The sequence below is a fragment of the Hoplias malabaricus genome, chromosome 18 (genome assembly GCF_029633855.1).
Source record: "Hoplias malabaricus isolate fHopMal1 chromosome 18, fHopMal1.hap1, whole genome shotgun sequence".
NCBI classification, from domain to species: domain Eukaryota; kingdom Metazoa; phylum Chordata; class Actinopteri; order Characiformes; family Erythrinidae; genus Hoplias; species Hoplias malabaricus.
In genome coordinates this window covers 5665515-5730559 of record NC_089817.1, presented here as the reverse complement: position 1 = coordinate 5730559, position 65045 = coordinate 5665515, and the positions used below count along the sequence as shown (strand labels likewise).

Sequence of the window (65045 nt, the reverse complement as noted above, 5' to 3'; positions counted from 1 at the left end):
GAACTGAGTAAATGCGAGTGGCAGAATTATCAGTAATAGACAAACTGATAGACATCATTCTCATCTTTACAGCAGATTCCAATAACTCTGGAGAGCCCTAGTTCCTACCCTTCCTCTCCTACTGGACACGTATTGCACTATTTTGGATGTAGAAGCCACTATTTTCCAGCCGCTGAAGTGTAGGACGTGAAGAGCCTGTGTTCACACATCCAGCTGAACATTGTAATTCTGATTTCTAGAAAAGGCTTTTACTGCAGTGTGCAGCAGCGATGCATTTCGATTTGCTGCGTTTACATTTAATGTAGAATATGGCTCAAGCTGCACTGCCCTTGAAGTAAGCATCTTTTTTTTCTTCTCTTTCTTTAGTCACTGAGGTTGGAGTGGTTAAACTGTGGCATGTTCTCTGGTGATTACCATCACGTTTAGCTTTTATGTCTTCTACCATTTCCCGCCCTTGCCTTGATCCTAAGTGAGTGAAGCACTAGATTCCCCACTGCCACAGCCCTCTCCATCTCACCGTGATCTTATGTGAGGAAGACTGTAATCAACAGCTCCACAGTGAGGAGCATGGAATGTGCTGTTCCTCCACTTTTACAGTGTGTGTGGAAGCTGATAGCAAAAAAAAACACCACTACCGTAGGGTTCTATTCCTGTTGAGCCATGGATCAGTTTGTCACTGCTTCCTGCTGCCACAAAATGAACACATTCATTCATTCATTCATTCATTATCTGTTCAGGTTTGTGCTGAGTCTGGAGCCTACATCACTAGGCGCTAGATCCTACATCACACACACACACAATATAATATATAACAATGGGGAATCAAACCCTAGTCTGTCTGAGCCTACATGGAATCACTGGGTACTAAATAGGAACACAACAACCTTGACAGGGTCAATCAGAGGTTATATCACACACACACACACACACACACACACACACCTGTTCAACACACTGTGTTGTTGGACTGTGGGAGGAAAGTGGAGGATGCAGAGCAATCCCACCCAGACACAGGGACACCCTGGAGCCTTGTAGCAGTGACATTACTGAAGCGACACTGTGTCGCCCCAATCCTGAAATTATATAAATTCAAACACTGTGTAAGGACACAAATATTCCACATTTATTTCTGGAACCAACCACTTTCCCCCTCGTTGCTGCAGTAACACTTCACTGATTTACTCTAACATTTTGGAATATTTACAATTAAGCTTTGATTGTATCCAGCCACATAACATTAGGGAGGTCAGGTTCTGATGGTGGATGATTGGTTCTGAATCAAAACGCCACTCCAACTCCTCCTAAAAGTTATTAGATGATGCTCCATCACTGTACTGGTGCATAGCCCATAGATGAAGAGCTTTATACCCCCCTAGGCCCCTTTGGCTTTGAGCATGGTGATCTTAAGCTCATCTGTGGCTGCTCCAGAGCATGTGTTTCAATCTGTGATTTTTCTATGTGGTTTATACAAGCGGTCTGTACAACGCTGAATACCTGGGTCCATAACAGTGGCACAAAACACTCGTGTCGTATCAGGAGTTTATTTTAGTACAATATAATAAGAGAAATTGTTTTTTGATATCTCAACAAACACTGATGCATTTTATTTTCCAGCGTGATGTTATTAATCAACAGCGCCCTCTATGGGTAACGCATTGCGGTAGGTAACACATTTCAGTGTAGCACCTTGGGCCAGAGTTTTAATGAGGCTTGCAGTGCATGAGAAGCTGGTGTTGCCAAAGGACTATGAGGTTTATGTGATGTCAATGAGATTTATAGGCAGGTTCTTGTGGCGTAAACACCTTTTACATGCGAAGGAAGTGATTTCTTGGTGTTTCTTTTTGCTGTGGAGGATATGCAAGGTCTTTGCATGCACCTGCCTCTGAACAGGAGCTCAGTCTGAGGTAATTTGTGCAGTGCTTTTTACAATAAACAATGCCTTAAAGCAATTTTTCCATGAATCTGATCTCTAATGAACAGCTGTGTTACACAGAGGGTGTGTCTCAATTCCTTGTTGGTTGCCTTGCTCCCTACTGCCTACAAAGGGTGCTGGCATGGTTGTTGTCTTTACCCAGAGGAAAACTTGTTTGTTCAAAGAGTGAATTACTCAGGAGACTTGCAGAGTCTCCTAAATACCTTTGGAAAAATAGAACTAGACAAAAACGAGACCCATGAAGGCTAAATGAGAAATGAGGCTTTATGTCAGTTGAGCAAATCTGAGCACGGTGTGAGATCTCCACTAAAATTTGAGGAGCCAACTGTGAGAATCCTGGACTGATTTTTTTTAAAGAGAAATATCTGAGTCACAGGAAACTTAAGCGAAAGTTATTTTTATTTTATTTTCATTCATCCATCCATTGTCTGTAAGCGCTTATCCAGTTCAGGGTTGCGGTGGGTCCAGAGCCTACCTGGAATCATTGGGCACAAGGCAGGAATACACCCTGGAGGGGGCGCCAGTCCTTCACAGAGGAACACACACACACACACACACATTCGGACACTTTTGAGTGGCCAATCCATCTATCAACGTGTGTTTTTGGACTGTGGGAGGAAACCGGAGCACCCGGAGGAAACCCACGCAGACACAGAGAGAACACACCACACTCCTCACAGACAGTCACCCGGAGGAAACCCACACAGACACAGAGAGAACACACCACACTCCTCACAGACAGTCACCCGGAGGAAACCCACGCAGACACAGGGAGAACACACCACACTCCTCACAGACAGTCACCCGGAGGAAACCCATGCAGACACAGAGAGAACACACCACACTCCTCACAGACAGTCACCCGGAGGAAACCCATGCAGACACAGGGAGAACACACCACACTCCTCACAGACAGTCACCCGGAGGAAACCCATGCAGACACAGGGAGAACACACCACACTCCTCACAGACAGTCACCCGGAGCGGGAGTCGAACCCACAACCTCCAGGTCCCTGGAGCTGTGTGACTGTGACACTACCTGCTGCACAACCGTGCCGCCCACTTAAAACAGTTTACTATGTTAATATTTCGAGTACTAGCCTGCAGAACTTACACTTTGTAGGGAGTAGGACTTACTGTGTAGTAGTAACTGTGCATGTCATGTTTTTGTACTGGGACGGACTTCTGTGCTTTGAAGATACTTCCTGTCCGTGCTGGTGTTTTGTGTGATTTGGCATCCATAGGTGGAGCATACTTGAAGACCATTGGTGGGTTTCTAGACTACGTCCAATTGTTGTCCTCATTGTTTTGATACTAAGAACTCTACAGTGCTGTCTACTGATGCAGTACCCTGAGGGAGCAAAAAAAAATAAATTAAACATTTGTATAAAATGCGTTATGCTGATTGTTTTGAAGGCAGCATATATTTATCCTTCACTGTCTTACATTTCCCATAATCCCATGTGTCAGCTGCACTCGTCAGAAGAATGGCAGACAGTCACCCGGAGGAAACCCATGCAGACACAGGGAGAACACACCACACTCCTCACAGACAGTCACCCGGAGGAAACCCACGCAGACACAGAGAGAACACACCACACTCCTCACAGACAGTCACCCGGAAGAAACCCATGCAGACACAGGGAGAACACACCACACTCCTCACAGACAGGAGTGGGAATCGAACCCACAACCTCCAGCTGTGTGACTGTGACACTAACCTGCTGCACTACCGTGCCACCCTTTATTTTATTTTATTTGTTTTGTTTTGTTGTTTAGAAAAAGCTTAAAAAAATAAGAGATTTTATTTTGACTTGTGTTTCCTACTAGCAGAATCAGTGCTTTGATCTGAACTGGTGTATTATTAATCCTCTGCAGGCCAAGTCTTCACAAATATGTTTTTAATATGTTCAAGGCACATTTTAAAGATCAATGTATAAATGTAAACCCAATATGAAAGTTTGTCCATATCATTTACAGCATCCATCATTTCACAAAGCATGGCAGCTAGCCACAAATGGATGAATGCTCCCAGTTCTCCCACTATCATGTGGCATTCTCAGAGACATGAAAGATACAGAAGGTAAAAAGGTTGTTATGCACGAAATACTGCTTGATAACCTTTGTGGAGAAGTATCAATTCAGAGTACAAACGCACAGAGTGGACAGGAAGTGTGCTAATCTGAAACTTGATGCGAGAGGAAGGAAGGGCTCAGGAAGCGGCCTTCAGAGCTTTCACCGATCATATTCATCACAGAGCCCAGGCCCAGACTCATTAAGCTGCAGCGCTGCACTTAACTAAACATCTTTTCCATAAAATAAATGCTTCCAGGTTACCCTCGGCATAGGTCGCGCTCGCATCTGATCTCAATTAGCTTTTGAGCGCAAAATGGCACAGACCGGAGTGAGAGGGATGGAGATACTGGACATCTCTCTGAGCTGCTGGTTTACACCAACGTGACAGCAGCTTTACTGGGCCACATAATGTGATTCCATACTTTTTTACTATATAAACTTACACTGACTTGTGTTTTGCAGTTGGCAATATATTGGTCAAACTCACGGGTTTGACAGAGTTCATGATTTTATATTTTTTCCCTCATTTTGTCCATTAGTTTTACTCTAACATAAAATCCAGCATGTATTTTGCAACTACACCACAAAACCAGTGAGAATCCCTGTGGTATCAACCAGTTCTGTCAGCTAGCTGCTAATCTCGATGCTAAAGTAAACGTGATGCCAGCTAGCCTCACTGATATAGCATAGTTAAAATGTTGATAAATATCTTACAAATATCTTGATACATTTCTTATCAAACTGAGGTTATGTAAAACACTGCAAGACTGAGGATTTAGACATGCAGTTAGCACTAAGCTAATTGGTGAGATATATATATATATATATATTAGCAACATTAGCCTTGTAGCTTCAACATAAAAACTATAGAAGCTAACTTCATAGGCCAAGCTTGGCTTGGAGATATAATATATGTAGATATTTTCTCTTGTTAAAGCAGAGATTTGGGAAATGTGAGCTGGTCCATAGTCTGAAAAGGGCAGAGATTATTCAGTGCCCTGTTAAATGGTGAGTAGTGGAGTGTAGGCTACGTTAGATAGACACACTGAGCATCATGTTGAGTAGTGGGCAGTGGGGGTGGGGCCCATTGAATAATTGCTTCCTGCTGTGTTCCTTCCATTGGAATATTAATTACATGCTGATTGAAATCCTTCTAGGGTCTCGGGGTTGAAACAGTGAGGCCGGGCATATTGACGAGTGTCCAGTTTGATGATGGGTTTAACTGTCATTACAGAGAAGATCTGACATTGGATTTGAAGTCTGAGATGAAGCAAGGAGACTCTTTTTTTAACACAGAGCAGCTATTACCAGAATGTTTCACATGGCCAGAGGTTTTGGCAACATTTCCCAGATTAATAAGACTCTCGGCATGTAATTTTTCTCCCAGGTCACAGAACGGGAACGAGGAGAGAGAGAGAAAAAAAAGAACAAAACAAGAGGAGAGCTGCGGAGCATATGTTTTTTGTTCACCCTGAGGCCTCAAAGACACATTCTGTTTGGAAAGGATGCCAAAACAGAACAGAAAAGAGAGTTCTTGTTATTTGTTTGTCTCAGTCTCATGCAATCCTTTTTTTTTTTTTTTACGAGCATTTAAATGCTACTCATTTCCACTTATAATGTCCTACAGTGGTGGTTCTCTCTGGCAGCATTTTTACCCACAGAGCTTTACTGGGGCTACAGAGGGCCAAAGGCAAGGACAGTTTGTGATTTCTCACCTTTTAAATATATTGACCCTGTACAGTAAAGGAAAGTACAGCATAAATCAAATGCAGTTTCACCTTTGCAAATATTACTTGGTAAGTCAAGCCATATGTTTGATGTCTCGGTTTCCGTCTTTAGTTTTGCACTGGATCATTTGTGGATAAGGCATAAAGCAAAGTTCATAGCTGTAAGCTTCTATTATTTCTTCTGCATTAGCTTCAAAGGTACAACATTAAAAACTATGGAACAATCACTTCCAATTTCTGCTCAGTTCAATTTTAAAGTGAGGTCTCCAGATCCATATTTCATCCATGTTGCAGGCCAGATTTTACAATGGCTGGCTGGTACGTCACTATACCTGGCTAGTCAGGTGCAATAGCAGTTGCAGCTATAGTCATTACTAGCCATTTGAAAATCCTGGCATGGAACCTGGATCAAAGGTCTGGAGTTGAAGACCTCTAATTCTCCACATCTCTGATTCCTGTCAACAACTTCCCAGTAAACAATTAGCCGTTGATGCAACGTTGAAATAACGTAATGATTGCCGTCTAATCAACGTTCTCTTAAGGTTGAAAATGAACGTTAAAAAGACGTCCAAACACCGACTTTGAAAAGACGACTATTAGACGTATTTTGGACGTCCATTGACGTTATTAATTGGTCCCGAAATAAATTACTTGTATAAAATGCGTTTTGGACGTCCACTGACGTTATCGATTGGTCACCACTTAACTAACTTATTAAGATGGATTTTGGACGTCCATTGATAGTAGTCCAAGACTACTTTTAGACCTATTTTGAACGTCCAGGGACGTTCCTTGTTTACTGGGTTTTTATGTTTTAGTAGAATCGATTTGAATCTTTAGTGGATGCAATAAACAAACGAGTCTTAATCACATTATGAATCACCTAGTGGCCTGGACGTATCAGAGATTTTGTATTAAAAGTGTGGGGGACACACTCTAAAGAGCACAAACTGGTTCATTCAAGGACTATTAGTGATTTGACTTGTGTGTTACAATTTGCAGAAAACATCAATTTTCATAAACACTGTTTGCAATTTTCTGGTGGCAAAAATGACTGACAGCTCCTTTAACGCTGTCACGTGCAACTGCACCTTTAAATTTGTGCTGCATCCCCAAACTGTGGACATGACTCCACCCAGTGGCGATTCACGGTGAAACAAACTGGTTTTGAGGTCATACCTGCAGCTGCCTGGGAAAGTGAGATGTACAACAGCACATGTATTTTGTCCTTTGTCCAAATGGGCATAGCCTACCTTTGCGTGTGTATTTCACATTTGTCATGTGTGTGTCTGACTGCATGATCTGTGCCATGATTCTTTCAGACATAAAGCTTAAAATCCTGGCAAATCCTCAACAGACTCAAAGCTGTCTGAGCTCTTTGGGAAATCTCAGGTTGCAGAATGAAGCCTTGAAAAACTGTAATGGTCTGTACTCTCAGGTCTTTGTTCCAAGTAAAAAACAGAGCAACATCCACATTTTACCACCTTACACCATCATTTCCTCAAGGGGGCTGCATTTGGAGATGTTTTAGAAGAAACGGCATCATCTGAAATGTCCTTGGCATGGATTTGATCATGACAGTATGTGCAGCTGAGAGAGAGATGATTTCAGTTCATAAAATCTATACTTTATTTAGCTCTGTTACTTCCAAAGTGAAGACACAGTGAATCACCTCAGAGAGCAGGAGAAAGGGTTTGTGGAAAAAACCTTTCAGCTTCTTCATGTCATAGAGTGTTGCCTGTTGTGTCTAATAATAGTCAGCTGAGGGAGACAACATCATTCACTCATTCATTCATTATCTGTAACCCTTATCCAGTTCAGGGTCGTGGTGGGTCCAGAGCCTACCTGGAATCATTAGGCGCAAGGCGGGAATACACCCTGGAGGGGGCGCCAGTCCTTCACAGGGCAAGACAACATCATATCAAAAGAAAAATTTGCTTTCTTTAACCTGTGAATGTTGTTGCAGAATATTTCACCTGTAACAACTTCATTCTGTTCAGGGTTTCCCACCTGGAATCTTTTGCTGTGTTGGGAAATGTACTTTACAGACTATTTAGAATTTAATTTTATTTTTGAGGTCTATTTAAAGTCCTATTCTTGTCAATAAATATCCATCTAAATAGTTACCTCTTTGAGATTTGAGTGGAGTGCAGGGCACTTCTTAAAATGACGTGAAAAATAAGCAGGGGCACCAAGCTAGGTTTTCTTACCTCACAAAACTAAAGAACCAATCCTGTCAACTTGCACAGCAAATTGATTTCAAGCTGCAAACAGGTGGTGGAGTCTGGATGAGGAGTTTAGATGCAGAGACTAATTACATATTCCTAGATTTGCCTTTTAGGGTATAAGGGGACCTAGTGGTTGTGGGTTCTAGTACCGCACTGGGTGACTGTCTGTGAGGAGTGTGGTGTGTTCTCCCTGTGTCTGCGTGGGTTTCCTCCGGGTGACTGTCTGTGAGGAATGTGGTGTGTTCTCCCCGTGTCTGCGTGGGTTTCTTCCAGGTGACTGTCTGTGAGGAGTGTGATGTGTTCTCCCTGTGTCTGGGTGGGTTTCCTCCAGGTGCTCCGGTTTCCTCCCATGGTCCAAAAACACACGTTGGTAGTGTGTTGGGAAATGTACTTTACAGACTACTTAGAATTTAATTTTGTTTTTGAGGTCTATTTAAAGTCCTATTCTTGTCAATAAATAACCATCTAAATAGTTGCCTCTGTACATCATCACCATCAGATTTAGAAACTATTTATAAGAACAAAATCCCCTGTGCCTTGAATAAAATATAGCTGACATTACTCCATCGCCTGCATTCATAATTCACGGATGTATTCAATTGATCAACCTTCACGCCTCCACCGCTTACCTGCAGTTCAAAAGCCCCACCCCGTGAGTTGATGAAATGACTTCCTTGGATATATGACGTAAGAAATCCTGGCAGTGTGATTCACTTGTATTTTCAAACCGGAAATTCCCAGCCATAGCCATTGAGTGCTTATTTGTCAAATGATACCTCTTCCAGCATAAATTACAATGTGCCAAAATGGGTAAACATTTGTTTTTTCACTGGAGCGTGTCTTTAAAAAAAATGGAGAGCCCAAAGTGTCCTCGGTTGTAGAAACCCCCTTTTTCAGTGTGAATTAAAGCTCTGGTTTCAAAACACTTTAATAACACCACAATCTGACTGGTGAAGGCCAATTCTCTGGAGCCACATCCCCACTCCGTTTCCTGCTCTGAATGGGCGTTAACTGCTGACAGGACAGGGCTACGCTGAGGCTAGCGGGACTTTCTGAGGTAAATTAGCCGTTTTATCACCGAACTAATCTAAAACACAGATAGAAAACGTTTAAATGTGGAGATAAACCGAGCTGTATTCACGCTGAGGTTCGGTTTGTACCGCAAACGTGGACTTGAGGTTTGTGGTTATCCGTTTAGATTTATTTTCACTTTCCAGTTCACTGCTAAAGTTACCTCGGGACGTCCTTACGTTGATGGTTCTAATTTTATTGACGTCGCGAGATTTTTGTTAGAAGAACTACAATGGATTATATTACGTTTCCTAAAAGCTACGTGAAAAACGTAAAATATGTGCAGCGTTGCAAATAGTTTCAGAGGCTTAGACCATTGTGTGTGAAGTCTACTTTTGTGCTCGGTGCAGAGTTAAGAACCATGAATCCTACATTGCCTTCACAAGTTGTTTGACACTCTCTTGATATTCTTCAGGGGTACTAATGAGAATTTTGTACTATTTTGTCACCTCTTGGATGGCTTCATATTGTAACATTGCAGTTAGGAGTTCATGCCACAAAAACATTAATGAGGTCAGGACCTGATGTTGGATCAGGACCTAAAGCTATTATATGTAGCCCCATCACTATAGAGAACACTGTTCCACAGCCCAAACCTCGGGTTTTATACTCATCAAGACTACAGTTGGCATTTAGTATGATTCTACCCAGTAAACAATTAGCCGTTGATTCAACGTTGAAATAACGTAATGACTGCCGTCTAATCAACGTTCTCTTGTTGAAAATGAAAGTTGAAAAGACGTCCAAACACAGACATTGAAAAGACGACTATTAGACGTATTTTGGACGTCCATTGACGTTATTAATTGGTCCCGAAATAAATTACTTCTATAAAACGCGTTTTGGACGTCCACTGACGTTATCAATTGGTCACCACTTAACTAACCTATTAAGATGGATTTTGGACGTCCATTGACGTTTAAAATATGTCCTTGACGGACAGACTACTTTTAGACCTATTTTGAACGTGCAGGGACGTTCCTTGTTTACTGGGTATGTTCCGCTGCTCCATTGGGTCACATTAGATTGGCCTTCCATGTGTGTGATTCTGCACTGATGGCTTTAAATAGCTGAATTTAGTGATTGTACGGAGTGTCTATAAACGTCTGGACATTTGTGGTAAAAGAAAGGCACTGATAATTTTCCTTTTAATGCAGGTTTAACGCAGCAACATCAACTGGACATCCAAAATGGCTACTGTATGGGTGTGTATGCTTACACAAGAAGCAATTTTATATTTGCATAATCACTCATGTGTACTTTATTCAGCTGAAAGACATGTTTTTGGCTCATGCATTTCAGGATGACCTGAGCCTTCTTCTGGACTCTCCCGACTCATTATCTGTTACTGTAAGGATGCCCACATATGGCTTTATGATAATCTTACTGTTCATTTTTGTTCAGCCATTTATTGCTTTCTCAACAAAGGAATGAGATGTGAGTGCAGGGCATTAACAAGCAGTCTTAAAGTGACTTGAACAATAAGCAGGGGCGCAAAGCTAGGTTATCTTACCTCACAAAACTAAAGAACCAATCCTGTTAACTTGCACCGCAAATTGGAAAAAAAAAGTCTGGATGAGGAGTTTAGATGCAGAGACTAATTACATATTCCTAGATTTGCCTTTTAGGGTATAAAGGGACCTAGTGGTTGTGGGTTCTAGTACCGCTCTGGGTGACTGTCTGTGAGGAGTGTGGTGTGTTCTCCCTGTGCGTGGGTTTCCTCCAGGTGACTGTCTGTGAGGAGTGTGCTGTGTTCTGCCTGTGTCTGCATGGGTTTCTTCCGGGTGACTGTCTGTGAGGAGTGTGGTGTGTTCTCCCTGTGTCTGCGTGGGTTTCCTCTGTGTGACTGTCTGTGAGGAGTGTGGTGTGTTCTCCCTGTGTCTGCGTGGGTTTCCTCCAGGTGACTGTCTGTGAGGAGTGTGGTGTGTTCTCCCTGTGTCTGCGTGGGTTTTCTCCGGGTGACTGTCTGTGAGGAGTGTGGTGTGTTCTCCCTGTGTCTGCGTGGGTTTCCTCTGGGTGACTGTCTGTGAGGAGTGTGGTGTGTTCTCCCTGTGTCTGCGTGGGTTTCCTCCGGGTGACTGTCTGTGAGGAGTGTGGTGTGTTCTCCCTGTGTCTGCGTGGGTTTCCTCTGGGTGACTGTCTGTGAGGAGTGTGGTGTGTTCTCCCTGTGTCTGCGTGGGTTTTCTCCGGGTGACTGTGAGGAGTCTGGTGTGTTCTCCCTGTGTCTGTGTGGGTTTCCTCCGGGTGCTCCGGTTTCCTCCCATGGTCCAAAAACACACATTGGTAGGTGGATTGGCGACTCAAAAGTGTCCGTAGGTGTGAGTGTGTGTCGGCCTGTGAAGGACTGGCGCCCCCTCCAGGCTGTGTTCCTGCCTTACGCCCAGTGATTCCGGGTAGGCTCCGGACCCACCGCAACCCTGACCTGGATAAGCGCTTACAGACAATGAATGAATGAATGAATCTGCAATCTTTACAAACAGAGATGAGTTTCAGTTCATAAATCCAGTATATTTTTCTCTTTTATCTCTTTTTGGCTGCTTGACTTAGTTTAGGCTGCAAACTATATGCCCTTTCTGTAATTTAGATCAGAATTTCTCAGGTTTTTCCTTTCTCTAAGGCTCTCCATTTAATTTCTAAAAAGTATGGCCCACAAGAAAATAAAAGCCCAACTTGTTAGCACCTTTAGCACCTAAAATAGATGCTGATTTTTTTTTTTTTTAAATGAGAATCAGAAATATCCTTTCACAGATGTAGTCAAGGAGAAAATGAAATACCAATAACAGGTAGTTTGGAAAGCATGTCAGTTGTAATGCAGTTGTAGCTGGAAAGCTTAATGTGGTAATGTTCTGTTTTAAGAAACCTTTGTGATGTGCAAATATCCTGATGTTCTCTTCATATCTTCCAGTCTAGTGCCAGAGGCACCGTTAAAGAAAAGCCAGGTTTCAATCCATCTGAAGATGCTGCTGCTTTAAGAAAAGCAATAGAGGGTTTAGGTGAGGCATTTCACAACTGATATTGACATGTTTGAATTTGCTGTTACTCACTAAGTAAATTTACTCTGCACCAGAATTTAGTGAAGAATGCCCACATTGTTTGACTGTGAATAATGTTATCTCAGTTTCTTTAATGTCTGGTATGACTAACTTCCTCAGGAACCAATGAGAAGACTCTAATTGAAATTCTCACTCAGAGAAGCAATGCCCAGCGTCAGCTGATCTGCAAATCTTACCATCAAGCAACTGGGAGGGTAAACCAACCATACTGTTCTTATTACTGATCCCCATTCTGATTGGCTGCTCTGCTACAAGTCACACAGCTCCAGGGACCTGGAGGTTGTGGGTTTGATTCCCGCTCCGGGTGACTGTCTGTGAGGAGTGTGGTGTGTTCTCTCTGTGTCTGTGTGGGTTTCCTCTGGGTGACTGTCTGTGAGGAGTGTGGTGTGTTTTCCCTGTGTCTGTGTGGGTTTTCTCCAGGTGCTCCGGTTTCCTCCCACAGTCCAAAAACACACGTTGGTAGGTGGATTGGTGACTCAAAAAGTGTCCGTAGGTGTGAGTGTGTGAGTGAATGTGTGTGTGTTGCCCTGTGAAGGACTGGCGCCCCCTCCAGGGTGTATTCCCACCCTGCGCCCAATGATTCCAGGTAGGCTCTGGATCCACCGCGACCCTGAACTGGATAAGGGTTACAGATAATGAATGAATGAATGCTCTGCTACTTTCAAAATCAGTCGAGAGAGAAGCTTTCCTCAACTGTAGAGTGAATGGGTTAAGCATAACCCCTGTAGTTTGGACATATGTAAATGTGCAATTTTTGTGACATCACAAAACCAGGGAATCCAAAATAGTCTGCTTTTGCAGGTTAATTTTTATAAATGAACTGGGGAGGGAGGTACAACTTTACCAATGTTTATACAGTATTTCTCAAAATAAACGTAAATAATGTCTTTAAAGCAGACTTTATAAACTGTAAGTTCTGAATTTTGAACAAGGCCTACCTCACTGAACTAGCTAAGGGCTTCTTCTTGAACTCTTGAATGGTAGACTCTTGCTGATGACCTGAAGGGTGACACTCGTGGAGACTTTGAGGATATCCTGCTGGCCCTCATCACACCCCCAGGGCAGTACGACTGCAAGGAATTCATACATGCGATTAAAGTAAGAGACTTAGACCCCTTTCTATAACACAAAGACCTGTTTATTACAGCTGACAGTTCTCTCTTTGTCACGTAGGCCTTTTCTAGCTCTTTGGAGGTTTACTGATAAGTAGAATTCTAATTACTACATCCTCAGAAACCTCTCTCAGTGATTCTGTGGTTAATAGCTCTTTTCTTTAACTCAGGGAGCTGGAACAACTGAGAAGACTTTGATTGAGTTATTTGCATCCCGATCTAACTCTCAGATCAAGGCTATGTCCGATGCCTATCTGGCAGGTTTGTGTTTGTTTACAGGGCATTTTTACAGTATTAAATGCAGGTTAATTAGTTAATGCTGACATTACTGTTGGTTGGTTTCAGAAACTGGAAGGTCATTAATTCACGACCTGAAGTCTGAGGTTTCGGGGGATTTTGGGAAAGCTCTACTCATCCTGGCTGAGGTTGGCTCAACTGATGGTTCTGTTGTGTTTGGATCTGATTTGTACGAATGAAAATGAGTAATTCTATCTCCTCACTTTACCCACAGGGAAAAAGGGATGAGAGTAAAACTGTGGATGCTGCTAAAGCTAAAGCAGATGCTAAGGTAAAATGGAACAAATGCTTAGGTTTCAGCTTTATTCACTGGCTTGGTATGTTGGGAAACAGGAACTCACTGGTGGTATCATGTCAGAGAACGTGCACTCTTTAATAGTACGATATTGTGGTGTGTTTTTCTGTGCGGTTGCAGACATTCTTGGCTGTGGCTTGTGGTTGTGTCTCAGTTCTCTTTGTGTCCACTTTATATTTACGGTTGTGCTTTTTTGGACAGGTCCTCTATGAAGCCGGAGAGAAGAGGTGGGGCACAGACGAGAGCAAGTTTATCGATATTTTGTGCCACAGAAGTGTCCCTCAGCTCAGACAGAGTAAGAACCACTGCAGGAACTAGAAGATTGAAAGATTTAAATTAATATCTTCTAGTAAAACACTATTTCTTTTATTAAATCCTTAGACAAAATTGTTCCATAAACAGAGGGAATATTATTTGCCAGGAATTTATTTTTCAGATCGCAAACTCTCTCCTCAGTTATTATGCCTCTAATTTTGTTTATAAATGATTGTTGCATTAAGTAATAAATAAAAAAATATGTTGTCAGTGTTTGCATTAGGTTTGAATAAGACTGGATTATATTTGTTTGTATGATACTTTAAGCCCTGGTGGAGTACCATAATCTGTCAGGGAAGACCCTACAGCAGAGCATCGAGAGTGAGATGTCTGGAAATATAGAGAAGCTTCTGGTAGCTGTAGGTAAGATCACTCCATTTTCTTTTATCTACAGCAGGCGTGTCAAACCAGATCCACGGAGGGCCGCGTGGGTGCAGGTTTTCTTTCCAACCACGCAGAAGCCACACCTCATTCCACCTGTTTTTAATCATTGGATCTAATCAATAGATCTTGACTTTCAGTAGTGTGGGGCTTTTGCGTGGTTGGAAAGAACACCTGCACCCACGCGGCCCTCCGTGGATTTGGTTTGAGACCCCCGATCTACAGTGTTGCTCTTGTTTAAAGGCTAAGCACCACTTAATGGACCTCCATGAATATTTCACATTATTGTAGTTACTGACAGATATAAGTATGAATTAAAATGAAAATAGCAGCTTAATTTGCTTTAAAACTGACGATTTTATAAAATTGACGGAAAAACCCGAGCTCGCTACGGAAATTCTTGAACGCGACCGTGACGTCACTGGTGGACAACAGCTGAACAACGCCGCGGTAAAACACCGTTATGACTGACTGTTATGACAGTATCTAGCTAAATAACCAACATTATTCATGACAATAGCCTAGCAATAAGCTAAACTCAAATGTAGAGGTACCGTTATTCTTGTAAATGTGATCGAAGTCGAACTCGAATTCATCCGACACTAGAAACCTCCGTAATGCAGCTACGTAGCCGAGTATAATCTGAGCCACCGAGTTTAGCGAGTCAAGCTAACGTTAACTAACACCAACTAAAACAGGCGAAGTGAGTGTCCTTACCCTGTTTACCTCCATGTTACAGAGGCTCTTGAACACCTTTCGTTGGTGTCCTTACATGCCCATATTGTTGGAAAAGCGCCAGTGAAATGAGCTACAGATAACGGAGTGAGCGGATGGTACTTTCCAAAGTGCCCGTTTAAAGTTGACAAATTTAGTCCATTTTCTGGATATTTTGGGATCTTTGGGCCATTTGTTCACAGATGTCCCACTGTACATTGAATGATTGCAGCCAAAAACAACACACCTTTTCCTCATTTTGCATTAAATTAAGTGCAGCTTCTAGAGTTGTTGTCCACCATCTACGTCACAGGCAAGAGTGACTTTTAATAGTGACGTCACTATTAGAGTTTCAACACCGTTGGGGGCGGGGACCAAAGGTCTTTTAAACCTTATTCCTTCAATTAGTAAGAAATAACATGTTTTCTGACTATCAATAAACACAAGTTAGGAACTGTATTTATTTGTTTGACACTTTCATAGAGCTGCTGCGTAGCCTTTAAGTAAACTTTTTGTTGTTTTTAACCAGAAATAAATACTATTTTACTACTATCTTCTCAGTGAAGTGTGTGAAGAGTGTCCCAGCATATCTGGCTGAGCGCCTCCAGAAGAGTATGAAGGTAAACAAAGCTGGAACCATAAATGCTGTTCAGGGTGTAACCATTTTTAAGAGTAAATTATGATATGTGCTGTTTGAATCACTCACACAGTCCCAGTGTAAATATGTGTCCAATGGTCTACTCATCTCTGGTCAAGTTAAATGTTTTGTTAATTTTTTGAAGTGTAAAGTCGTTGAGTTACACTGTGGACACATTTAAATAAGCTTAAACGCAACCATATTTACAGAAGTGTGTTTTCTCTAGAGCATGTTTAAAGAGTGACAGCCAAATTTTGCACAGATTTACCATTCAGCCAGTTCTTATTTGACACCACTCCATCACACCACACTCACTGTGCTGTTTTCTTTTGTACCTTGTTTTATTTTTCCAGGGCCTGGGAACTACTGAATCAATTCTGACCAGGATCATGGTCTCCCGGTCAGAGATCGACCTCCTGGACATCAGGGCGGAGTATAAAAAACTCTATGGCTGCTCCTTGTACTCTGCAATTCAGGTATGTTTTATTAGAAGCAGATTGGATGGAAACCACGCCTTGTTTTACACAGTGTCCATCAGCGCAGCCAGCGAAGTCACAATAAAACTTTTACTCTTCATTCGGTGTTGATTTAATGCATGATCTGTGTGGGGTTTCCGCTTTTCGTTTTTATTCACTGGCTGTGTCCTGAAACTTTGCTACTGCCCCTGCTCCTTTTCTCCTACCCCAGAAGACAGTGGAGGAGTTGTGGAGAGAGAAAAGGAGCAGGAGACTCGCCGGCCCACGTCAATATATTTAAATCAAAGGCATTTGCTTGTAAAGTTTAGAGTTTCTGGATGCAGCCAGTCTTCATTCTAATCACTGAAATTTAATTCTGAATCATTTCCTCTTGCCCAATTCTAGTCAGACGTAGGTGGAGACTATGGCGAGTGTCTGAAGATGATTTGTGGAGGGGATGACTGAAAGGGCGGGGCCGAAGATTAGCTCCACCCACATTACGAAACCGTGGACTAAACATTTCTATACTCTTGCTTTTATAAAAATTGTTTCAGCTTACAACCACAGCCCAGATCTTTGGGACTTTATTTAATGTGAACCTCGAGGCTTTATTATACATTTAAACCTCACCAACACATGTCTGCTGTTTCTCTTATCTTTGCTTTTGAGATGAGGGAAGTAAGCACACCCACTAATGATTTGGTGTCGCTCACATAGCACAGTAGTAATGGACTGCAATTCTTCTCTTCTGTGTCTTGCTTCACTTCAACACTCTTCGGCTCTGGTACCTGGACAGCTAACAAACCTAGATTGGAATACACAAGAGATTAGATTTGCTACTGAATAGAAAATGTAGTTCATGACTAGGCTTAGACACTGTCTAACACATGGCCCCAGTGTTGAAGTTCTTCGCTTAAATATTTCACTCTTGCTTTTACTCACCTTGCTTTAATGGAACATACCTCACTGAATCTAATATCAGTGTAAACTGATTGTTATTCAGTATATTAAAGGAACAAATTAATTCACTAATGTGTAGGTTATTGTAACTCACTTATCGAAGCAATATATAAGTAAGTTGCTACATGTTTGTTTTATCAAAACTGTCCACGCCCAAAGACATTCAAGTAAACTCCTCTCCCCTCCTCCAGTCTGAGACATCAGGAGACTATCGGAGAGCTCTGCTGAGACTGTGTGGTGCGGATGATAAATGAATGAGCAAACACTGCAAAATACAGAGGAACTCCAATGAAGTGTTGAAACAGAAACATTTTCCACCATTTCCAGAATGTGCAGTTTATTTTCTCTGTAGATTTCCAGTGCAACGAATATCAAGCTGGATTGCATTACAGGGCGTGTTTAAATATGTGAAATATTCACGTACACATGACTCACGTACACGAGTGACAGTACATTGGCAGATCAGCTGGAAGTGCAGAGTTCAACAGTGGAGTGCTTCTCTGAAATGTAAATCCTTGTTTCAGCCAAGTTCATTTTGCCTGTAAACATCTTTTTGCCAAATAAATGTATTTTCCTCTAGAAGTGTCCTCTCTATTGACCAACAGGGGGCGACAACGTGCACAAGATATCCTCACCCTTCTTTTCCCATAGACATTTAGCAGGATATTTTTGTTACTGTGTCTTTAAACTAAGACTGATATATGGAATTGGAATATGTTATGATTAACTGATTATATGTAAATTGCCTGTGTTCTGATTGATAGCTTTTAAACAGTACTCCTTATAACTTCAGCGTTTAAATACAAAAGTGTTTATTTTATTAAACTGAGACCGAATGGGTTTATTTATATTGACCCTTTACATTACGTTAAAATGTAGTGTTTCAATATTCTGTTTTATTCATGTTTACAGCTACATTTCCATCTCAAAGAACTGCAGGGAAAATTAAGAGCATTTTTTACAGAAAGCCATTGAACCAGATGTAAGTGACTGGACAATAGTGATTTGTCTTTATTGTAGGACAATGAAATGTTTAATCCCAGAAACAATAGGTATTCTCATTACTTCACAGACGCTGGCAAATCTTTTAAAAGGCTCTTAGCCCCATTTCTATTGTAGATCGAACCGGTCTTCTGCCTTTAATTACTTCTGTAGCAGCTGTGGGATCCAAGCAACAGCTGCGTCCATGAAAATATGAAGATCTGTTATGTTATTGTATTAAATATTACAGTATTTATCCCTTATAATGAGTCACAGGCCTGAATACAGGGTTGAAAATGAACAGGACATTAAACAGTTAGTGAATTATTAAGTTGATACTAGGGTGACCAGATCTGAGATGGTGAAAAAGAGGACACGCCTCAGGTGATGAGCTCTAGCCCCTCGCTGCCGTTGTGTGCTTAGCTGAACCTACGTGTGCTTTTAGGTCCTTTACACCTTTATTTACTACACAAAACATGGGAATTTCTTTTTTAATTAATCCGAGAACTTACATTTACGTTTCGGCATAGCTGCTCGAGATGACGGTGGGTACATGAGCTTTGCCTGACGTAAACAAGGACTACTGACGTGCAGACTGACCAATTAAATGTTTACAGAGAAGGTTATCAACCAATAACGGTAGCGCTACAGTCAGACCGTCCAATCAGAAGGCTACTTCACCACGCTCCCTTCTCAATCAAGCGAACCAATCGGAGTAGGGGAGGGCGGGACTAGTTTGTGAACGAAACTTCTCGAAGTTCTATGTAAACTCTAGAAAAACAAAATGCCGGACGTTTGTGAAATTCCGCCCGGACGTTTTTTTAAGTCTAAAAAAGAGGACATGTCCGGGTAAAAGAGGACGTCTGGTCACCATAGTTAATACTAAAGTCCTTTTTTATTATAAATTCATAATAAATACAAGAAACAGTGATCTGAGGTCTACACAAACATAAAACCTTTTTGGATTACTGTTATATTGTCAGTAATCTGTTGTTCTGATTAATCTGACCTATAAAAACCCCGTTCTCTCTTACTGCACTTTGTAATCAGACAGGGAAAGGGACATTTAATCCCTCCTGCTATTCCACAGCACCAAAACAGATTATGGCAGTTTCTGGAATTGGATTAGGGGAAATGTTAGCTCTCAAACCACCTTTTGGTCTTTTTTGGCGCCAGTGTTTACGGAGAGATAAAAGACAACACAAAATTGTTTGTAGAAAGTACATAATTTTATTCAGTAACAGCAGTTGGATATGTACAGACCAAATCCACATCATTCAGAGACATAAGAACCAACAATGAAAAAATAAGGCCAATAGCAAAATAACTGAGAAATAAAAAAAGGCAACAGTACCAAAGGCAGCCACATGAATACAGCTTTGGCTGTGAAAATATACACCATGTTCACTGATTTACAGTCGGTCTGGTCTTATCCTACCGACTGAAAACCAACACTGAGGTCAGTTTAAACAGCAGATCAACACTTTTGTTCGAGAAACTTTGATCCCATATGTTCACACCATTTCTACAACCTAAACAGTCTCTATATCCCAGAAAAAGAGTGTCAAATATAAGAAACACAGACACAAAATGAACAAAATGTCCATATACAGTACCATAAAATTCATTAGCAATACTTCATACAACGTAATCAAGTTCATGATTTGTTTCAGCAGATATGACAGAACTATGAGGAAAAGAAACAGAGGAGAAGAGAGGAAAGAACAGCATGTACAGTACACGTTCATCAGTGCTGTGTATGTAAGGCTCAGTTCATGCCGTGAATCCATGGGCTTGAACGGCACAGTACATGGAAAGATAAAACAAAGATATGTTCAGGCATCGCGTCGGATCGACCCATTTGACCCATATTCATTGCACTGGTGCAGTTTCTCCAGACTACCTCATTTTGTTTCCTGATTTTCTATGAGGATTGTTCCAGCTGTGTGCACAACTGAACATCTGCGTCCATGAGGAGTGCACCGTAAAGCAGCTGAACGTATTATTTTTTAGGGGCTATACAAACACGTGGTGTATGTACATAGAAAACGTGTGGTAAATCCTGTCAAATGTAAATACATGACATGAAACTATAGACATTCAAAAGCTTGCAATTTTGAGAATCTGGATATTTCTTACCTCTCAAACTCACATTAATGCCTTTAATACAAGAATCACATTCAAATCAGGGTACAAGTTTTACAGGCAGTTTTAAACGTTCATATTTGCTATACCCTTAAACAGCCGTGATCGCATCCGCGTTGTGCGTATCCAATTTTCATGCAGTAACAACCCCTAAAGCTGAATTTTGTAACAGATATTCCATGATTTTTTTTTTTATTTCAAACCAACTCTGTCCCACACAGCACTGTAGCAGCGATGAGGCAGAAACTGATTCCTAGTCCCGGAAAATGACTGAAAAATGAAAATGGATTACCATTTTGGTACATACATGCATTCATTATCTGTAACCCTTATCCAGTTCAGGGTCGCGGTGGGTCCAGAGCCTACCTGGAATCATTGGGCGCAAGGCGGGAATACACCCTGGAGGGGGCGCCAGTCCTTCACAGGGCAACACACACACACATTCACTCACACCTACGGACACTTTTGAGTCGCCAATCCACCTACCACGTGTGTTTTTGGACTGTGGGAGTAAACCGGAGCACCCGGAGGAAACCCACGCAGACACAGGGAGAACACACCACACTCCTCACAGACAGTCACCCGGAGCGGGACTCGAACCCATAACCTCCAGGTCCCCGAAGCCTACCTGCTGCACCACCGTGCCGCAACACTTACATTTATACATTGAAACACTATTTGTTTTTCAGATAAAGATTAAGCCAGTCCTGGACTAGGCAGCATTCTGAATGGAAAGTGTCCATTAAAAGGAAATTATAGTACAAGACTAAACTTAATCCTGGTCTGGGAGACTGAACTTCATTGTATTCCCTCCTCTAAAAGACCTAAGTCAGCTCATAAATATATTAGAGTTGGCTGATAATTAGAAAGTGCTACGTTTGAGCAGGAAATACACATAATTGTGCAGTTCTGAGGTGCTTTACTTGGACTAGGAACCACTGATCTAGCTCATTCCTAAATGCTTTAGTGCTGTAGTGAGGCTAGAGCCTGGTATTCTGTAGAAAGCTGGTGGGAAAGAGGCTCTATCCCATGCTGTTGCTGTGCTCCTGGCAGGGCTGACTATGTCTGTAGTGCATGATGTAGACTGCAGTCTGGTGCCACCAGTAGAACATCAGCACCACCAAAACATGCCACAGTTGGTGACTGGCACCTAGGTAGTTCAGCTGCCCTGTTACACACACTGGTGTTAGTACCTGTATTATATTTATTAGATACAGATAAGACCCTCTTTATTAACATCATTGCAAAACAAAAGCTGACGTCCACACTCTGTGAAACATTTCAGGGCCAAGAGAAATGATCCAAAAACAGCTGAAATAAGTCAAATGGAACTGTTAAAATATAGGGACTATAATCTACATGTTACTTGATAACTAATTTACCTAATAACGGTTTACTTATTTAAATACACACATTTATAATACTTTGCCTCTTGAGGTTGTGATGTTAATGTGGCACGGTTTTGTGGTGTTTTGTATAAAGAGTGGACCTGGGTGCTTACCTGGAAAGTAACGTTCAGGGATTTTACTGATGTAGAACAGGAAGGCAGAGGCAGCAAGGAGATACATGATCATCACACGTGGAAAAAATGCCTAAAGTAAAAAAATAAGAAAAGAAAGTAAAGGAATGTTCTTCTATTACAGTGAAATATTTTAATGATTATAAATACAGTACCATTAGGTTTTAGTAGAAAAGCCTAGTGATGGCTTACATAAGCACTTTGGGTTCTTGAAAACATTATTATTATTATTTTATTATACTGTATTATTACGATATACTATATTACTATTTGTCACCTTCCTTTTCTTAAATGCAGTGTAAATCTGTTCCATTGATTTCAATCCATGAGATGACTTGGGAATTCAAATCTATTTATCTACTCGAACATTCAGTCAGTTCATCTTTATAAAGAGAATAACCAGAGACAAATAAGAGAATAAGAGAGACAGAGCTCCACCAAAATATTTCAAACTGCCCCTAATGTAATGTCACAGTACAGCTCAGAATACTACGAGAACACATTAATTCATTCATTCATTCATTATCTGTAACCCTTATCCAGTTCCGGGTCGCAGTGGGTTCAGAGCCTATCTGGAATAATTGGGCGCAAGGCAGGAATACACCCTGGAGGGAGCGCCAGTCCTTCACAGGGCAACACACACACACACACACACACACACACACCTATGGACACTTTTTGTCGCCAATCCACCTACCAACGTGTGCTTTTTTTTTTGGACTGTGGGAGGAAACAGGAGCACCTGGAGGAGACCCACGCAGACACAAGGAGAACACACCACACTCCTCACAGACAGTCACCCGGAGGAAACCCACGCAGACACAGAGAGAACACACCACACTCCTCACAGACAGTCACCCGGAGGAAACCCACGCAGACACAGGGAGAACACACCACAGTCCTCACAGACAGTCACCCGGAGGAAACCCACGCAGACACAGGGAGAACACACCACACTCCTCACAGACAGTCACCCGGAGCGGGACATGAACCCACAACCTCCAGGTCCCTGGGGCTGTCTGACTGTGACACTACCTGCTGCACCACCATGCCACCGTTAGGGCAACACATATTAATTCAAAATAAAACCAACTCTCTTAATTCACCCAATAGATGCTCAAGTGTGTGGGTGCTGTCTTGAGTAAAGGAGAGAGAAACTGACACTTAGAACCATGTTGAAAACCATTCTTACCTGCACAATCTCAGCGTGGAAGCCTCCATTGAGCCAGACCCAGTGGCAGGCAGGGATGATGCCATAGCCAGCAACAGAGCAGAAAATGACAGAGCGCAGGATCTTCCACTCCTGCGTGTGGTAGAGTGGGTGTATCTGAGCTGAGAACACAGCCAGAATCAGCGCGAGAACCGTCACCAGGTAAACCTGCCTCCACAACTGAGGAGAGATCAGGGGAAATTCAATACTGATTTTATTCCATTTTGTGCTTTTTTATTCTTAGGACTACCACATGAGAATAACATTTATATACAAATAGATTAATATTTATATTTAAAACAGTGAATTTAAATCTGTAGTTATTTTATGTAACTGGACACAGAGTAACACGCAAATACTTCTGTGAAAATAACAGAAACTAGCTGCCTCTGCTAAAAAATATCAATGCGTTTGCCTCAGTCTTTCAGCACTGCTTTGGACTGTTCCTCTGACTACGCTAACTGTGTAACTGTAAATACAGCATCACAAACTAATCACCCCATCATTGTTTTTTTTTATTATTTTCATTGATATCTTTTTAGCTTTAACATATAAACATCTGATAACACCATAAAGTATTATAGACTACTGCGGAGTCCTCGTTTAATGCTGATGCAATGTGCCATACACTGTTGCAGTAGAAAGCGTAGAAGACCCCTGGAACATAGCATCCTAGAATTCCCACAGAGATCCCGGCATAGTCCAACGACAGCCAGCGGCGGCTGGTCTTTTCTGAACGATGGCAGCAGAAGAGGTGGTAGCCCACTGAGCACAACATGCATACCTAAACACACAGCATCACAGAAAGGCAATTCTGTCAACAAGCTGTCGTCAAACATTATCCTTATAGATTCAGCGCATATATAAAGCAGCAAAAAATATCTACTACATGCAAGTACTTCGTGTGTTTTATAAAACCTGTGTGTGTGTGTGTGTGTGTGTGTGAGTACTAACCTGAAAGCAAAAAAGGCCTATGGAGTAGATGACATAGTCCTCTCTGGAAGCTCCAGCAGCCGGCAGCACTGAGGACATGTCATTCACTCCCAGGAAGAAGAAGAGCAGGAAGCCCAACAGATGACTCCAGATATTCACGGTCTCATTGGACAGAATGAAAATGCTACAAGAATAGAAAAACAAACATCATTTTGTAATAAAAAGGGGCTTTATAACACTGTTAGTGTTATAACACTTTTACTGACTTTAAAGGCCTTCATGAATAAACGTACCTTTTCAGACATAATTTGGAGGGTAGGTGTGCTCTATATCCATCTGTAATGTATGGGTTCTCTTTCAGAAATACCGGGATCTGTTCGTATGTGTACAATCGGATCCCTCGTGGCACCAGAACTGGCCAGTATTGGTAGCTGCCAAGCTCAATGTAATGAGCGCTCTTCAGCATTTTCTGAGGCATCTTGGTTTATGTGTTTCCAGCAGGTATACAGGAGCACTGTGGGTAAACATCAGCAACATAAACAGATTTTAAAAAATGCTCTATATGTACTCTATGGCCAAAAGTACAGGGACACCTATTTACCTAGTGTTACTAGGTTGATTTTTTACAGAGCATAGTGTTTTAAAACTCTAGCACCTCTGGTGTCTCTGATCCACCTAAACACAACCTGCTCTGTAGTCCTTAGAGAGATTTGGCTATTGAAGAACAGGGGGGGGGAAGGGAAAGGGACATATGCAAATTAAACTGAAAATGTAAAATAGATGCAGAAGCAAAGTGGTCATTTAAATATTGAGACTGAAAGGTGTATGTTTGGAGCTTCCATTGCTATGGGATAGCTCATCGCAAACATGATGTTGAGTCAAAATTATAAGGATTATATGCCAATTGTATGAGATAGTAAATAAATAAGAGGTGTTTAATCATAATTTAAAAAAATATATACGTGGGGCTGAAAGGGACTTTCTAAATTCTATTCGAAGTCTAGTGGCAACCTTAGACTGTTAGCTAATAGGAGATATTCGAGGGTAGTCATTCATGTAGGGGCCAATGATATTCGTCTGCGGCAGTCTGAGGTAACTAAGGGTAATATTAGAGAGGTGATTAAACTGGCCCAGACGATGTCCGATGCCGTAATCTGCTCTGGCCCCATACCAATGCGGCGTGGCGACGAAGCTTACAGCAGACTTTGGGCGTTAAACTGCTGGATGTCCAAGTGGTGTTCCGAAAATCAAGTGGGCTTTATAGACAATTGGTTACGTTTTGAGGGCAAGCCTGGTCTTATAGGTAGGGATGGTATCCACCCCACGCGGGAGGGTGCTGCCTTACTTTCTTGCAGTATAGCACATAGTCTTTTAGTTAGTCAGCAGAGTAGTGTAGATAGCTGCTGACAATCCAGAGCCGGGACCAGGCCGCAGACAGACAGGCTAAACCGACCGTCTGCGAACTGTCTTGAGACGTTACCCAGGTTCAACTGTATTGAGACTGTGTCTTTCCCCCGAACTAAATGTAAAAGTAGAAAAACAAAATCAGCCTGTTTCAGCAACCTAATCAATATTAAATCATACACAACACCTAGCAGCAACACCTCAGAACTAAAATTTGGGTTACTCAACATAAGATCACTAAACTCAAAAGCACTCATCGTAAATGATATTATAAGTGATCATAAATTCAATGTTTTCTGTCTCACGGAAACGTGGGTTAAACCAAATGAATATTTAGCACTAAATGAAGCCACCCCCCTAGGCTATAATTATGCACATAGCCCAAGAATATCAGGCAAAGGAGGTGGAGTATGTGTAATTTACCAAAATACCCTAGAAATTAGTCTTAAACAATGTGACACCTTCTCTTCTTTTGAGGTTCTCTCCACTATTATTACAAATCCGGTCACAAAAAAGGACGCATTTTTATTATGCAACATTTACAGACCACCAGGGCCTTACTTAGAATTTCTGAAAGAATTCAGCGATTTTGCTACAAACCTAGCGGTGTGCAATCATAAAGTTATAATTGTAGGAGATTTCAATATCCATTTTGAGAAGGAAAGTGACCCACTAAAAAAGGCATTTACCTCAATCTTAGACTCTATTGGTATTACTCAAAATGTAACAGGGCCTACACACTACTGCAGCCACACTTTAGACTTAGTTCTGACACTAGGTCTTAACATTGACAAAATTAATATCTTACCGCAGTCCTCAGCAATCTCCGATCATTACTTAATTTCATATGAGCTACGTTTTATCCATAATATATGTAAAAACCCTCGCTATTCTACAAGGCGTATAATAAAACCATCTACCGCCCTACAATTTATAGAAAACCTACCAGAACTATCGACCCCAGTTCCAACTCCATCAGACCCAATGGACCTAGATGTACTAACTGATTACCTAGAAAATACCTGTCGATCTACTTTAGAAAAGGTAGCACCACTTAAACATAAAAGTATAAGACAGAAAAAGCTCGCACCATGGTATAACGATAAGACCCGTACTTTAAAACAAACATTACGAAAACTAGAGCGGAAATGGCGATCAACCAAGCTTGAAGTGTTCCATTCTGCCTGGAAGGACAGCCTTATAGAGTATAGAAATGCCCTCACTAAAGCTCGCTCAGCATATCTGGCCTCGCTGATCTCCCATAATAAAAATAATCCGAGAGCACTGTTTAGTGTGTTTTCTAGAATTACAAAAAATCAAGCAGGTTCTGAACAACTAATTCCAGCAACTCTCACCAGTAAAGATTTTATGGACTTTTTTAATAATAAAATTGAGAATATTAGACAACAAACTCTAGCCACAGGATCAAATCCATCCTGGCTGCCACCTGATGTGAATGAAATAAAACATAATATAACTGTAAAAGAAAGACTTGAAACCTTTTGCCCACTCCCACAATTAGAACTAGAGAAGATTATCACCTCCGCAAACTGTACAACTTGCACACTTGATGCAATTCCCACAAAGTTGCTCAAAGAAGTACTACCAGCTATTATTGATCCTCTTTTAACTATAGTAAACTCATCGCTTAGTCTGGGCCATGTACCCAAAGCTTTTAAACTAGCAGTTATTAAACCTATGATCAAGAAACCAAATCTTGATGCTAGTACACTGTCTAATTACAGGCCTATTTCTAATTTGCCATTTCTGTCTAAGATCTTAGAAAAAGCTGTGGCCCAACAACTTAGTTCATATCTACATAAGAATCATATATATGAAAAATTCCAATCTGGATTCAGGCAACATCATAGTACAGAGACAGCTCTAGTCAAGATAACAAATGATCTTCTTCTTGCCTCTGATCAAGGCCACGTATCCCTGTTGGTGCTTCTTGACCTAAGCGCAGCCTTCGATACAATAGACCACAATATTCTCATAGAAAGGTTAGAAAACATGGTTGGAATCACAGGGACAGCCCTATTATGGTTCAAATCTTACTTAACGGAACAGTATCAATTCGTAAAAGTAAACAATCTAAATTCAAATTATTCTAAAGTAAGATTTGGAATTCCACAAGGCTCTATTTTAGGACCATTATTATTTACATTATACATGTTACCGCTAGGCACAGTTATAAGAAACCATGACATTAACTTTCACTGTTACGCAGACGACACACAATTGTATATTTCAGCCAAGCCCGATGACAAACACAGATTAAAGAAAATAGAGGACTGTGTAAAAGACGTGAAAGGCTGGATGTTGCGTAACTTCCTCCTTCTAAACAGCAACAAAACAGAGGTCCTGCTTTTGGGTCCAAAAGTGACAAGAAATAAATTATCAGATTTAATTTTAGATTTAGCTAACTTTCCAGTTAAACCTGGTTCAGCAGCAAAAAATCTTGGTGTCATAATTGACCCGGATTCATCATTTGATCAACACATAGGTAGTATTACTAGGACAGCTTTTTTACATCTTCGCAATATTGCTAAGATTAGAAATGCCTTATCCCTCCAGGACGCAGAAACATTAGTACATGCCTTTATTACTTCAAGGCTTGACTACTGTAACGCACTACTGTCAGGATGCACCAGCAGCAATTTAAGAAAACTTCAACTAGTTCAAAATGCTGCAGCTAGGGTCCTCACTAAAACTAGAAAATTTGAACATATCAGCCCAGTTTTATCATCACTTCATTGGCTGCCTGTTAAATTCCGCATTGACTACAAAATTTTGTTATTAACATATAAAGCTCTACATGGGCTTGCTCCTGAATATCTTCAAGATACAATTTCCTATTATGAGCCTCCACGTTCACTCAGATCACAGAATACTGGATTTTTAAATGTTCCCAGAATTCAGAAGGCCTCAGCTGGGGGAAGAGCCTTTTCTTATAAAGCCCCCCAACTCTGGAATGATCTTCCAGAAAATGTTCGGGACTCAGACACAGTCGCAATCTTCAAATGTAGGCTAAAAACTCATTTGTTTAGTTTATCTTTTGGTAGCTAATGCTCCCCCATAGATAAAGGCGGCAGATCCGGGGGGTCCATGGACACAGGGAATTATAGTATACTGAGACGCTGGTGCTGTCGTCCCGTCGCTTCTCGCGATCACTCAGGTTTGTTGACGGTGGAGCGGAGGGATGCCAGTGTTTCAGGATGCTCCCGTGTCTGTGTGTCCTCCTGGTTCTCTCCTTTTAGTTAATGCTGTCATAGTCAGATCTGCCGGAGTCATTAGCCACACTCTGGAAATTTTCATATTTTCTACTTTACAAACACAAAACAGTTCAAAACTAATTCCATCCCTTTACATCTTTCCGAGTAAACGACTGCCCACCTGTCTGTCTGGACACTGATGGATGACTGTCGAGATCCTCCTCCACGCTTCAGACCAGCTGCCCACGCTCCAGCAACCACCAAGTGCCTTGAAGCTGTCCCTACACTGAAGTTCTCATGGACTACTAACTATCATCACCAGTAGATTGACCAGAGGAGGATGGGTCACCCCTTGTGAGCCTTGGTTCCTCCCAAGGTTTCTTCCTCAGCTGGGAGAGTTTTTCCTTGCCACTGTCGCCCCTGGCTTGCTCACTTGAGGGTTTTACATTTGTCTTTACATTTCATGTCAAATCTTGTCTTACTGGAATTCTGTGAAGCTGCTTTGTGACAACATCAGTTGTGAAAAGCGCTATATAAATAAATTTGATTTGATTTGATTTGATTTAACGGTCAGAAACGTAGATACAATGTCGTAACAGATTTATTTTCTTCCGTTACCCGGGATATTTCTTATAAGAAATGTAATTATAAATGCTTATTAAGGTGTAATTGTGAGTGAGGTAAACCCGCTGTCTGTAAACTGCTCCGCACCGAACCGGTTAAAATCAGCTAGCAAACATGCTAAAAACATCGTGTTTAAAGCAGGTTTATAAAGGTTTTCATTCGCGTAAAAACACCGGAAACATGCCTTAACCCTCACCTTGAGGTGCCGACCCCGACACATAGCTTTCAGAGCTTCACATTTTCTCAGACTTTTGATTTTTAACCTTTCAGTTTCAGCTCCGTTTTCAAGCCTCCCAGCGCCAAGGAGGAGGTTCGCAATGACGCAAAAACCCTGCGACCGACACAGAGAGAGAGAGGCCTGTTCTAGAGGCTTCGTTTACTAGTCTCTCTAAAATAACTAAAATGGGAGGTTTTTAGCGTTTATTACATAGTTCTGACATCAGAAATACAATTTATTTATATTTTACGTGCTGAAGAAGTGTGTGTAAAGTACCTTACAGACCTTCATATGTCCACACAGACAGATTTTTTAAAACACTTTATTTAATTACAGAAATGTCCATCAGCATTGGTCAGGACATTAATCAGTGGGTTCAGATTTGTAACCTGTTTATATGTGTTCACAGCCTTTTACTTGTTTTCATGTACAGGGCTCTGAGGGTATTATAATGTCCGGGAACAGCATTTCAAAATTATCATTATCTTAAAAAACCCAGAAAGGACATACATACTTGTGCAAAAGTATGTTTGCTGACATTCTAAGTGAAAACAATTTCATAAACACACATTTCCCTTCAAAATGTAATGCACAATTTTTATTCATTGGGCAAGGTTTAAAAATATTGAGAATATTCAAACATTTTTAGCACTGTCCAATGTTAAATACAGCATCTAAACAGTAATTGTGAGCTAAGTTTGTGTAGAGGTTGTGTAGGTATTGTGTGCTTAGAAAATCAAATTCAGCAAAAAAATATAAAAATATATTTGACCATGGGCACCCAACAATAGCATTTTGTAAGATCAAGACACTCATTAACATTTAAATTATAGTTTTCAATTACTGTAGTTAGATCAGTGCTTAGTACATTTTTCTCGGTATGCGCTGAATAAAAATATAATTGTTACATTTCTAAAATGTCCTGTTTTACCACATATTTGCATCAGTTTTTCATATATTAATAATACAGCAAGCTTTCTAAAGGAACAACCCATTTTCAAGCTGTAGGCCACAACTCTCTCTTTCTCTCTCTCTCTCACACACACACACACACACACCCTCTCTCTCTCTCTCACTCTCATATTTAAAGGCACATAAATGACAAACATGTAAAACTAAAGGTTACTTTAAATATCATTAGAAAAACATCAGCCAATGTGACAAAAAAAAGACAAAAATTGCAATTTGTGAAATTACAATTACTAGTGCATGTCTAAAATTACACTCATGTTTCAGGACAGCGTTTATCCAACACTGGTGTGTACAAATTCAAAAGTAGGCACTTAGTAGTTGGTCTAGTGATTCTGAATCCTCGTGAACTTGATACAGCGGCCCTGAAACACAAACACAACAGAAGGCTGTTACAATCACAGCAATAAAAAGTACATTTATTTGGTCACCGTCTCCAGAGATGCTCTAGGCCTGAATCTTTAACAAGCAGTTCACTCCCCACTCCTCGTTATCTCACATATATATATATATGAAATATGACAGCGTCTCTTCCACACATTGCTGTTGGTGCCCTTGTTTACTGACCAGTAAAATGTCTTGTCCCACCATGCGTTAGCTACTGCACATTACAATCACCCGAAACTGAAGGCACTCCTTCGTTCACATCAGGTTGGACAAATGCATGTCATATAGCCAAAAGGATTTATTGTGGTGTTTCATCACACTGACATGTACGATAATTTGGAATAATTGACCACAACCGGGGAAACTTTGATTTTAATGGGAACTGAGGAAGCCCCCATTTCAAAGGTAAATCAGGCGTGTTAATTAAAAGAGGCCTAATATTGAACATGAGGCACAGAACTATTAGAGTAGCATGACCTTATAAGAGAAAACAATTCAGGAGACTAAATAAATCATTTTATAAGTGTAGGGTTCATATGGTTTAAGGTTAGTGTGACATATAAACAAAAACACATAAATATAAACACAAAGCTCAAAGATAGTGTACTCTTCTGTATTCCCTGTGTGCACATACATCAGTAAAGTGATAAATGAACCCTGCCTTTTTTAGATTCCACTAATAAAGCAAGCTAGGAGTGTTTAGACTGTGGACAATCAATCAAAATAATAGGCAATGCTCATGGAGAGTTTATATAAGGTAAACAGGACTTTTTAAATCTGCATTAATATAAAATTTCTATTGTGTTATTTGTTATAATTGTGACTCCAGGTGGTCATTCCAGTGCAGCTCAAACAGAGAGTGACAGTCAGGTCAGTATGTGGTCAGAGGTCACCTTCCTCTCCAAAATGTTTTGGCTTAGTCTCCTCACTGACAGCCGGAAACTTGACAGCCAGACTCCATCCCTGACCTAATGAAGCTAACAGTGATGACGACTGACTCTGTGTGTGTGCGAGTGTGTGTCTATCCTAACAACCTAACAACCACACCCAGCCTGAACAGAGCAGTTCAGTTTGTGTGTGTGTGTGTGTGTGTGTGTGTGTGTGTGTGTGCGTGCCTAAGTGCACATTCACTTCATATTCTGAAGCTGAAATGTTTCTGTTTGGACAGCTAAACCATTAGCACACTGGCCCATTAGCACAATGACTGGTCTCCATTAAACGTATTACATCTTTATTTATATGGGGCCCTAAAACAGGGGATGTTCTGGCTGTGAGGAAGCAGGAGCAATCTGTACATGTTTTGTCAGGAGGCCACTAATCTAATTTCTGAGAGAACACAGAGTTCCAGCGTCTAAATCCAAATTCAGTTTTGCTCTCCTGGCGAATTATGTTGTTCCCCTTAACAGGCATCATTCATTTCAGCACTCAAATCAATACCATACCTTATCATTTGCTGTGGGTCTCATGATGGCCACTCGATCGTACTGTCGCCGTAGCAGCGCCAGCAAGGCATCAAAATGGCCCTGATTTCACAGCAATGGATGAATAGTTTTGTAAGATTAAAAATGCTTTGACAAACTGGCTTTCATTAAAAGAGATAGTTGGGTGCAAATATCTTATTTATACAGTTTTTAACTTTGCCACAATGTACTCACAATGTGATTGATGTCTCAAATTTATAGTTGTAAATTTGCAAAGGAGCTAAGAGGCTAATTTAATTCAAAACAATGGAAGCTTATGCAAACAAATTAACAAAAGGGATAAAACTCACCTTTATTGGGGTGTACCATTTAGATGATGTTGGCGGGTGATATGGAGGTGCCGGCCTAGAAGGAGCTTTTCTAATGGGTTCTTCAAACTCTTCTTCTGGCATTGTGACCACAGCATTTTTGGCTTTTTCCAGCCGTGCTCCTTCCTCTGTGGAGCCTTTCTCTCCCCAGCGGACCTGTAGAGAATCATTTCCTTAGGGCAGCCTTTCCCTACTTCATGCACCAACCTTATCTCATTAGTTCAGTAGCTGTTGTGTAAACAGGCCCCATGGTGGTAATCAGCTTGGATATTTTAAATGAGTATAATTAAATACAATATTTTATCACATCAACTACTAGTTCACTGTTGTTCTGTGTGTGAAATATTGTGACCTTGTGGAGCTGCTAGTGAGCAATGATGGATGAAAAGAAGAGGGAAGGGTCTTTCTGCTGTGAAAATAATTTACACTTCTTCATATTTACAACCGAGAGTACAACTGCAGCTTTCTTCATTTCAAATCAAGTACAATTTATTCATTCATTCATTCATTGTCTGTAACCCTTATCCAGTTCAGGGTCACGGTGGGTCCAGAACCTACCTGGAATCATTGGGCGCAAAGCAGGAAAACACCCTGAAGAGGGCGCCAGTCCTTCACAGGGCAACACACACACTCACACCTACGGACACTGTTGAGTCGCCAATCCACCTACCAACGTGTGTTTTTGGACTGTGGAAGGAAACCGGAGCACCCGGAGGAAACCCACACAGACACAGGGAGAACACACCAAGTCCTCACAGACAGTCACCCGGAGGAAACCCACGCAGACACTGGGAGAACACACCACACTCCTCACAGACAGTCACCCGGAGGATACCCACGCAGACACATGGAGAACACACCACAGTCCTCACAGACAGTCAACTGGAGGAAACCCACGCAGACACAGAGAGAACACACCACACTCCTCACAGACAGTCACCCGGAGGAAACCCACGCAGACACAGGGAGAACACACCACACTCCTCACAGACATTCACCCGGAGGAAACCCACGCAGACACAGGGAGAACACACCACATTCCTCACAGACAGACACCCGGAGCGGGACTCGAACCCACAACCTCCAGGTCTCTGGAGCTGTGTGACAGACACTACCTGCTGCGCCACTGTGCCGCCATGTACAATTTATTTAAAGCGATTTTTTTAATATTCCACAACCAAAGAATACCAAAAATAATGAACAAATTTTTTGTTGTTTTATTATTGTTTTATGTTTCATTTTGTTTTCACCCTACCTCCATTCTTTTGATCCCGCCAGCCCCTCTGCCTCCGTAGTAGGAGGCATCCACTGTTGGCCACTTTTTCTTAGACAGGGGATCCTCCTCTGGCTCCTTTAAAAGAAACACAGTGGTCTGAAGAAACATCCCTCTGTTCCACACAACATAAACACACACACACACACACCGGTCTACTTACAGGAACTGGTCGTGGAGGAGGAGGTCTGGACGGTGGAGGATCTCTGATAACCTGTGAAATGGACACACATTTCATAAATCAACTAGACATTCAATTACAACAGCCAATAAGGCATTTTTTCCACACATACCATGCAACCAGCCTGGGAGGGCAAGGGCAAGTTGGAAAACGACTTTTGGTTCTTTTCTCATCGCTGCACAGTAAATTCACCAGTGTTAAATCAACACTATTAGTGTTAAATTAACACTGTTGGTGTAATAATTTAACACTTTCAGTGTTAAGTTAACACTAACAGTGTTGATTTAAGACTGGTGAATTTGCTGTGTGCAAACAGAAAGCTGTTGGACAGCTCAGTGCTCTTGGAGGAGAACACTAACTGTCCAAAACTGTTATGCTATTGATGCCCGTTCTATTTTGGTGAGGGAAGGAGGGGGGTCTACCTTCCCACTCTCCCAGTGACAGAGCCAACGCTTTCACCAATGCACCACTTTGGAGACATTTTAGGGCTTTTTAAGTATAGCATTTTTATAATATTGTTCATTCATTCATTATCTGTAACTCTTATCCAGTTCAGGGTCGCAGTGGGTCCAGAGCCTACCTGGAATCATTGGGCGCAATGTGGCAATACACCCTGGAGGGGGCGACAGTCCTTCATAGGGCAACAAAGACACACACATTCACACCTACGGACACTTTTGAGTCGCCAATCCACCTACCAACGTGTGCTTTTGGACTGTGGAAGGAAACCAGAGCACCCGGAGGAAACCCACGCAGACACAGGGAGAACACACCACACTCCTCACAGACAGTCACCTGGAGGAAACCCACACAGACACAAGAAGAACACACCACACTCCTCACAGACAGTCACCCGGAGGAAACCCACGCAGACACAAGGAGAACACACCACACTCCTCACAGACAGTCACCCGGAGGAAACCCATGCAGACACAGAGAGAACACACTACACTCCTCACAGACAGTCACCCGGAGGAAACCCACAGACACAAGGAGAACATGCCACACTCCTCACAGACAGTCACCCGGAGGAAACCCACGCAGACACAGAGAGAACACAGCACACTCCTTACAGACAGTCACCCGGAGCGGGAATCGAACCCACAACCTCCAGGCCCCTGAAGCCCACTATAATGTTGTCTGTTATGTTATTTATGAAAATGTGCATACTCACCACAGTGCAGCAGAGTGGCCAGAACCACCAGAACAGAATCAGAGCCAGTAGCAGCAAGAGCACCAGGAGAACCACGACCACCACTAGTCCATTAGACTGACATATCAAACACAAAGAGAGGTAAAGGACACATGGCGATTTTTATACAGCATTCCACCACTTTAACTTCAGTTAAAAGAAACTTCAACATTGATGATATACTGATACTCATACTCACACATGTGGTGGCGTAGATCGTGATCGGACTCGAAATGTAGGATTGACCGTGGTTAAAACTAATCAGCACTTCAATTGAGCTGAAAGAGAGAGCACCAGTTCTTACACAAATATCTGGAGAACACATGTACATAGTTTCCTGTTAGGAACCTTACTTTATCAATATTCAATCTGGAGAGTTGCTATAAATTGTAAGTGATCACCTGAGAAGCTGCAATTTTTCAGACCAGTATTGTGTTCGAGATATAAATCGCAAATGTTTCTAGATAATACATTCCAGTCCAAGATGACCAAGAAGATCTGAGTTTAATTTACAGTGCTGAACACAGGGTGCTTGACTAATGTAGTTGGGGTTATGGTTGTGTACACAGCACAATGTTTGGTTGCTTTTGATTGGTCTAAACCAGGGGTCGACAACCTTTACCGCTCAAAGAGCCATTTGGACCCATTTCACACAGTAAAGAAAACACTGGGAGCCACAAAACCCTTTTGAAATTTTAAATGAAATAACACTGCGCATAACAGTTTTTTTTTACCTTTGTGTTATGTATAAACAAACTATACTGTGTTACATTTATGAAATCAATGAACGACTGCAGAGAAAATGAAATAACATTTCTCCATGCAACAAAACATATTTAACTCTGAAAAAAGACGTTGTGTTGACGGTTAAGTAAAATACTCAATGTCTATTTGAGTCCTTGTAGTAAGGGAAAAAAGCGCCGAACTTAAATTATCCACTGACAGCAAACAACAACGCTGTCCTCTCTCTGTGTGCCGTCATTATTTTACTGGCGCCGTGCAGTCAGCGGTCAGAAAGTTCCAGAAACCGCACACTGACGGTTGACGTTGGAAGTTGTGACGTGTTTTAAGAGCGACGAAATATTTTAAATATTAAAATATTTTAGATGTTACAAGATCGCCATAACCTTCATAGAATTACATTTAGAAAATGAACGAACCAAAATAAAATACATTTTAATGAAATACTCATTAATTTTTTTCAAAAGCTGAGCCGCATCAGAGGGATCAAAGAGCCGCGGGTTGCCGACCCCTGGTCTAAACGTTTAAAACTTGATAACATATGCTTCAATTAAATTTGCATGATCTCTTATTACTTCATCTGTTAAAAATAATCTCGCCCCAAAAGGAAATTAGTGAGCTTCAATAGTTCTTTCATTAACACAAAAGGGTCACATTGAAAAATGGATTCCATAAAGTGTTTAAAAAGCTGGGAAAGAAAAAGATGGAATAATAAAAATAGACTGGTTTAACTGGGTCACTCAGGCAGGGTTTTTAAAGGTCAGGCACTGTACCGTGGCAAACAGAAATGCTCTGACGTAACACACACACTCTGTCTCACACACACACACACACACATGGGCTCTTGCCTCCACTCTAGCCTTTGTTTTTGAAGGAGCTCAATCCTTATCATGATCTCATGAATACAACAGAAACCCAAACAGAATTCAAGAGGAACTCGTAATGACTCTCAATGTGTTTGTGCACTAGTTCCTAACAGCTGTAGCTCTATTAATGTCCAGCCTGTGTTCTAAAACAGCAGCAGAAAGAATGCCACTCACTGTCCAACTTCGGTCAGCACTGGAGCTGGACACAGCACATAGTCATCCTTCACAATGGAGGGCTTCTCCGCTGAGAGGAAGAAACGGCAGCGTAAGATCACTGGACACTGCCAAACACACTCCAGCACAGTACTTTCATTTAATAATGGGACACCATTAACTTTTCTAAACACTGTGATGGAGCCCAGGCCAGTTTCCAGGAGGCTGAGTTTTCCAAAATAGTCACGTTATAGTTACTACTGTTTTACAGAAATATATATATATATATATTATAGCAATGTATACATTCCCAGATGTTATAATTCCTCTGTACATGATTGTGCTTTAGCCCTTAGAACTGAAAGAGCTGCATTTATGTCAAAGCCAGTGACTGCCATCTGCTCATCTGCTGTTCAAAAATAAACTTCAAACATTCCTTTCTCATGTATAGATCCTTTGGATGATTGCTTTGATCGTCTTGCTGCCTGACAGCCATGAACAGCACCACATTAAAACATCTGATATAAATCAATATATCAAGCATTATTTATTGTATCATCATATTAATATGAATCTCTATATATGGACTGCAGGGTTTAGGAAATGAACAGAAATGTTTTGAAACTGTAACAGTGTTTCACAGTAAACATTCATTCATTATCTGTAACCCTTATCCAGTTCAGGGTCGCGGTGGGTCCAGAGCCTACCTGGAATCATTGGGCGCAAGGCGGGAATATACCCTGGAGGGGGCGCCAGTCCTTCACAGGGCAACACACACTCACACCTACGGACAATTTTGAGTCACCAATCCACCTACCAACGTGTGTTTTTGGACTGTGGGAGGAAATGTGAGCACCCGGAGGAAACCCACGCGGACACAGGGAGAACACACCACACTCCTCACAGACAGTCACCCGGAGGAAACCCACGCAGACACAGGGAGAACACACCACACTCCTCACAGACAGTCACCCGGAGGAAACCCACGCAGACACAGGGAGAACACACCACACTCCCCACAGACAGTCACCCGGAGGAAACCCACGCGGACACAGAGAGAACACACCACACTCCTCACAGACAGTCACCCGGAGGAAACCCACGCAGACACAGGGAGAACACACCACACTCCTCACAGACAGTCACCCGTAGCGGGACTCGAACCCACAACCTCCAGGTCCCTGGAGCTGTGTGACTGCGACACTCCCTGCTGCACCACCGTTCCGCCACAGTAAACATAAATATCTTAAAATTAAATAAACCTGAAATTTTAAATTACAGCATTTGGGCCTCCCTCTCTAATTTTAAGCAGTCTTTAGACAAACTAGGTCAAGAGCTGCTTTTATTTGAGGCTGGACATATTCTGAGATCCTGTTTGTTTGGACATAATGACACGATAGTGGTCTTTCTTGCTTCCTCCCACTGGAACCAAATTGCAGTGAACTAAGTTAAATTAGAGATTTATAGTAAGAACGTCCTCACAGCCAAAGTTTTTATAAACGGTTAAAGCTGCTTTATAACAACTGTATGCTTCACGTTTGAATGATTAACGCTGTTTAAATCTTACTGTAAGTGTCTTCTTGATTGACAGAAAATGTGCAAACCACACCCTCTGAGCTCCGTCCCTGAGTGAAGCCCCTGCCCCTTAGAACAATGTTGAAAGATTCTGAAACAGAAAAGAGCAAGTGCTGATAGACTGCAACAAGCCAAATTAGAGTTCGTATTATCCACAGTCAGTTTCCAGCACAACATACCATTCACACAAATGCTGGAGGGCTCCACATTGAAAACCTCTATACACGACTTCTTTAAAATCTGCAAATAACAATAAATATTGGATTCCAGGATGCGCATTCATTCAGCATAAATTTTACTCATTCTACTATGAAAGTGCCTTGGTCTTACAGAATTCACAATAGACTTGAGGGCCTGGAAGCCGTCCAGGACAGGAAACACCTGATCCTTGCTGTCTGCAATGTCAGCGAGCTGGAAAACAAAACACAAACAAGCAAAAATAGTAGAGTACAGTAACCACTAATAGCTGCTGCTTTCACAAACAGCCCAATTTCCTGAGCTCTTGTGCTCCCTAATATGGACCCTGTCATTAAGACAGACTTGGCTTTTCCCCTCGTAAAGGAACTGTATAAATAAGCAAAGTAATGGGACTAAACTTGGCATTTTTTTAATACTTATGTTCTTTTAAACAGTATCCAGTGCTTTAATACTACATTCAAAAACAAAATATATATCACTATGTTGCAGAAAACACAGTCTGTTTGTGTCACTGGACACATATATAGTCCTTTACCAGTGCATGAGGGAAGAGAGAAGCTTTAAAAGTCAATGTGTGTCACGTACTTGCTGTGCATCAAAATCCTTCACCCCCACACAGTAAACCCGGGCTCCATACTGTCTTGCTATGTCAGCCTGCACTCACACACAGACACACACACACACACATAGCTATAATACTCCACAGATGACAGAGATACGAGATGAAGAGTCAAACCACAGCTAAAGCTATTAACCAGCTCTAATATCCCAACTTTAATAAAGAGCTTAAATGATCTGAAGTGTGGTAAAAGAGGGAAAACAATAAAGGACTCATATCATACGAAGGGAGATTCCTTTTCTGTGTTGAACTAATAATGTTTGATACACTGTTATTAAAGCTGTGTCCTCCGCGGATACAGCCTCTTTTAAATTCATCATGGTTGTGATGACACAGAAACGTCCAGTAGATGTTCTAGCAGAAGATGTGGGAAATAAATGTGGTGCTCTTTATGACTCTGTTGGGAATCATATGCGTCACCTACACCTTCCAAAGCATCCACACTTCTCCATAGGAGTAAATGAAATGTATAACTCACCCTGAGGACTTGAAGATGATTAAAATGAAGGTGTGAAGCATGTCGTGAAACCTCATGAAAGGCTGGTACCTCACTAAGTAGCACTTAAATGCTCCATGCTTCAAATGAGTTACTACTTGTGTCTTTATAATATGAGGCACAATGCACCAATCAAAACACAATCATTTAAATATCAGCCAGATTTATGTAAATCCAAAAGAAACCTATAAAGTATGGGCTCTTTAAAGTGTCCCTCCCGTGTTGGACCTGTACACTGTTCTACTGTGGTGTTTGTACCTGTTTCACTGCGAGGTCATGAGGGAAGACCTCCAATTTCCCATCAGTCAGTGCAATAACAATGCTCGATGCCCTTGTGACTTGAGCTTTCATTTGGTCTATGGCCTGAAAAAGTTGCACATAAACTTTACAGGAGAAAGCAAAAAACACTGTTGTATTTAGTAGAAGTTAATGTTCAAAGGTTTTATTTCAATGATAATTTTATTTGGATCGTTTCTATTCGTCTGTTTGTAATGAAACATTCACTACATGTCAATTTCAGGTCAATTATGTATTTGAGAACACACACTATGTAACAAGCTCTTAAGCATTTTTTAAGCATCAAATTTGTAAGTAAACATTAAATGTACCTTTATAATACCCTCATGCATGTAGGTTTCACCAGCAGGTTTAATCTTCCGCAAACGCTCTAAACCCACATCAATAGATGGCCTTGCATACACACACACACACACACACAAACTGTACAAGTTAAAAAGTAATTGCAACAGGCTTATCAGTGCTGAAATATCTACATTCCAAATCTGCAAAATATCTCCTTCACGAAGACTGCAGATCTGCTGCCGCTGGAGGTTGCCAGACCCACTAGTATACATTACTCCCCCCCGAGGAACACAATGTGCGGTGTAATTAAATCAGTCTGGCTCCGGAAATCTACTGCCCAGCAGAGTCTACAGAGTTTACATTAGTGCTGGGTGGGACACATCTACAGCTGAGGGCCCCTGGATTGTTCTACTTGTTTGTAATATCTGAAAAAAGCCCAACGCACCTGTCTCCAGTGAGGGGTAGGATCACTTCTGCCCTGGAGGAGAACACTATGCAGGAAACTCGCATTTTTGGACTGCAACAGATAAGAGCCGAGAAGAAATTCATCATCATCATCATCAGCCCATTGTTGTGCAGTTAATATGATAAATGATCTCATATGCACCGTTTCTGAGCACATTGTGGTTACTGTAATTATTGTATTTATTCATTTATTCATTCATTCATTCATTCATTATCTGTAACCCTTATCCAGTTCAGGGTCACGGTTGGTCCAGAGCCTACCTGGAAACATTGGGCGCAAGGCAGGAATACACCCTGGAGGGAGCGCCAGTCCTTCACACAGACACGCGCACACACACATTCACTCACAACTACGGACACTTTTGAGTCACCAATCCACCTACCAACGTGTGTTTTTGGACTGTGGGAGGAAACCGGAGCACCCGGAGGAAACCCACGCAGACACAGGGAGAACACACCACACTCCTCACAGACAGTCACCCGGATGAAACCCACGCAGACACAGGGAGAACACACCACACTCCTCACAGACAGTCACCCGGAGGAAACCCACGCAGACACAGGGAGAACACACCACACTCCTCACAGACAGTCACCCGGATGAAACCCACGCAGACACAGGGAGAACACACCACACTCCTCACAGACAGTCACCCGGAGGAAACCCACGCAGACACAGAGAGAACACACCACACTCCTCACACACAGTCACCCGGAGGAAACCCACGCAGACACAGGGAGAACACACCACACTCCTCACGGACAGTCACCCGGAGGAAACCCACACGGACACAGGGAGAACACACCACACTCCTCATGGACAGTCACCCGGAGGAAACCCACGCAGACACAGGGAGAACACACCACACTCCTCACGGACAGTCACCCGGAGGAAACCCACGCAGACACAGGGAGAACACACCACACCCCTCACAGACATTCACCCGGAGGAAACCCACGCAGACACAGAGAGAACACACCACACTCCTCACACACAGTCACCCGGAGGAAACCCACGCAGACACAGGGAGAACACACCACACTCCTCACAGACAGTCACCCGGAGGAAACCCACACGGACACAGGGAGAACACACCACACTCCTCACGGACAGTCACCCGGAGGAAACCCACGCAGACACAGGGGGAACACACCACACTCCTCACGGACAGTCACCCGGAGGAAACCCACAAAGACACAGGGAGAACACACCACACCCCTCACAGACATTCACCCGGAGGAAACCCACGCAGACACAGAGAGAACACACCACACTCCTCACACACAGTCACCCGGAGGAAACCCACGCAGACACAGGGAGAACACACCACACTCCTCACAGACAGTCACCCAGAGGAAACCCACGCAGACACAGAGAGAACACACCACACTCCACACAGACAGTCACCCGGAGGAAACCCACGCAGACACAGAGAGAACACACCACACTCCACACAGACAGTCACCCGGAGGAAACCCACGCAGACACAAGGAGAACACACCACACTCCTCACAGACAGTCACCCGGAGCGGGAATCGAACCCACAACCTTCAGGCCCCTGGAGCTGTGTGACTGCGACACTACCTGCTGTGCCACCGTGCCGCCCTAATTTATTATTATACTTAATATTTATTTGCATAAATACGGCATTTCACTATATAGTTCTAAGGTAAATATGGTTCTGTCTCTGCACAATGTACAACGAAACTGTGCCTATGTATGTAACCTGTTTATACTCCAGTGGGACAGAGAGGAAACTGGGCACTAGGAAAACTAGAGCAGCCCAAAGACTGGGAGAATGTGGCAAACAAACCTACTTGTTGCCTCCAGATTAATCAGTAACTACTATAAATGAATCAGTAACTACAGTGAAGCTGCAGTAAATAAGGCAGTGTAGTGTAGTGTGGATCCCTGACCTTTATGGATTGTTTACTGTGTGTGGTTTCACCTCCTGCAGTTCAGTCTGGGATTAGCGCCTACGAAACTGGCCTTCAGGGTTTCATTTTTAATTAATCTTCACGAATAAAAAAGAAAACATGAAGCACAGGGCCTGTGTTTACAGTTACACACAGTGTGGGTTAATATGACATAGGAAATATATAATGAATTATCATTTATTTAAAAACATGTGTTGCAAACTGTACATCAATCTGTGCTCCGGTACGACCAGACGTAGCCTAGTCTTTCTATAGATCATAATAAAAACAATCCAGGCTGGTGTTTCCGACATTACTACCATAACTGCAGAAGGTTTAAGGCATTTCCTTCCAGGTCTATTCAACGTTAACTAGGTCACACAGCGGGGTCTACACTAACACAAACATCACGAATTCTCTAAAGATAGTAAGCCACTATTAAGCTTATATTTAGCCCAGCACATGTTCACAGTGTCTGCTTGGCCCCTCGACTGAGCGTGTGGTCAGTCCTGCCCAGGGCTGGTGCTTGTGGCCACTACTGAAGCACCATTTAAACCCTCAAGCCTCACTTTTCATTCCGGATTCGGACGTGTAAGCCCAGATGTGTGAGTCTTCTTACCTTATAAAGCGATTGGTTAACTGCTCCACAAATTCATATATCTCCATCCAGTTTTCCGACACACTGCCGGACCTGGAAGGATAGGGAATGTTTTTCATGACTTTGTGAAATAAACAGGTCCTTATAAAGGCTCTGAAGAGCAACAGGAGCCCACTGTGTTAGGCCTGAAAAGAAAATCTCCCTGAAAACAGCAGGTCCAACTGCATTCAAGTGTTCTTATTATAGACACACGCTAGAGAGGGGAAGAATTTTAAGATTTGATGAGAGGGGGAGAGCAGAGGGGGACAGGGGGAGATATGTGCAAATTCTTTTCAGTCCATTGAAGTTATTTACTGCGTAAAGAAAAGGAGCATAATAATATCATATACAGATAATGGCACACACAACTCATCTGTAAAGTCTAACTATGTCTGTGAATAGGAATGAAACAGAGAGACCCTTTCAGTCCAAACACATTTCATCATAATCCCCCCGGGGGAGGGGGCGTGGCTTTATGAATGAAAGCCCACCCTGCAGAAAAGCCCCTGGAGCTGATACAGTGGCACTCACCTGTCCAACACGAAGTACAGGTCAAACGCCCCACTGCAGGACCCCTCTTCTACGTCACACACAGTGCCCCGCGCACACAGCGCCATCAGCAACAGCTGCACCAGCCGCATCTCCGCACGCGCGCGCACACATCTACATATATATACACGCACGTACACACGCGCTTTCAGTCCTCGCGACGCAGCGCTTTCTTTAAAACAGAACTCGAGCTCGCGGCGTCCAGTGTTTCATACAGCAGCATTAGTCCGTTTCTTCAAATGTACAGCTTTAAGATCCAGAGAGAGAGAGACAGAGCTGTCCGCGCTGAACAAATGAACTTGCTCCTCTGCCCTCGACGCGATGCGCATGCGCAGACTCTGACAGCCCTGTTCCCTCAAACACACAACAGTCTCCAGGGACAACTTACAGTCCCAAATATTTATTGTGTGAGCAGTGAAGACCCTATTGTTTGAGCACTGACCACTTGTAGTGACCTCTCAGAAAACTGAATTCTATAAAAGTGGACACACACACACACACACAGACCCTGAAATAAGCCAAGCCCACATTTGCAGCGTCCAGCAAACGGAGTGTGTTTGATTGAGAGCTAATGGTGTTTGCACTCCTCCCTGTTCTGAGCTGGAAGTGGAACTCAGAAGAGTTACAAACACTGTGTCTGCGACAATGTACTTTCAGCCTTGTGTTTGGGTCGAAATGCAAAGCTGTAAAGTGCATTGTTCATTTATTTTGATAACCATTTATTTTGTGTATCACTGATATATTATTATAATTTTTTTTTTGTAATTTGACAGTCAGTTTTTCCAGACTTACAGCTCTAATGGTTTTACAAGTGAAAGTCTCACCCAGGGACTCTTATTTGTATTATATATGGTGCCTAACTGAGGAGTCACCCTGGTTTTCTGCATTGACAGCTAGCTAGAAATAGCATGCTAGTACTAGCTTAAATGTAAAAGGCATTACCAGAGTGTGTTTGCTATGTATCATTATGTTTAATGGGATTTTGTAACCAAAGCTATGACATTTAGACCTTTAAACATTAAGAGCTTGTAGACAAAGCTTAAAAGTTCACAATAAAGGACAGTAAACCATCTGTAGGCTTTGCTAGTTTTTTTAAAATGCAAGCTGAGCGTACGCCTTATACGGTGAAACAGCTATTTTTAAAAACGCCTTTCCCACTTCTTAATGCCAATACAACTCACCCACAGAGCTCTGAATCTGGGCATTGTTCTGCGGTTGATGCCCTCTTGACTTTCTTTGCTTTTCCTTAGCGTAATATATGGTAATGGGTATTTTCACCATTGTTTTTTCCCATAGAGAGAAACACCATAAACATACATTTCCTAATAAGAGCACAAGAGTATTCTAGGTTGTTTAAAGGCAGTGGTGCAAGTTCAATTACTTATGCGACAGGAAGTGATGTATGAGGAAGCATTATCATTTTAAAAGCATTAATGTATGTTGTTAAATTATCCTCTGTAATCTCCAGGCAATAGAAGAATACTAGTGTTGTGGTCTCTAATTTCTTTGAGTGCTGTGGGATGAAAGGCTGTGGCCTGAAGGCAGCGAGCAGGTCATGGTTAATTAAGATACTGCGCTGGTGTGAATATGACAGTAATTAATGTGGCACTGAGCTCCAGCCAATCTCCTCAATAATGCCTTGGACATTTGAGCCAAATGATCGCATTTAGGACCAACAGGGAGGCCATTAGTGATGGAGGGTCATGAAAGGGCAGTGACCCAAAAGAATCTACGGATGTGGTTTCATACCAAAGCTGATACTGTATCTTCTTTCTCCCCCACCCTTTCTCCAACAAGCCAATAAGAACGCAGTGGGCACGATTAGCCAGTCCTAACACAAGGGGCTTGGTTTATTAGAACTTGGGAGGATAAAAAGACAACGCTTAGCACTGGAATGAGGAGGATAAAACCTGGGTGCAGTGGCTGTTGTGGTAATCTCAGAGGAATCATCATCATCATCATCAACAGCAGCAGCAGCAGCATCTCTAGCAGCTACATATATCCACTGGGCAGGGATTTGTGGTCCAATCACTGGACATAAAAAATAATGGTAAGCGGTTTTATTTCAGATTTTAAGTTTTAGCCTGAAGACGTACATTGAATGCAGCTCGTTCTGACGTTATTTGCATAAGGATAAAAACATTTAACATCGAAAAATGTGAACTTTTATTTTGAAATACTCTCAGAATTCCAATTTTAGAGTTTGGAGATTTCTTTACAGGCCAGTGGCGCCCAGCTGTGGTCCAATACAGTGGTTTCAACCTCACAATAACTGACCGACTTCAAGGAAATCACCAGATCTGTGCTACACACTTTGCCATTCAATATTTCCATCCCGCAGGGTCCCGGAGCCCTGAGACTTGGCTGGATGATGATCACTGACACCCTGGCGAGTATTCACACCTCTTGTGATGTTGCAGCAGGGGCGGTTTTTGGGCCATGTGACCCCCAGCACGCCACACTGGGAGACAGCATTACCTTCATAGCTCTGAGGTGCTCGGACAGACGGGCAGGAGCTAATTATGCGTACCAGGTCAGTCTGGACTCTTATTTAATAAATATAATATTGATAAACACTGTGAAGACATCCTCGTTCTTTTTGACATGCCATTTTCATTTTATATCTCTTTCCATGTATTACAGGTGGACACCTCAGCGCCCAGTGTTGCAGTGGTGGGTCCGGTTTGGCTGTGGCTGGTCCGGTCAGCCCGAAACACTGAGGAACAGAACCTGGAGGCTTATGTGAAGGATGGTCACCTGTTTTATCGAGCCCTACAGAACATCTCCAAGGAGGCAGAGCTTCTGGTCTGGTACAGCAAAGATCTGACCAAGCTCCTGGGCCTTACACCTGCACTGAAGGGTCATAAAGGTAGCTATGTTTTCTTTCTTTGTACTTAAATATCCTTGCACCGGACTTTTGACGATTAAAATGAATGAAGGTTGGACAGTATTGTGTCTGACTTAAAAGTACACTTTCCTTTTAGGTTACAGATGCTCCTATTGCAAGCAGAGCTTTCTGTCTGAATTCCCTGCACGGGCTCATCAGAGATTCCTCTGCAGTGAAAGACTAAGGAGCTCCTGCAACAGCAAATCCAACTCTTCCAAAGCTCCTATGGAATTCCAAGCTTTGTCCAGAAACCTGGAGAACATTACAAGTACTTTAAGGGACAGTGGCAGTGGCAGCGTTGCTAAAAGGAGGCACTCTGTAGACTCAGAGTCAGGCGAAAGTCAGGAGAGCCCATTTTCTGGGTCGCACGCTCATCCTCCATTAAAAAGACTGTGTGCACCATTAGTGAAAAGAAAGCTGTCCTCTGTCTCCAGCACTCAGTCCGGCAGAGACGAGACCAGCATTAGCAATGAAGGTGGACATTCTTTGCGCTGGGCAACAAGTTGCCAAGACAACTGCAATGCCAGCCTTATAGATGTGAACTCTAAAGCCAATAGAAATCAAACAGGACCCCATTATAAGTCTCATGCCAGAGGATCACTGTCAGCTACCACTTCTTCTGACCTAGAGGAGCAGCCTTCACACTCCATCCCCCAAATTTCTAATCTGACCAACAGAGCCATATTTAGCCCTGGAATTGCTCTTACTTTGGACTCAACTACATTTCCCAGCATGCTCACTGCCAAAACAACTATTCCTCACTATTCCTCTACCCTCTTCAACAAAAGTCTCCTCAAACAACAAACCCTTGTCTTTTCATCAAAGCCCTGGTCTAAGATCCCAAAGTCCCCTCAGACCCAGATTAACACAGAGTGGTCCCTCCTACCCGCTGCGCTCTCTCCCCTGGGCCTGTCTGCTCAGAACTGGTGCGCTAAATGCAGCATCACCTTCCACACAACATCAGACCTGGTGCAGCACATGAGATCCCACCACAAAAGATCAGCAGGACAACTGAGGGGACACACAGAGGAGAAGCTGAAGTGTCCCATCTGTGACGAAGGCTTTAGAGAGCGCCATCACCTCTCACGCCACATGAGCTCACACACCCAATGAGAAATATCATAAATGTATCAACATTACATCATTTTATCACTCAGACGGGTTGCATTTAAATGCTTCACAATGGAGAAACTCTGAAGAACCTGAAATATTTATAGAGTTAGAATCCTGGTCTCGGAAAAAAAATTTAAACACTACCTTAAAGCCATACTATATTACGTGAAATGATTACCATGTTGTCTGTGGCTTAAACTTATTAACCACAGGCCCTTTAAGGCTAATTATCCAGCGGCTAATATGAATGTGAGAGATGTGTAGTTACCAGCTGTTATTGGATTTTTAAATGTTTTGTAACTTTTTTATAGGGTACAAAATGTACATTGTGCATGGGTTTATACAGTATAACACATTTAACTCAAATCCTATTGAGTTTCTGTTCAAATAACCTTTTTCGACATGCATTTCGTCTATCTATGTTTGAAAAGCGATTAATAGACATTTTTTTAATCAGCACCTTAATATGTTGTCCAACTATAATATAAATAAAGGGATGTTCTTTGGGAGACTTTAATAATCCATGAAGCCTGCCTCAAATCACATCACATTCATTGTGAGTCTTAGGTTCTTTGCCTCACTGCGTGTGTAGCATTAGCATTAGCATAGCATAGCTTCAAATTATGTGTTCAATGGAATACATTTTGGACACTAGGTGGAGCTAAAGGGTCACTAAACGTAGAACAGTAAGGATTATAATGAATTGAACATTATACAAACAAGAGCCTTAGTCTTGGTTATGTTAAAATTTCTTTATAAGGCAATGTTTTTACCATAAACAAACGTCAGGTCACCAAGAACATACAAAACATTTACATGATACTGTCACACACAAAACTAGAAATACACTTTGCAAGTACAATAATAAAAAAAGAACACGTGTAAGCTCACACTCAGCAATGGGAGAGGTCAGCCAGCGACACACTCTTCGTTCATCCAGGAAAACAAATGCTTACGATACATAAGATGAAGCTTATTCAAATCATTTTACATGAGGTACAAGATGAGCAGGTTTACTTGAACGTAATGAGGACGTTGTGATGAGAATCCAGTCTCGTATCCTTCAACAGGGAAGAAAATCATACAGAAATATTTATACAAAAGTCTGTCTTCAGTGTGCAGCTCGTGCATCAGTGTGCAGTCTTTCAGTTTACAGAGAGTTCACCCAGGGATGATGTACATCTCCAAAAATGTATACAGTTCATTCACTCAAAACTGGTGCATTGTAATTACATCCTGCTGAGAGACGACCTGCAAATACAGAAAAAACAAGAAGAAAACACTCAGGATGGTCTGCAAATAAGAAATGTTGGTTTAAAAATGTCAAATTGAATGTTGCACTGTAACAAAACTTAGAGAGAAATTCATTCTTATCTGTACTTCTGAATTTTTTTAATACTACAAATGATTTTCCTATTTCTAAAACATTTAGTACCAAATATATGATGTGTACCCTAGTGCTGAGCTAATTAAAGCGGTTTAAAAATGTACCAACCCTTTTTTTTTTTTTAAATCATAGAACAGCTGTAAGGCTTGTTACCTGAGCGAACGACGAGTGTCTCTCTCCAGGTTGTTCTCTGGACCTTCGGTCTCGTAGGAGGCCAGCTGTAGCTCTGAAAGGATCAGAACACGTGTTGGTCAGAACCATTAGAGAGAGAGAGAGAATCTGAAAAAGCAGTCTCGAGCTTTGTGGCAGTGTTTAGTGTTGGTGTGGGACTAGATAGAAACAGTCAACTAACAGTACGTAAGAGAGTGTTATGTAATTAGACATTAATAAGCATAACTAAAGGATTAAGTAAAGTCACAACAATTAAGGTGTGATAGAAACAAGAACAAATATTATTTTAGGATTTTCTAAAATCCTAAAAGAATGCTTGTTAATGCTTGTTCTTATTTACTATCATCATTTAATGGTTCATTTGGATATTACCTAACAATTTTGTAGGCCTTTTACGTATCATTTTAAGTATCAGGAACTATGTGCCCTTATTGTGAAGTGTTACCCATGTAGCGTAAGTACCCTAAGTTCCTGCCACTTTAATTACAATATTGGAAATCTTAGCTAACTGTAAATAAATAGAAGTGCTTTACTCACTCAAATCAACATTTTTCAGGAGTCAAATGTGTGTAGATTAATGTTCAAGACTTGCTTGACTTTGAAAGGAAATATGTTTTTAGATAAAAACGCTTTTGTTTAAGTAGGTGCCAATACTGCTAAGATTACTAGCGCCCGCTAACTTTGGCCACCTCCCCTGCTTGTGACAGTCAAACGACACCGTTTCTACCACATTCAGTGGTTTTGAGAGGTTGACAATGAGATTACGTTTGTCCTGTGTTGGTATCCGTACTCTACATGTAAGGATTAAAATGGCGGTAGATTTTCCCCTCAGAGAAAAGGAAGCTAACCGCTAAGCTAACTTTTACACTGAGGTAAATATCCGTCGCGAAATGGAAATGTGTTATGTTCCACATGCAGTTTTGCACACAAAGAATTACAACACTGTTAGAGATACTTAAATATTGTTTAGATGTGTGATTTCTTGCAACACAGGTGTTTAAATGCCCTAGTAAGGCTTGAACCTATGTTTTATTGTTTTACCCAATGCGATTGGCGAAGAGAGAGAGCGGAATTGCACCATATACGGCAGTGGCCGGAATTAGGGGAAAGACTGATTTTATATATATATATATGCTGGAAATCAAATCTCGTGTCAGCAGAAGTACAGACCCAAAATTATAATTGTTCCTGAACAGTTTTGCACTGTGTCGTCGTAGTGTTAATGAAAACTGTTCATTATTGTTAATTTCAGGGGACACACACACACCTTCTTCCGTGAAGACGGAGACGCTGATGAGATACTGCAGAGTTTTCCTGTCCCTCTCAAACGGACAGATCACCTGCCTCCATGAAAGGAACTCGCTCACTTGCTTGGCCAGCTCCCAGAATTTCTGTTGCCAAAAAAAAAAAAAAAAAAAAAAAAAAAAACACCAAACAAAAACAGTTCAGTTGCTATGGAAACTGGACAACAGCTATAAATTCATAACGTCACTAACATGGCGTTCTGTGCCAAGCTCATCAACACCTCAGATGCAATAAATACAGGCATCTAAACTTTTCTGCAAAACAAACTCACCTCGAAGTTGATGTGGCCATTGGGCAGTCGGCTAGCACAGCCCTCATTAAGGAAGTAAAGGTCCTTAATGAACAAACTGAAGAAGGGAATAACGATCTGAGGAAGGAGACAGGGTTAAAATTAACATGTGACTGCTCAGACTTTCACAAAACGGTAAAGTATTTCCCTTTTTAAAAGGTCCATTTTCTACATTTTGTTCTGTATTATATTTTAACTGTTCTGAATGACTGTCTTGTATTTTTATTTTTTTTATTTTTCAAAATAAAAGCTAGACCGATAAGACAAGAACCTGCTGCCTAATATATCCCAACCTGTGACAGGTAATGACATAATCAATCTTATACACGTCAACAATCAGTGGTTTTAATGTTGTGGCTGATCAGTTAATATAAATGGTTTGATTTCATGACCTCACACGCTGAATAACTGCAGCTGTCTCCATGCATGAACGTGTGTAAGTGTGTGAGACAGGGTTGAAGTACCTTCTCTCTAGTGGTGTGAGCTGTGGCAGACCTCTGTGTAGCTCCTCTCAGTGCAGTGCGGTAGTTGTAGAAGTTGTTGGAGGGGTCCATTTGATGCTATAAATACAAAAGAACATTAAGTTTTTCTTTCAAAACTTTTGAACCATTATATTCCAGCCCTTTAACGTGAGCCTTTCTCGTTCTGCTTCATTTATACACACCTCCAAGATTTCAAACTTGTCCGTGTTGACTTTGCCCCAGGTTTTCTTCAGCCTGGACACAGGGTTCATGTTCATCCCAGCTGTCGGATGAATTCACAACAGAATTTTTAATTAAATAACAAATTTATGACATGGATTATTTGTGATTTAATATTTTTAAAGCCTTGCTGAAAATCTCAATGCTGGATATGAATAAAATGAAAAACAGCAAATGATTTAAAGTCAATACATAGCTTGGCAAGCCCACCCCATAATATGATGAACATTTCATTCATTCATTATCTGTAACCCTTATTCAATTCAGGGTTGCGGTGGGTCCAGAGCCTACCTGGAATCATTGGGCGCAAGGCAGAAATACACCCTGGAGGGGGCGCCAGTCCTTCACAGGGAGAACACACACACTCACACCTACGGACACTTTTGAGTCGCCAAGCCACCTACCAACGTGTGTTTTTGGACTGTGGGAGGAAACCCACGCAGACACAGGGAGAACACACCACACTCCTCACAGACAGTCACCCGGAGGAAACCCACACAGACACAGGGAGAACACACCACACTCCTCACAGACAGTCACCCGGAGGAAACCCACACAGACACAGGGAGAACACACCACACTCCTCACAAACAGTCACCTGGAGGAAACCCACGCAGACACAGGGAGAACACACCACACTCCTCACAGACAGTCACCCGGAGGAAACCCACGCAGACACAGGGAGAACACACCACACTCCTCACAGACAGTCACCCGGAGCGGGAAACGAACCCACAACCTCCAGGTCCTTGGAGCTGTGTGACTGCGACACTACCTCTGTATTTAATAAGAAGGAGGAAAAAAAAAAACCCACACAAGAACTCACTTATAATGGCCATCAGAGAGTTGAAGTTGCCAATGTTGAAGCATTCCCGCGCCACATCGATGAAAAACTCCAAAACCCGAGCTCTGTGTTTCTTCTTTACTGGCTAAAAGTCACAAACAGCCACCAGAGGGCAGCACAGTGTTAATACCAGCAGGGGAGAGTTCTGAAGCCAGGAGTGGGATAAATGTAATAATATTTTTTGTTGTCAAAACATGCTGTAGTATAAATCTCCATCTTCTGTACAGTTAGCTCTCAGAACAGACCAGGAGTGCTCTCACCAGGCAGACTTCAGTCGCCACCAGGTAACTCAGCCGATTAAACCATTCGACATACGCCTCAAGATTACTCGCTCTTCTCTTGCCGAAGAAACTCTGTGGATAAAATATTTCCATGTCAAGTTGCTTAAGAAAAAAAAAAAAAAAAAAAAAAAAAACAGCCCTTGCCCTAGTTTCATAAATAATGACAAACGATTGGAGCACATCTACTGGGGTTTGTTTCCCTCCCACATTTAGTTGGCGGGTCTTATGGCCTTATGTCATGTAAAAATCATTTAGTTCATGAGTCATTCCCAACCCATTTAGTGGTCACTTACATAATCCATGGTCAGAGGCGCTGTGTGAAAAGCTCACCTTGTGGTTGTCAGAGGGTCTTTTCTGTGCAAAAGCTTGGACAAACTCCTCAGGGCCAATGTAACTGAGCCTCTCCTGCAGTGGAACATGAGACGCCAATCAGGTTATGGATGAACACAACACTATTCCACACAGATAGAAAAGAGGCAAGGCTAAACACAACACAGCCCAGCTACTGGAAAAAAGCATTATGACAGTGTACTCCACAGTGCAAAGGCTGACCGACAAATGAGTTCCTCCCCACTCACCATCTCAATATGAGTGAGCTGCTGGGCGAGGATGAAGGGGTCATCACACAGGTTCAGCACACACTCCTCCCTGCGGACGACGTGCTGTTTGGCCTTCAGACCTCCCGCCTTCTCCACTGCCGCCGCCACCGCCGAGCTGGACGTCACTAACGACTCCTCGTACTGTCCCAGGATGGTCAGCTTGCGTAAGAGCCGCTGGATGAGCCTCTGCATGGCCCTCCGGGACAGCTGCTCAACATCAGGAGAAGAGAAATAAGAAGTCAGTCCTAATCGTTTTAATTCAAGCTCACTCACAGTCTTTACACTGACATGTCCAAGCCTGCTGAGGCCTTGGACCAGAGGAAAGCTGAAACCGCAAGAGCAAACAAATGAGCAAAACACATAGCACAGACTGATGGGGAAATGAGCTCTAATCCTCACCAAAAAAAAAAAAGCATTGCACAACATACACAAAACACAAGCCTTCCAACTAAACCACGTCCTGAGTCGAATGACTTCAGCTACTTCGTGTGTGCTTTTACCTGGCATTCAACTAAGCACAGCTCGGATAATCTCCACATAAACCATGCATGGGACAAGCTGGAGCAGGATAAAAATCACAGCGCTCAATGCCAAGAGTCAGCTAAACACAAAAAGCCCCAAGCAGTGGGCTGTGGAGCAGCACAATGGCGTTCTTCTGAGTGAGGTAAGGTGTGATTTAGAATGGCTTTTGTTATTTACAAACAACATTATTACCTCATCATTCGACATCAGTACCTGACCACACTCGGGTTTATGTGAACAAACGCAATCAAACGTTCACAGCAATGTGCCAACATCTAGCAGACATCTCAACAGAAAAGGGGAACAAGCTCTACATAAATAAGCCTGAATTAAAAAAAACAGTAGATGAGCAGATGTTCCACAAAGTTCTGGACACATGAGCTGTTCTGTTACATTCTGTGATGGGGATAAGCCCTGCAGTGTGTCCAGAACAAACTGGTGAATAACTATCAACCAATACTTGGGTTAGAGCAGGGAAACTATTAAAAATATAGCCTTCCACTCAGTTTAATGTTAACAACAAGGAGAAAATCAAGTGCCCATGTGTGTTGTTTTTTTCTTCATTCTCGCCTGTGGACACCAGCAGTCTACAGAAGTGAAGGCTGCACTCAGAGTCCCTGAATTATAAAAAGCACACTGCCGTAATCTCTTTACATCTCTGTCCATGCAGCAGCCTTGAGTACCGTAGCGCATTCAGAGAAACGTGAAGAATGTTGGACTCTAACGCGCGATCACACAGGCTCCTGATTGGCTGGTACAGTATGTCGCCTAGCGACGGGTCAAAGGGAGACCTTGAATCCATGTGAGAAATCAGAATGAAAAGGCAATGATGTCATCTGCTCTGGTGACGATCAGTGATAGTATCAGAGGGATGACATCATCCCCACTGGTCAGTCAATACAGAACACAGGGAGGGGAGGCTGCTGACCTCATCTCCAAAGGCCAAGCGGTGGGTCATCTCCTTCAGGCTGCGCATCATTCTCTCATCCCTGAAGTCGTATGGGAACGTTTCTGTCCACTCCGTCAACAACTGCACGATTTTCGGAGCGATGTCACGGATCCTTTTCTGTTGAAAGGAAGAGGAAATTTTCGAAATGATATAAATATTTTGACATTTTTTGGCATGATATTTGAATTTTATTTATTTGTTTTTCGGAAAGGAAGCTGACAAACTAAATGACAGCAGATAAAAACAAAGCATAAAACAATGTCTGAAATGCAACTTACATATGTATAATTTTCTTGGTATAATACAGATCCCTTTTTTGTGTACTGTATCAACACCCAGAACAATAAGCCTATCATTACAATATTAATTGTAGAGACTTTAAAGGAGGTTGTGGGTTCAATTCCTGCTCCGGGTGACTGTCGGTGAGGAGTGTGGTGTGTTCTCCCTGTGTGTGCGTGGGTTTCCTCCGGGTGACTGTCGGTGAGGAGTGTGGTGTGTTCTCCCTGTGTCTGCGTGGGTTTCCTCCGGGTGACTGTCTGTGAGGAGTGTGGTGTGTTCTCTCTGTGTCTGCGTGGGTTTCCTCCGGGTGACTGTCTGTGAGGAGTGTGGTGTGTTCTCCCTGTGTCTGCGTGGGTTTCCTCCGGGTGACTGTCGGTGAGGAGTGTGGTGTGTTCTCCCTGTGTCTGCGTGGGTTTCCTCCGGGTGACTGTCTGTGAGGAGTGTGGTGTGTTCTCTCTGTGTCTGCGTGGGTTTCCTCCGGGTGACTGTCTGTGAGGAGTGTGGTGTGTTCTCTCTGTGTCTGCGTGGGTTTCCTCCGGGTGACTGTCTGTGAGGAGTGTGGTGTGTTCTCCCTGTGTCTGCGTGGGTTTCCTCCGGGTGACTGTCTGTGAGGAGTGTGGTGTGTTCTCTCTGTGTCCGCGTGGGTTTCCTCCGGGTGACTGTCTGTGAGGAGTGTGGTGTGTTCTCTCTGTGTCCGCGTGGGTTTCCTCCGGGTGACTGTCTGTGAGGAGTGTGGTGTGTTCTCTCTGTGTCCGCGTGGGTTTCCTCCGGGTGCTCCGGTTTCCTTCCACAGTCCAAAAACACACGTTTCTAGGTGGATTGGTGTCTCAAAAGTGTCCGTAGGTGTGAGTGTGTGTGAGTGAATGTGTGAGAGTGTGTGTTGCCCTTTGAAGGACTGGCGTTACAGATAATGGATGGATGGATGGACTTTAAAGCAGTAACATTGCTGAATTATTGAACTTCTTTGAAGCTACACTCTTAAAAAGAAAACATCCATAACACAATACCCTGGAATACGCATTTAAACACCAAATAACAAATGTTTCTTCTTCCTTTAAAATGTGGGCTTGTCTTTGTGAGTATATTACTGTGTAACATATTAAAATCACAGTGTATTCACTACATTACAACAATACTGTAATGAAACAGCTGTATTTATAACACATACTTTATCAATCTGTGGGTCGCCGACTCTGTGGTGCTCCACGCACAAATAACACACTCTGGACATGAGCTCAAACGGATGCAGGAAGAGACGAGAGCTCAAGAGGAAGGTGAAGATATAAGACCTCTGAAATAAAGAGAAGATAAAGAGTGTTAAACACATTCCCTTAAGCTGCGGAAGTTTATTAATAGAATTTCCATGGAAGTCCACCCACTTACATCAGGGTAATAGTCCACTGTAGGGACAAGGTGCTGTATAAGAGCTTCGAGTGATCCCGAGACAAGGTTGTTGTCATGATAGAGGAGACCGCCATAGCTCTCCTCCACTGGTTTGTAGTGAGAGTGACCACTGCCGTATGGGTTGGGAATGCACTTGGCTGCGAATGGAGTCGTCTGGGGCATTCTGGTCCTAAGGGTGAAATCAGCATCTGTCAATACACACCGGAAGACTGTCTGGCACTTTCCAGTTTCGCTCTCATGTTGCCTTAAAGGCCTCTCTCGGTCCTATATATGCACTTAACTCTCTTAACACTGTTATGGGATTAGAGCAAAGTCCTCCTGGCCATGTGGCTTTAATGGCAGTTCTCTCTGGTCTACTGATCTCCTGGACTGGGATGAACTGTTCAGTGGGATATGAATGTCAAGCCCTCTGGCTAAAGATGTTTCTAAAGAAGGAAAGGACTTTTTAATCAAATCAAATTGAGCCACAACACTGCTTACACCGCAGGAAAAACCCCAGCGTTGGCTGCATTCAAACATGTTCCTCATTGGCGCATAACATTTATATACACAGCATTAACTGTGTCCAAAACAGGAAACCAATCGAGCAAACAGACTATTGTTCATGTTTTTATGAGCACTGTCAAAACGTAGGATTAGCATTTAGGAACTTTAGTATAAGGTTAAATGCTTGATTGCAAAAAATTCCAATAATTTCTTGGCTGATTGACTTCATTGGGGAAGAGGAAAGAGATCGTTGCTGTTGTTTTTTTAACTCGTAAATCGTACAGTTGCTTTACAGACTTAGTTAGCTCCCCTTCACCTTTTCTTAAGTGTCTGGACCACAGAGGAGGTACGATTCGGGTGGTGAATCTTTCTCAGTGCTGCAGTGACACTGACGTGGTGGTGGTACGTTATCAAAAATATCCACTCAACAGCTTCAGATGGGCAGCATCCTAGAGGGTGATCAAGTGTGCAGTGGCTGAGATACAAAGTGGACAGTGTAGAAAAACTCCAGCAGCACTGACGTGTCTGATCCACCTTCCAAATAACACCTGCTCTGTGGTGGTCCTGGTCTTTGAAGTAGGATGAAAATGGGCAAATAAAGTATTGGAGGCAATTACAGTCTGTTATTGTTCAATTACAAAATAAATATGTAAACCCCATAATGTCCACATTATTATCAGGATATCAGGAGCATTATGTTCCATTTGATAACAATATTCAAACAAAGTGTAGACTCATGTGGTACATTAGAGACCAAAATAGTCTGTGGGAAAACAAGGTCCTTAAATGTGTGTCCATTTTTCTCGAGCATGAACCACACCTTTCCTATTGGTTTATAGTCAATTATTAACCAACTCCTTCATAGAGCACTTCCTAGCCATTTCACCACAAAGCACTTGGGCCAGTGAGGTCACGCTCATCAATCTTTATGGTTGAACAAGTCCAACAACATTCAGGAGACAGAGAAAAACACAAAACAATCAGCTTAGAGTCCAGCATTCAAGGGTTTCTTGTTTCAGTTGAGTGGTGATATTGGTGGAAAGATAAATATGAAAAACACTGGCGTGATAAATGGAAATCAAACGGGAAAATAAGAAGGAAAAGTCAAAAACAAAAAAACCCCAGTCTAACTACATTCGGCCCTTCCCTCTGAACACCACTGCCTGACTCATCTGTGTGGGAAATTAATGTGAGTAGGAAAACAGCGCAGAGAGAAAACAACTGTAATCAAAGCAAGCACCTGAACACACTTATCTCACCTACAGACGGTTTTATCCACCTTAAAGTGCTAACACGGGGCGATAGGGTAATCACTGAGGGCTGAGGGCTTCAATGGAGAACATTACAGCAGGCGTGAACACATTAAAGTAGCGTTAAAGCCCTGAGTTGTTAGTAACTACTTTCGTATGCTGCAGCTCAGCTCATATCGCCGTTAGATAAAAGTCAAATGAAAGTAGCCGTTGACAGGCCACTGCCCTGTGGTAAATAAAACGGTATTTTATTGAACAGCAACTTACCGAGAAAACCCGAGCAGTGTGGTGACGTGAAAAAATCTCCACAACAACAAAAAGAAACCGTTAAACCGTACGAATCCCTGTCCAATTAATTAAGAGATATTCTCCCTTTGTTTTCAAGCAAAGCTCGTGTGAAAGAACCGCGTCTGTGAACGTTGAGAAAGTTAAACCCGACGCGCCGTAACTTCCATTGTTAGTCCTGCTGTAGGTGGTTAATCCAGTGTGAGACTATCGGGGAAAACGCGCTGGAGCCATTAAGAAGAGAACGTCCACGGAGGCCCCGCCTACAACACAGATCTGACCAATAACCATCGACAACACGAGAATTGAAATATCCCGGACGTCTGATTGGTCAGCGTCGCGTCCATCATCGTTCGAATCACACCACTGCTAGTTTGAAATAGCCCTGAAAACAAGGTGGATTGTTTTGGATTGTTTTTCTTTTCTACCGTTTATAGAGGTTAGTATTCCGATGTTAATGCCTTAAAAATCAATGTAAAACCTCCTGTAAGACCTTCTTCAAATATCAGGGCCCCCACAGGATCACCAGAGGACAGATTAGTCTCAGTTTTACCGTGACACTGATATGACGGTGGTTTGTGTTGTGCTGGTGTGAATGGATCAGACAAAGCAGTGCTACAGGAGTTTTTAAGAGATTTGGGATTTGTATGCTTACCCAAAATTATCCGGCCAACAGGACTAGACAATGACCATCACAAACTGAGGGTTTGCTTAATGTTCACACTGATAAATTAACAGTTAAACCAATATAATAAAAATAATGTGATATTTGAATAAGCGGCTACAGATAATGAATGAATGTTAAAAGCCAAAATAATGCACCACGCTGAGGTTAATGCTTTTATCAGTGTATTGTGTACACCTGGAGGTATTTTTATCAACTGTAAACACAGCAAGAAATGGTAAAGTGGATCACAGAGTCAAAACACCACCAGAATATCATCTGCTGCACAAACTAAAAAAAAGTATGCCACTGTTTCCAGCGCACTTTTTTTTATTATGCACCATGTTTAATGTAGCATCTTGTGACTCCATATCCAGTGATTGGTTCAGCTTAGATGCTCTGGTTTGTATTGTTTTTCGTACTTGAAATGCACCAGAATTCATTTAGAAATTGACTGAGATCTACATGCTCAGGCGGTCTCTGTCTGCTTGTTTGGTGTGCACCAGAGTTAGAAAGGAAGAGTTCACTTACGCATCTTGCGCGCTTACAGTTTTTCAAAATAGTGTGAAGAGTGTGGTGTGTTCTCCCTGTGTCTGCGTGGGTTTCCTCCGGGTGACTGTCTGTGAGGAGTGTGGTGTGTTCTCCCTGTGTCTGCGTGGGTTTCCTCTGGGTGACTGTCTGTGAGGAGTGTGGTGTGTTTTATTCTAATGAACCACACTAACAGATCAATTGCACTAGTGTCTAGACAAATATAAACACACCCTAACAACACAGCACCACTACCACGTCAGTGTCACTGCAGAGAATGATCCACCACACAAACACCTGCTCTGTGGTAGCCTTGTGAGGGCCTGATCATTAAAGGAAAATGTGAACGTTGTATAAAGAGCATAAGTGAACCACAGTTTGTAGAGGTACAAAATGTAACATCGAGATCCTGATACAAGGATATTTGGAAATAACTAGTTAATGAACTGTATTCTTAATCTAATGAGAATCCGGAGTTATTTGGAGAAAATGTGTACAACAAAATACATCAGGTTTGTTGACCACATGGTGGTGCAGCAGGTAGTGTCGCAGCCACACAGCTCCAGGGGCCTGGAGGTTGTGGGTTCGATTTCCGTTACGGGTGACTGTCTGTGAGGAGTGTGGTGTGTTCTCCCTGTGTCTGCGTGGGCTTCCTCCGGGTGACTGTCTCTGAGGAGTGTGGTGTGTTCCCCCTTGTGTCTGCGTGGGCTTCCTCCGGGTGACTGTCTCTGAGGAGTGTGGTGTGTTCCCCCTTGTGTCTGCGTGGGCTTCCTCCGGGTGACTGTCTTTGAGGAGTGTGGTGTGTTCTCCCTGTGTCTGTGTGGGTTTCCTCCGGGTGACTGTCTCTGAGGAGTGTGGTGTGTTCCCCCTTGTGTCTGCGTGGGCTTCCTCCGGGTGACTGTCTCTGAGGAGTGTGGTGTGTTCCCCCTTGTGTCTGCGTGGGCTTCCTCCGGGTGACTGTCTCTGAGGAGTGTGGTGTGTTCCCCCTTGTGTCTGCGTGGGCTTCCTCCGGGTGACTGTCTCTGAGGAGTGTGGTGTGTTCCCCCTTGTGTCTGCGTGGGCTTCCTCCGGGTGACTGTCTTTGAGGAGTGTGGTGTGTTCTCCCTGTGTCTGCGTGGGCTTCCTCCGGGTGACTGTCTGTGAGGAGTGTGGTGTGTTCCCCCTTGTGTCTGCGTGGGCTTCCTCCGGGTGACTGTCTTTGAGGAGTGTGGTGTGTTCTCCCTGTGTCTGTGTGGGTTTCCTCCGGGTGACTGTCTCTGAGGAGTGTGGTGTGTTCCCCCTTGTGTCTGCGTGGGCTTCCTCCGGGTGACTGTCTCTGAGGAGTGTGGTGTGTTCCCCCTTGTGTCTGCGTGGGCTTCCTCTGGGTGACTGTCTCTGAGGAGTGTGGTGTGTTCCCCCTTGTGTCTGCGTGGGCTTCCTCCGGGTGACTGTCTCTGAGGAGTGTGGTGTGTTCCCCCTTGTGTCTGCGTGGGCTTCCTCCGGGTGACTGTCTGTGAGGAGTGTGGTGTGTTCTCCCTGTGTCTGTGTGGGTTTCCTCCGGGTGACTGTCTTTGAGGAGTGTGGTGTGTTCTCCCTGTGTCTGCGTGGGTTTCCTCCGGGTGCTCCGGTTTCCTCTCACAGTCCAAAACATGCGTTGGTAGGTGGATTGGCGACTCAAAAGTGTCCGTAGGTGTGAGTGTGTGAGTGAATGTGTGTGTGTGTTTGTGTTGCCCTGTGAAGGACTGGCGCCCCCTCCAGGGTGTATGAATGTATGAATGTTTACCACAGGACAGCGATTTATAAACAGCTTTAATTTTCTCAAAAAGAAATCAGTTAGACCATTCATTCCTAATATAGGCACCATATTAACACCAACAATATATTAACGACATGAAACGATTTCAGAGAACTATAGAACAGACTAAAATATTTATTATCTTTTTTTTTTTTCATGTGAAGCTTGAAACAATAAGAAACTTCCCACATTGAGATTTTCACCATGGGTCTAATTTGCTAGGCACACCTCCTCCCCCTCCTCTCCATTTACACTACATCATAAACACAGCATAATTTCACATTTATGAATTAATAACCTGTAACTCAGCCAATATTGTTTTTATGACAAAATAAACAGTCGTTTCCTCATTTGCATTAGGGAATCCAAACTGAACTAATCCAATATTGTTATAACAGTGTTATAAACAGTTCTTCCCGAAACAATGACGTAAAATAAGTTTCTTCCTTAAACATTTCATATCTGAGGTGCTCAGAATCACCAGAGTTGAACAATGTTGAAAGCCTCGAACCATGTGAAGGTAAACTTTTCTATTGGTTCGGCTGGGCTTTATAAGCAAGCTGTAAGCCATTTGTTAGAATGTAATAACAATAACAGCATAAACACATCCAAATTACATGGTTAAACCTTATAATCAAAGTGATACTGCTCCAAACACTCTTTGTTCTGTAGTACCCTGTAATATTGCTGTTGTAAACAAGGCACTAGAAAATCCCACACTCACTTTAGGGCCAATGTCATTGGCATCGGAGTAGCTTTAAAGAACACGTCTAGAACACAGCCATACAACAGATGTCGCTTAAACGCGGTGTCCACTTCTCGGCTGGATAAGAGGGCAGTCTGTTGTATGTGAGTGTATTTTTGTTTTCTATGGCTTCTCTGGACTGAAATATTACATGTGCTTTGTTTATAACATATTTCACAAAATCACTGATGAATTAAACAGGATATCTCATGATTGTCCCAAACGTCGGGGAAAAGACCATTCAGATTGGTTTAATTTGAAATGGACTTCTCTGGAGAGTCCTGCCTCAAAATGGTTCACCTCTGGTCATTCTCTTCTATGAGTGCAGTGTGTTCTTCCTGTGTCTGTGTGGGTTTCCTCCGGGTGACTGTCTGTGAGGAGTGTTGTGTGTTCTCCCTGTGTCTGCAATGGTTTCCTCCGGGTGACTGTCTGTGAGGAGTGTGGTGTGTTCTCCCTGTGTCTGCGTGGGTTTCCTCCGGGTGACTGTTTGTGAGGAGTGTGGTGTGTTCTCCCTGTGTCTGCGTGGGTTTCCTCCGGGTGACTGTCTGTGAGGAGTGTGGTGTGTTCTCCCTGTGTCTGCGTGGGTTTCCTCCGGGTGACTGTCCGTGAGGAGTGTGGTGTGTTCTCCCTGTATCTGTGTGGGTTTCCTCCAGGTGACTGTCTGTGAGGAGTGTGGTGTGTTCTCTCTGTGTCTGTGTGGGTTTCCTCCGGGTGACTGTCCGTGAGGAGTGTGGTGTGTTCTCCCAGTGTCTGCGTGGGTTTCCTCCGGGTGACTGTCTGTGAGGAGTGTGGTGTGTTCTCCCTGTGTCTGCGTGGGTTTCCTCCGGGTGACTGTCTGTGAGGAGTGTGGTGTGTTCTCCCTGTGTCTACGTGGGTTTCCTCCGGGTGACTGTCTGTGAGGAGTGTGGTGTGTTCTCCCTGTGTCTGTGTGGGTTTCCTCCAGGTGACTGTCTGTGAGGAGTGTGGTGTGTTCTCTCTGTGTCTGCGTGGGTTTCCTCCGGGTGACTGTCTGTGAGGAGTGTGGTGTGTTCTCCCTGTGTCTGCGTGGGTTTCCTCCGGGTGACTGTCTGTGAGGAGTGTGGTGTGTTCTCTGTGTCTGTGTGGGTTTCCTCCGGGTGACTGTCTGTGAGGAGTGTGGTGTGTTCTCCCTGTGTCTGCGTGGGTTTCCTCCGGGTGACTGTCTGTGAGGAGTGTGGTGTGTTCTCTGTGTCTGTGTGGGTTTCCTCCGGGTGACTGTCTGTGAGGAGTGTGGTGTGTTCTCCCTGTGTCTGCGTGGGTTTCCTCCGGGTGACTGTCTGTGAGGAGTGTGGTGTGTTCTCCCAGTGTCTGTGTGGGTTTCCTCTGGGTGCTCCGGTTCCCTCCCACAGTCCAGAAACACATGTTGGTAGGTGGATTGGCTGTGAATTTTATTTTTCTCACAGTATGAGTGAGTGGGTGAGTGTGAAATGTTTTGCACGTGCGAGTGGTGGGTGAGTGTGTAATGCCCTGCGATGGACTGCCCTGTGTGTTCCAGCTTTGTGGCTAATTTTTCAAAGTAGGCTGGTAAATGAGGATGGTCATGGAAGGTCTGAAGACGAATAAGTAAATGAGTGACTAATGAGTGTATATAAAAATAGATCATATAAACACATTAAAAAGATCCCATGTTTCCAACCACCGTTGTGAAGAGTCAAGCTTCTCTGGAGTGAACCATTTCACACCCATCCACTTTGAATGACCTTAACTTGGGTTATGAAGGAGTTAAAATTGGCAAAACTCCCTTTAAAATAATGCTGAATATTGGTTTTACTGTGCAACCTTTAAGTGTAGGGCCTAACCATTAGTCTTTTTCTGTAAGTCCACTCTGGTAGGCCAGCACTGACCAGCAGCAATCAGCATCAAACCAGCCCTGACCAGAATGAACTGGTAAGATCTGTAAGCTAGCCTGTTTTTATTTTTTTCATTAATATCATCATCCTCATCATCATCACACCCTCTCAGTGTAAGTGCAATATTTCTTGAAGAATCTGTGGGAGTGGTCAGCATTATGAGTCTTTAGAGCAGTGGGTGTTTTCAATTATATAAACAGCGAAGCGTGTAAACATCGCGGAGGCTCTTGGTGAGCGATGCTGACACATAGTCAGTGGGTGGACTGTATTTCAGGCCAAAGCGCTCTTCAGCTCTGTGCACAGGAATAATTCAAGGCCCGAAGAGGCCGGCACTGAGCGGCGAGGACTGCCCACAAGGCCGAGAGACCCACCTGAATAATGGGAGCTCCATCCGGATGAGCTTGAGTTCAGTGAACAGTCCTTAAAGCTGATCTCTGGGCATATTCCTCCCACAGCTCGTGGCCTGTAGGCCCTCGTGAAGAGAACAGAACAGAAGCTCTGCCTCTCTCCTCTCAGCAGTAAACACCACGCTTCTCCTGCTGGACTCCCACACACGCTCAGTCACTCAGCCACAGCCCCACGGGGAATCCAGCCTCTCACATCTCCATGTGCTCCGCTTCCCC

At 42.7% G+C, this 65045-nt stretch overlaps 5 protein-coding genes across 9 annotated transcripts; 2 read left to right on the top strand and 3 right to left on the bottom strand.

Moving 5' to 3' along the window:
- Positions 1-8838: 8838 nt before the first annotated feature.
- On the top strand, positions 8839-17927 carry anxa3b (annexin A3b). Of its 3 annotated transcripts, none has more exons than XM_066650630.1 (14): positions 8839-9021; positions 10193-10240; positions 10338-10385; positions 11941-12028; positions 12188-12282; positions 13073-13186; positions 13371-13461; positions 13546-13625; positions 13712-13768; positions 13994-14087; positions 14375-14470; positions 15764-15822; positions 16193-16315; positions 17446-17923. In XM_066650630.1, exons 2-14 carry the CDS (start codon positions 10226-10228, stop codon positions 17506-17508), a joined length of 1023 nt encoding a protein of 340 aa, XP_066506727.1. In that variant the 5' UTR covers positions 8839-9021; positions 10193-10225; the 3' UTR covers positions 17509-17923. The 3 variants fall into 3 exon arrangements, with proteins under 3 accessions (XP_066506727.1, XP_066506729.1, XP_066506728.1); XM_066650632.1 differs by having other exon boundaries at positions 8846-9021; positions 16700-17922; XM_066650631.1 differs by lacking the exon at positions 8839-9021 and adding an exon at positions 9032-9142 and having other exon boundaries at positions 17446-17927.
- Positions 17928-19432: 1505 nt separating this feature from the next.
- Positions 19433-29621, bottom strand: paqr3b (progestin and adipoQ receptor family member IIIb). 2 transcript variants are annotated; one of them, XM_066651770.1, is made up of 7 exons: positions 29482-29621; positions 24336-24556; positions 24064-24226; positions 23738-23893; positions 23092-23289; positions 21882-21972; positions 19433-21548 (listed from the first exon to the last, which is right to left on the bottom strand). In XM_066651770.1, exons 2-7 carry the CDS (start codon positions 24518-24520, stop codon positions 21403-21405), a joined length of 939 nt encoding a protein of 312 aa, XP_066507867.1. In that variant the 5' UTR covers positions 24521-24556; positions 29482-29621; the 3' UTR covers positions 19433-21402. The 2 variants fall into 2 exon arrangements, with proteins under 2 accessions (XP_066507867.1, XP_066507868.1); XM_066651771.1 differs by lacking the exon at positions 29482-29621 and adding an exon at positions 28843-29472.
- Positions 29622-29827: 206 nt separating this feature from the next.
- antxr2b (ANTXR cell adhesion molecule 2b) lies at positions 29828-44541 on the bottom strand. Its single transcript, XM_066650578.1, has 17 exons — positions 44074-44541; positions 43525-43596; positions 40969-41040; positions 40550-40631; positions 40200-40304; positions 39412-39480; positions 38959-39039; positions 38808-38868; positions 38621-38719; positions 37075-37144; positions 35493-35571; positions 35276-35371; positions 34084-34134; positions 33903-33998; positions 32630-32803; positions 32301-32381; positions 29828-30836 (listed from the first exon to the last, which is right to left on the bottom strand). Exons 1-17 carry the CDS (start codon positions 44181-44183, stop codon positions 30798-30800), a joined length of 1437 nt encoding a protein of 478 aa, XP_066506675.1. The 5' UTR covers positions 44184-44541; the 3' UTR covers positions 29828-30797.
- A 1921-nt stretch (positions 44542-46462) lies between these two features.
- Positions 46463-48091, top strand: prdm8a (PR/SET domain 8a). Its single transcript, XM_066651578.1, has 3 exons — positions 46463-46624; positions 46735-46960; positions 47076-48091. Exons 1-3 carry the CDS (start codon positions 46463-46465, stop codon positions 48089-48091), a joined length of 1404 nt encoding a protein of 467 aa, XP_066507675.1.
- Positions 48092-48840: 749 nt separating this feature from the next.
- rasgef1bb (RasGEF domain family, member 1Bb) lies at positions 48841-59059 on the bottom strand. Of its 2 annotated transcripts, XM_066650821.1 has the most exons (14): positions 58826-59059; positions 56802-56991; positions 56587-56709; positions 55119-55256; positions 53648-53875; positions 53400-53474; positions 53049-53141; positions 52771-52873; positions 51908-51987; positions 51708-51803; positions 51226-51321; positions 50917-51040; positions 49632-49704; positions 48842-49342 (listed from the first exon to the last, which is right to left on the bottom strand). In XM_066650821.1, the coding sequence occupies exons 2-14, from the start codon at positions 56982-56984 to the stop codon at positions 49321-49323; spliced, it is 1434 nt and encodes a 477-aa protein (XP_066506918.1). In that variant the 5' UTR covers positions 56985-56991; positions 58826-59059; the 3' UTR covers positions 48842-49320. The 2 variants fall into 2 exon arrangements, with proteins under 2 accessions (XP_066506919.1, XP_066506918.1); XM_066650822.1 differs by lacking the exon at positions 58826-59059 and having other exon boundaries at positions 48841-49342; positions 56802-56989.
- Positions 59060-65045: the final 5986 nt, after the last annotated feature.

Coding starts and splice junctions, on each gene's coding strand:
- antxr2b (XM_066650578.1), bottom strand. CDS start 44,183: ATGCGGCTGGTGCAGCTGTTGCTGATGGCGCTGTGTGCGCGGGGCACT. Junction 37,145..38,620: donor CAATCAAGAAGACACTTACA/GTAAGATTTAAA, acceptor TCTTCCTCTCAG/CGGAGAAGCCCTCCATTGTG. Junction 35,372..35,492: donor CGATCTACGCCACCACATGT/GTGAGTATGAGT, acceptor TTGATATGTCAG/TCTAATGGACTAGTGGTGGT.
- anxa3b (XM_066650631.1), top strand. Junction 13,626..13,711: donor CTCTACTCATCCTGGCTGAG/GTTGGCTCAACT, acceptor CTTTACCCACAG/GGAAAAAGGGATGAGAGTAA. Junction 14,088..14,374: donor TGTCCCTCAGCTCAGACAGA/GTAAGAACCACT, acceptor TGATACTTTAAG/CCCTGGTGGAGTACCATAAT.
- rasgef1bb (XM_066650821.1), bottom strand. CDS start 56,984: ATGCCCCAGACGACTCCATTCGCAGCCAAGTGCATTCCCAACCCATAC. Junction 55,257..56,586: donor GCGACCCACAGATTGATAAA/GTATGTGTTATA, acceptor TCCTTTCAACAG/AAAAGGATCCGTGACATCGC. Junction 53,142..53,399: donor GACCCTCTGACAACCACAAG/GTGAGCTTTTCA, acceptor TTTTATCCACAG/AGTTTCTTCGGCAAGAGAAG.
- paqr3b (XM_066651770.1), bottom strand. CDS start 24,520: ATGCCTCAGAAAATGCTGAAGAGCGCTCATTACATTGAGCTTGGCAGC. Junction 24,227..24,335: donor TCCAAATTATGTCTGAAAAG/GTACGTTTATTC, acceptor CTATTCTTGTAG/CATTTTCATTCTGTCCAATG. Junction 23,290..23,737: donor ACGCTTTCTACTGCAACAGT/GTATGGCACATT, acceptor ATCTCTCCTCAG/TTGTGGAGGCAGGTTTACCT.
- prdm8a (XM_066651578.1), top strand. CDS start 46,463: ATGATCACTGACACCCTGGCGAGTATTCACACCTCTTGTGATGTTGCA. Junction 46,625..46,734: donor GAGCTAATTATGCGTACCAG/GTCAGTCTGGAC, acceptor CATGTATTACAG/GTGGACACCTCAGCGCCCAG. Junction 46,961..47,075: donor TGCACTGAAGGGTCATAAAG/GTAGCTATGTTT, acceptor CTTTCCTTTTAG/GTTACAGATGCTCCTATTGC.